Genomic DNA, 67,154 nt, shown 5'->3' on the forward strand with positions numbered 1-67,154 from the left:
CGAGCCTGGCTATTGGGGCTTGTGTCTTCACAACGCCTATAGCAGAGGAGTCTACAAACGGCTCGTAACCTCGCAAGTAGCAGCTGCTACCGCAGCAGCAGCAGCAGCAGCAACAGCAGCAGCAGCAGCAGCAGCAGCAACCGCAGCATCTTCCTAGTGCGTCAATAGGAAATGGATGAGCTGCAGCTGGGGAGAGCGGCTGGTGCTCAGCAGCAAGAGCCTCCCAATGGAGAGCAGCAGCAGCAGCAGCAGCAGCAGGTGCTGCAGCAGCAGCATCTACTGGTGGCTGCTGACTTAGAGAGAGGCAGTCAATCTGATGGGCAGGTGCCTCTCTTAGGACATCGTCAGCAGCAGCAGCAGTCTCTGCAGCACCATCGGCAGCGCCACCTACATCGGCACAGCCGCACAGCAGCAGCAGCAGCAGCGGCAGCAGCAGACAGCTACTGGCTGCAGCTGAGGATATTCAGCTCCCTCACTCTGCATGCAGTTAATATCTGCGTGCATTCGCTTAATGCTGTGCTGCTCTTCAAGACGTAGGCCTTCTGCTGCTGCTCTCCTGCTGCTGCTGCTGTTCTCATTTCTTCTGCTGCTGCTGGTATTCTCGCCGCTGCAGCAGCAGCAGCAGCAGCAGCAAGTGCTGCTGCTTCTCCTGATGTTGGTAGTGCCTATTTTAGCTGTCTCTTCGTTTGCTTTTTCTGTCCCCTGTAGCGTTCTTTGCTTGCATATATATATTTGTATATACATATATATATAATTAATATATATATATATATACATGTATATGTACATATATATATTAATTATATATATACAAATATATATATATATATATATATTTATGTTTGTATTTTATTATTATTATTATTATTATTATTTATTTTCTTTGTCTGATAAACAAATGAAAAGACACCGCATCCCTCTGGTCTTGGCTGTCTCCTTTATCAATTTGAATAAGAATATCTTTAATAAATAAATAAATTAATTAATTAATTAATTAATTAATTAATTAATATTTATTTATTTATTTATTTGTTTGTTTTGCATGCAGGGGTGCGGTGGGCAGCTCGTTGCTGGTGCTGGCGCTGCAGACTGTCTCCTCGCTGCACTTGTCTATTACTTATGCTGCGGAGAGACAGCCCCTTAAAGCAGCAGCAGCACTGCTAGGGCTCAGCCTCTTCCTTGAGGTCAAATACTCTTCATGCTGCTGCTGCTGAGGCTGCTGCTGCTGCTGCTGGGGCTGCTGCTGCTGCTGCTGGGGCTGCTGCTGCTGCTGCTGGGGCTGCTGCTTCTGTTGCTGAGGGTTCTGCTGTGGCTGCTGGGGGTTCTGCTGCTGCTGCTGGGGCTGCTGCTGCTGCTGCTGGGGGTTCTGCTGCTGAGGCCGCTGCTGGGAGTGCTGCTGCTGCTGCTGGTGGTTCTGCTGCTGCTGCTGGAGCTGTTGCTGCTGCGGCTGTTGTTGCGCTGTTACTGTTGGAGGTGCTGCTGCTGTTTCCACTGTCTGTGCAGCAGTTGCTGCTGTTGCTGTTGCTGCTGCTGCTGCTGCTGCTGCTGCTGCATGTAATGCTCTTCCCTTCTACGAGAAGAAGCAGCTGCTCTCTCCCGTCATTGTTGTAGCTGTTTGTGTTGCTGCATGCATGACTGCTGCAGACAAAAGCATTTGCTGCTGGCAGCAGCAGCAGCAGCAGCAGCGCCAGTAGGCTGGAGGAGATAGAGTTTGTGTCTCTCCCTCTCACGCATCTGCCTCTGCTGCACGTCTACACCAATATGCTGCTTTTCGGGAACGGCACCCACTTCATACACGGTCCACTGCTGCTGTTGCTGCTGCTGCTGCTGCTGTTGGTGCTGCTGTTGTTGCTGCTGGTGGTGGTGGTGGTGGTGCTGCTGCTGCTGCTGTTGGTGCTGCTGTTGTTGCTGCTGCTCTTGCTGCTGCTGCTGTTGTTGTTGTTGTTCCTGCTGCTGTTATTACTGTTGTTGCTGCTGCTGTTGCTCGTATTGCTGCTGTGCTGCTGCTTCTGCTGCAGCAGTTGCTTCTTACTGCGTTGTTGCTGTTGTGCTCTGCTTATGCATACTGTGGTGCCGTGCATGCATTCAGTTGCTGTTGCTGCTGTCGTTGCCGCATTTGTCTGCTGCTGCTGCTATAATAATAATCATCATCTGCTGCTGCTGCGATCATGTGCTGCTGCTGCTGCTGCTGCTGCTGCTGCTGCTGCTTCAGAAGAAGGGGGTACGGACTTGCGCACAGCAGCAGATGCATTTTCTCTGTTAAACGACAGCAGCAGCCGCAGCGGGAGCTGGCGTGTTGCTGCGGTGCAGCGGCTGCTGCTGCTGAGCTGCGCCTGCTGCTTCTGCTGCTGCTGCTTCACCGTTGCTGTTCTTGTGTCTAAGAATCTTATCATCAAAGGATTGCAAGCAGCAAATGGTTTCTCCGCCTTAGCCTCAAGACGCCCCAAAGCTGCTGCATTCTGCGGTAAGCCAGCAGCAGCAGCAGCAGCAACAGCGAGAATAGAGACAACAGCACCACAGAGAAAGTCAGTAGCAGCAACAAGATTAACAATAGCAGCAAGAGTAACAGAAACAGCAGCAGCAGCAGGAGGCATCCACCAGTTCATCTGCTGTTTATGGGGTCTGCATAATCTGCAGCTGCTGCTGCTGCTGCTGTTACTGCTGTTTCTGCTCCTGGTGCTACTGTATCTGCTGCTGCTGCTGTATCTGCTCCTGCTGCTACTGTATCTGCTTCTTCTGCTGTTTCTGCTGCATCTGCTGTATCTGCTGCATTTGCTGCATCTGCTGTATCTGCTGCTGCTGCTGCTGCTGCTGCTGCTGCTGCATAGGGTTGGTGCTGCTGTTTCACTGTCTGGACATCAGTTTGCGCATGCTGTCTCTGGGCCTCATCAGCGACAGCCTATTCTCTCCTTATAACTTTCTTACTGTCTTCTTCTTACAAGTAAATCTTTTATTATTATTATATTATTATATTATTATAATTATATTATTATTTTTATTTTTATTATGTATTGTTATTGTGGTTGTTATTATTGTTATTATTGTTGTCTGTGTTTGTTTGTTTGTTTTGTTTATTTAGTAGTTTGTCATTTATTTATTTATTTATTTATTTATTTATTTATTTATTTATTTATTTGTTTGTTTGTTTATTTGCTTACTTATATACATTTATTAGTATATAAATAAAATTATATATAAATAAATAAATAATATATATATATATATATATATTTGTGTGTATATATACTGCATTTAAGAATTATTTTTTCGTTTGTTTATGTCAATTAATTTATTTATTTATAGTGGTTGCATTTGTCTCCTTTCTCTTCAATCAGTAGCTGCAACTGCAGCAGCTGCTGCTGCTGCAGCTGCTGCTGTTGCTGTACTACTGCCCCTACTACTAGTTCTACTGCTACCCAATGCTGCTGCTGCTCACTGTTGCTGCTGCTGCTGCTGTTGCTGTTGCTGCTGCTGCTGCTGTGGGGTGTACAGACGTTTTACGTGGTGATATTCCTCAGCGCTTCTTCGAACTTTCTTCCTGCCTTTTTGAAGGGCCTCTTTGCTGCTGCGGTGTCTCCGCTGCCCGCGTTATTAGCAGCAGATGAAACCATGTAAGCAGCAGCAGCAGCAATAGCAGCAGCAATAGCAGCAGCAGCAGCAATAGGAGCAGCAATAGCACCAGCAAAGACAAAGGCACCAGCGGCAGCAATAGCATCAATAGCAGCAACTGCAGCAACAGCAATAACAGAAGCAGCAGCAATAGCAGAAGCAGGAGAAGCAACAGCAATAGCAGCAGCAGCAGCAGCAGCAGCAGCGGAGGTGCAGCAGATGTAGCAGCACCAGGGGCAGTAGGGACAGCAGCAGCAGCAGCAGAAGCAGCGGGTTATGTGTCTCTGTCTCTCTCTTTGTTTTTATTTTTATTTTCATCGCCTTCTCTCTGCTCTCTCTGTTTTATTTATGTTTGTCTGTCTCTGCTTATTTATTTTTTGTCTCCTGTCTCTGTCTCCTCTCTCTTTTTTCTGTCTTTCTTCTCTTTAGTTAAATATAATATATTATAATTAAATTAATATAATTTAATTCATTTAATGCATTAAATTAAATTATTATTATTATTATTTATTATTATTATTATTATTATTATTATTATTATTATTATTATTATTATTATTTATTATTATTTATTATTATTATTATTATTATTATTATTATTATTATTATTATTATTTGTTTGCTGCAGGCTACGCCGAAGGCGGGTGTGTTTGCTGCTGCTGTGTCTCCGCCTGTTTGAATTTTGTTTTATTTTGTCTCTCGCGGCTGTCTCCTTCACTCCCAAGGACTCACCCAGCCTCACCATCGCCACGTACGTCTCAGCACCTAGCTAGCTAGCTAGCTAGCTAGCTAATTAGATCTCTAGCTAGCTGACTAGTTAGATGGCTAGCCAGCTAGCTAGTTAGATGGCTAGCTAGCTAGCTAGTTAGATAAATAGATAAATAGGCAGATAGATGGATAGATAGCTACCTAGATAGCTAGATAGATAGACAGCGAGCTAGCTAGCTGCGTGGCTAGCTAGTTAGCTAGCTCAGCTAGCTAGCTGCCTGCTCACAGTGACGGAGAACCAACAGCCCTAAGCTAGCTAAAGAGAGAGCGACATTGAGAGATCTAGATAGCTACCTAGATAGCTAGCTAGATAGCTAGCTAGCTAGCTAGCTACGTTTGTGTGGTAGGTTTTAAGAGGGGGCTGCGGGTGTTTGTGTGGCGGTGTCTCTGCTGCTGTTCTGCTGCTGTCTCTGTTTATTTTTGTCTCTTGTCTCTCTTCTCGTTGTTTGTTTTGCTGCCTTTGTCTGCAAGAGGGCCGCAGCAGCTGTTGCTTTGGGTTTGCTGCTGCTGTGCTGCTGCAGCAACGTGGGCCTCGTCTTGCTGCTGCTCAGCATGCTGGTGCTGCTGCTGCTGCTGCACCTGCAGCGGCACTACGTGGAGCTTGTTGCTGCCTGGCAGCAGCAGCACCACCGCAGCCGCCGCGCTCACATCGGATTGCGGCTGCTGCAGCTGCAGCGCTCAAGGACCAGCAGCAGCAGCAGCAGCACTACCACCACCACCCCCCAACCACCAGTAGTAGCAGCAGCAGCAGATCGCAACACCGCTGCTGCTGCTGCTGGTCCTCCGTAGGTGGCAGCAGAAGATGTCTGTACACCCGAATCCACAGCGTGGCGTCGCCGCAGCGATGGCAGTGCGAGCGACAGCAGCAGCAGCAGCTGCAGCAGCAGCAGCAGCAGTTGTTGCTGCTGCTGCTGCTGCTGTCGCTAAGAGATTCGTTGAATTTGCGTAGGGCCTGCCTTTGTGGCGGCTCTCTCGTGAACTTCCAGTTACTGAATGCCGCCACGGCCAGCTAGCTGCAACACAGGAGCCTAGCTAGCTAGCTAGCTGGCTAGCTAGCTAGCTAGCTAGGCAACTAGAGAACTAGCTAGCCAGCTAGCGTACTTACTAGATAGCTAGAGAACGAGTTAGTTAGCTGGTGGGAGCGTAGTTAGCTAGATCCAGCTAGCTGCAATGCAGCTGCGTATTGAGCTAGCTAGCTCGCTGCAGCTGGCTAGCTAGATGGAGCTAGCTAGGTAGCTAGCTAACTGCGGCAATCTGTACAACGTAAACCCTAAACCGTAAGCTGCTGCGCAGGTGGTCGTAAGAGGGTTCCTATGCTGCAGGCCGTATGCAAAGCTAGCTAGCTAGCTAACTAGCTATCTAACTATCCAACTGGCTAGCTATCTGGCGGGATATCGATCCAACTAGCTAGCTCGCTAGCTAGCTAGCTAGCTAGTTGGGTCGAGGGCTACCCCTACAGGGTAAGCTAGCTACTAGCTAGCTAGCTAGCTAGCTAGCTAGCTGAGAATCAGCAGCTAGCCAAACAGAAACTTGCTCTGCTGAGTTTCGGTGGACGCAGTGCACTCACACAAAAGATTGTCTGCTGCTGCTCCTTCCGTCCTTCCTGCTGCTGCTGCAACTGCTGCAGCAGCAGCAGCTAGCGCCGTTTTCGTTTGGGTGGCGGGAGCCGCCTATGCCACTGCTGCGTCCCCGGGGTCCAGGTGAGTGTGGGGCCCCACTGTTGCTGCTGCTGCTGCTGCTGCTGCTGCTGCAGCTGCTGCAGCGGAATGTTGCAGTGCTCTGGCCCGTCTGCCGCTGCGTCAAATGACTCAGCAGCAGGAGGAGCCCCCCAGGCATGTCCAGCAGCAGCAGCACCAGCTGCTGCTGCTGTTGCTGCTGCTGCTGCTGAGCGCGTGCTGCCTCTTGGCCTCCACACAAACTGGGAGACAGCCTCAGCAGCAGCAAGCCGCCGCCTAGCAGCAGCAGCAGCGCAGCAAGACAAAATAAGACGAGAGGTATCCTTATCGAGTCGTGACAATATGCTTGTGCCACTACTACTGCTACTGCTGCTGCTGCTGCTACTGCTGCTGCTACTGCTGCTGCTGCTGCTGCTGCTGCTGCTGCTGTGATTGCGGCCCCTAAATCTGAAGCGGTGGTTTGCTTCCCCTTCGTTGTCACTGCCACTGTCACTGTCACTGTCACTGTCACTGCTGCTGCTGCTGCTGCTGCTGCTGCTGCTGCTGCTGCAGCGCAGCAGCAGAGGCCTTGGTCTGCTTGCGCAGGTCCTCTCAACTCGCTTGACGAAATCTGTCCACGGGGAGAGCAGCGACTCCGCTCCCTCGGGACTGCACGCACACCGCAGCAGCACAAACAGCTAGCTAGCTAGCTAGTTAAGTGGCTAGCTAGCTAGTTAAGTAGCTAGCTAGTTGGTTATCTAGCTGGTTGGCTAGCTGGTTAGCTTGCTAGCTAGCTAGCTAGCTCGAACATTCAGTCCCTGGATAGCTAGCTAGCTAGGTTGGAAGTCACCAAGTCGCTGGCTAGCTACCTATCCACATAGCTAGCCAGCTAGCTAGCTATCTAGCTAGCTAGCTAGCTAGCCATCCAGCTTCTGCTTAGCTAGCTAGCTATCTCACCTGTATATAAAAAAACCCCGGTGGCGCCTTACGCCATCCACCCAACCACGCAAGATGCTGCGGCGGCCTCGCTGCTGCTGCTGCTGCTGCTGCTGCTGCTGCTGCTCCTGCGTTTCCTGTTGCATCCCTGCTGCTGTTGCTGCGCTGCTGGTACCCATATCCATACCCATAGTACTACTGCTGTTTGTACAGCCGTTAGTCGTTGCTGCTGCAGCAGAAGCATCTGCTGCAGCAGCACCGGTGTCAGCCCGCTGCGTATCCTGCTGCCCCGTTGCTCCTGAGTTGCTGGTTGCAGCAGGAGCAGCAGCAGCAGCAGCATTTGACGGTACTGCTGCTGCTGCTGGTGGTGGTGCTGCTGCTGCACCTCTGCAGCAGAACGGCGGCGCCAGTCCCCATGCCTCGTGGGCTTCTTTCAGTTGCTGCTGATGCTGCAGCACAAGTGCTTGCCTGCTGCAGCAGATTTGTCGCAGCAAAGCAAGGAAGTAGACAGCAGCAAGCCTAGGCGGCAGCAGCAGCTCCTCACTCAGCTGCTGCACCTGCGCATACACCGCAGCATCGCTCGCATCAAGACACCACAGCAGCCGATCCAAAAGCTGGCGTCCGCTGCTGCAGTCTGTTGCTGTTATTTCCAGCACGCAGTGCAGCTGCTGCTGCAGCGAGCTAGCGAGAGATACCAGCCTCTGCTGCTGCTGCTGCTGCTGCTCCTGCCCCTGCTGCTGTTCCTCCTGCCAAGGGACCTTCTTTCCGTCCCCAGCAGCAGCAGCAGAAGCAGAAGCAGAAGCAGCAGCAACTGCAGCGTCATGTGTGCTGCTCAAGCCATCTGTGGAGCTCTTGCTATTGCTACTGCTGCTGCTGCTGCTGTTGCTGCTGTTGCTGTTTGCTGTGCTGTCGGCCGCTGTTGCTGCTGCCAAGGGAGGCCGTTGCTGATGCTCTTGCTGCAAGGCGAGCCGCTGCTGCTGCTGCTGCTGCTGCTGCTGCTGCTGCTGCTTCCTCGCTTGCTGCATCAGCTGCAGCAGCAAAGTGAAATCCGCCTCCCGCTGCTGCGCGGTCGCAAGCTGCTGCAGCAAACTTTTCTGCAGCAGCTCCAGCACATTGAGGGTGTGCTGCCCGTCCATATCTGCTGCTGCAGCAGCAGCAGCAGAACTGTTGCTGCTGCTGCTGCTGCTGCTGCAGGGGTTCGAACGCGCTGCGGTGCGGGGGCCGTGCAGTGGCTGCTGCTGCTGCCGCTGCTGCTGCTGCTGCTGCTGCTGCAACCCAGACAGCTGCACGACGTGAGGTATATCATGCTCAGCTAGCCAGCTAGCTGCCAGGCCTTTTAAAGCGACGCCTGAGTCGCAGATATCCCAAACCACATCTTCCGCTGGAGGAAGCAAGCTGCTGCTGCTGCTGCTGCTGCTGCTTCTGCTGCTGCTTGTTCCAGCGGCTCCTCCTTCTCCCTCCGAAGGGACGCCAGCAGCAGCAGTAGCAGCAGAAACTGCAGGTGCTGTTGCTGCTGCTGCTGCTGCTTCGCCGCCCTTTCCAGCCCCTTGAGAGGCCTCGCTTCGGTGCCCAGTCTTTGCAGAGCACCCCCCTTCAGCAGCAGCAGCAGCAGCAGCAGCTAGGTGTCGTTCTAGGGCATCTGCTGCTGCGCTGCCGCAAGAAGCAGCAAGGTCCAGAGACAAGACACACAAACGTCGGTGCTGCGGCAGCAAGTGCATTGAAGGCGGCAGCAGCACGGGGTCTTCTAGAGCTGTTCTCCATTCTGCTGCTGCTGCTTCATGCTGTTGCGGTTGCTGCTGCTGCTGCTGCTGCAGTCGCTGCCGTTGCTGCCGTTTACTCCACCGCAGCAGCCGCCGCTGCTGCTGCTGCTGTGAGCGCTGCGACAGCAGCCTGAAGTTGGGTGCTGGATTAGGTCTCTGCTGCCGCAGCTGCAGCAGCAGCGGCAGCTGCTGCTGCTGCCCCTTAGCCCAGCCAGCAGCAGCAGGGCCTTCTTGAGGTGGTAGAGGAATCACAGAAGGCTCGGGGAGAGATATACCGTCATCTGCTGCTGTTGCTTCTGCTGCTGCTGCTGCTGCTGCTGCTGCACCAAACTGAGACGGCGCTAGGCCGCCCGCGAAGCCCCAAGGCAGCCCTGTTGCTGCATCTGCTGCTGCTGCTCCTGCTGTTGGCTGCTGCTGTGCAGAGGCCGTTTGCTTCACAGCTTGTTCCTCTGGGAGGATCTGCTGCAGCAGCTGTTCTTGCTGCTGCAGCAGCAGCGACAACTGGTGCTGCTTCTCAGCAGCAGGAAAGGTGTAGCGGAGCAGCTGCAGCAGCGCAGGCACCCCTGGTAAGTCCTCTGGAGCAGCAAACAGCTGCGCCACCTGCGGCAAAGTCGGAGAGGCAGCAGCAGCAGCAGCAGCAGCAGCAGTACCAGTTGTAGTACTAGGAGCTGCTAGCCCTGTCTGCTGCCACGCTTTGTCGTTGGCTGTACCTCCGAGCTTCGGATGGGTTGCCTGCTGCTGCTGCTGCTGCTGCTGCTGCTGCTGTTGCTGTTGCTGCTGCAGCGAAGGAGAAACGCCAGGAGGCCCTGTGCTGCTCGTGCCAGTAGGGCAACCTCCTTGCGGTGTGCTGCTGCTGCTGCTGCCGCTGCTGCTGCTGCTGCTGGGCAAGGATGGAATGCCGCTAAGGTCCGGGGAGAGGAGGGTCTGCGGCAGCTTGCCTGCTGCTGCTGCTGCTGCTGCTGCTGCTGCTGGGCTTGTCGCTGCACTATCAATAAATCTGCCCGCTGCTCCTGTAATTCCAGATAGAATTGTCTGCCCCAGCGAACGGATCTGCAGCAGCTGTCTCAGCTGCTGCTGCTGCTGCTGCTGCTCTTCTCGCAAGGCCTCTGCACTCCTCTGAGGCGTCATCAGCCACAGCTGCTGCGACTGCTGCTGCTGCTGCTGCAGCACAGCAGCAGCAAAATCAATTTCTTCCAGCAGCTGCTGCAGCGGCTGCGCCTTTGAATGCGGCACCACCGGCAGCTTGATGCTGCCTTGAATCGGGCCTGCTGCTGCTGCTGCTGCTGCATGCGCAGCAGCAACTGCTGCTGCACCGACTATACTCTCTAGAGCTTGTCTGGCCTCTACAGCAGCTGCTGCTGCTACGGCGTAGCTTGGAAGCCACCGCGGTTTGAATTCCCCTGCTGCTGCTGCTGGAGCTGAGCCTGCTGCTGCTGCTGCTGCTGCTGCATGATGCGCAGCAGCAACGGGAGCGAAGCCTGCAGCAGGTGAATGAGAGCCCCCGAAAGGAGGTCGTGACAAGCTTGAAGCAGCTTGCTGCTGCTGCTGCAGCAGCTGCTGCTGATCAGGCATGCCGTTGCTTCTGCTGCGTAGTGGTGCAGAGGGCTGCACTGCAGTTGGTGGCTTTGCTGCTGTTGCTGCTGCTGCTGTCAGCGGGGAAGCAGCAGCGCCTGCTGCTGAACTTCCAAGAGGGCGAGGCTGCAGCTGGCTTTGTCGCCGCTGCTGCAGCTGCTGCTGCTCCTGGTGCTGCTGCAGCTGCTGCTGCTCCTGCTGGTGGTGATGCAGTTGGTGCTGCTGCTGGAAGTGCTGCTGATGAAGCTGCAGCGGCCGCTGCTGCAGCAACGGCATTTGCTGCTGCTGCAGCTGCTGTTGCTGCTGGCCATGCTGCAGATGATGCGCGGAAGGGGCAATCTGCTGCTGCACGTAATGCTGCTGCTGCAGCTGGTGCAGCTGTTGCTGCTGCTGAAGAGGTTGCTGCTGCAGGGGATGGTGCTGCAGGTGTTGCTGCTGCAGCGGTTGCTGTTGCAGTTGCTGCTGCTGCAGGTGTTGCTGCTGCAGCTGTTGGTGCTGCAGCTGCTGCTGCAAATGCGGCTGCTGCAAGTGAGGCTGCTGCAGTTGTTGGTGTTGCAGTTGTTGCTGTTGCAGCTGTTGCTGCTGCAAGTGGGGCTGCTGCAAGTGGGGCTGTTGCAACAGCAGCTGTTGCTGCTGCTGCTGCAGGTGCTTTCCTTGCATGCTGCTGCTGCTGTTTAGGCGGAAGAAGAGGCTGCAGCAGCAGCGCCCCGGGGTCTGCTGCAGCAACCCCGCTGCAGCTACTGCTGCAGTTGCCGCTTCATTGGGCAGCTGGGGAAGACGCTTCCTAGGGTACGCAGCAGCAGTAGAAGCAGCAGAAGCAGCAGAAGCAGCAGCAAGAACAGCAACAACAGCAGCTAGGGCTGCTTCGTGCTGCTACAGCATGCTTGCTGTAGCACGTATGCAGCTGCAGATGTGGCAGCAGCAGCTGCAGCAGTCATTCAGTGTACATACACCTCGAAAGAAGGCCGTCACTGGTGAGGCCCCTGGCGGCGTACCCTGCTGCTGCTGTTGCAGTTGCTGCTGCCGTTCCTGCTGCTGCTGCTGCTGCTGCTCCTGCTGCTGCAGTCACTACAGTGTCTAGGAAGCTGAACGGCGTTGCTGCTGCTGCTAAGGCCAGGGAACGCCTTTTGCTTCTGCTACTGCTGCTCCTTATAACCGCTCCCTCCCATCTACTGGCGCATGCAACGCACATGAGCATTTGCTGCTGCTGCTGCTGCTGCTGCTGCTGCTGCTCCCTGTAGGAGGCCCGCAGTTGCCGCTGCTGCTGCTTGTAAGCGAGATAAGCAAAAAGGTCTAGTCAGCAAAATAAGAGAAATTTAATTATTTCTTCGGGTGTTTCAGCAGCAGCAGCAGCAGCAGCAGCAGCCCCGTCAGCAGCAAGCCCTGCAGCAGGAGGTAGCAGCAAGGACTTGTTCTGTAGGAAGAAGAGCAGCAGCAGCAGCAGCAGCAGCGGCAAGAGCAGCATCTACTGCTTCACCTTTATTAAACACATTTTATGCTACTGCTGCTTATCCTTTTTCTGTTGTTTTGTTCTCCTTTATTTTTGCTGCTGTCTTCTTGCCTAGGCTGTACGTACACCCGAACCCCCCAACCCTCCATAAGTAGTAAACGGTGTCTGTTTGTACATTACATTAAACTTTATTTTTTAATGCATTTCTTCTTCTAATTTATTTTTTTTAAATGTATCGATATCCCTGTAGAAGGACAGCACTAGCGGAGCCGCTGCCCTCTGCAGCAGACACCTGCCTAGACACCCGAGCCCATAGTTACGTGCAGGTCTAGACGCAGCTAGCTACAGCTAGCCATAGCTAGCCACAGCTAGCCACAGCTAGCCATACCTAACTACAGCTAGCTATAGCTAGCCATACCTGTTGGATGGTGCTCTGTTGTTGCTGCATTTGTTTGTATAATGTTGTGTAGCCGCTTCAGTGAGGGCCCTCGTTACGTTAGAATATTATTATTATTATTATTATTATTATTATTATTATTATTATTATTATTATTATTATTATTACTGGGAAGACCGTTGTTCTTTCTTCTCTGTCTTCCTCGATTGTATGCTGCTGCAGCAGCAGCAGCCACTGCTGCTGCTGCTGCTGTTGCAGTTATTGTTTACTGCTGCTGCAGTGTTGGCTGTTTATTAGCCGTTCTGTTGCTGCTTCCTCGTGTGTCTGTGGTGGGGTTGTTGCGTTGTGCTGTGTTGTGCTGTAGCAAGTGCTTCTCTCGTTTGTCTTTAGCTCCAGTTCTTGTTGTCTTGCTGCTGTTGCTGCTCTTCTGAGTAGAAGTGCTTACTGCTGCTGCTGCTGTTGTTGCTGCTGCTGCTGCTCCTGTGACAAGAATCAGCCAGCGTTATTTCGTCGCATTTGTTGTTTCGCCCTGCGGCGCATTCTCATATATATATATATATAATATTATATATATATTATATATTATATATTATATATACAGGCATCTAATGTAAATAGATATGTAATCGGCAAATAGACGAGCAGAAGCGGAAGAGACAGAGACAAAAAAAGAGAGACAAAAAAACAGAGACAAAAGAACAGAGACAGAAGGAGAGACAAACGCAGCCAAAGAGATATGCAGAAGCAGAGACACCGGAAAATAGAGAGATAGAGACAGAGAGACAGAGACAGAGACAAAGAGACAGAAAGAAAGAGAGAGAGACAGAGACAAAGAGACAGAGACAAAGAGACAGAGGGAGAGAGAGAGAGAGAGAGAGAGAGAGAGAGAGTGAGAGAGAGACAGAGAGAGACAGAGAGAGACAGAGACAGAGACAGAGAGAGACAGAGAGACAGAGACAGAGAGAGAGAGAGAGACAGAGAGAGACAGAGAGAGAGACAGAGACAGAGACAGAGAGAGACAGAGAGAGACAGAGACAGAGACAGAGAGACAGAGACAGAGAGGCAGAGACAGAGACAGATAAAAGAGACGAAGAAGACACCAGAGATGTACAGAGAGAGAGACAGACAAAACAACGCCTATGCCTATTTTAGACAAAAGAGAGACAGCAGCAGAGACGCAAACAGAGAAGAGAAGAAACAACCAAACAAACAAAAATAAGACAGACAAACAGCAGCAGCAGCAGCAGCAACAACAGCAGCAGTAAACAGAGGCTCTTGCTGCAGCAGATGAAGCAACGCATGCAAGTTGCAGCGAAAGTACAGCAGCAGCAGCAGCAGCAGCAGCAAACAGACACAAAGGACAGGATAAGGCTAGCAGCAGACCCCAAGACCGCATCTCCTCCTGCTGCTGCTACTTCCGTGCTCTGCTGCTGTTGTTGCACTCTAAGTTGCATCTATAAACTCGTGCAGCAGCAGCAAAGTGCTGCAGCAGCTAAGTTCTGCAGCAGCAAAGTGCTGCAGCAGCAAATTATACACATGAAGCTGTTTAAAACATTGGGCTGTACAGACACCTCGCCCGCAAAGTTATGAATAAAAATTGTTAGCCGCAGTTTGCTGCTGCTGCTTTGTTGCTGCTGCTCTGCTGCTGCCGCTGCTGGTGCTGCAGCAGCTCTGCTGCAGCAAACAGCAGCAGTTGCATGCTGCAGCAAACAGCAGCAGCTTCTTTGCTGCAGCTGAAGCAGCAACAACAACCGATGTAGCTGAGCTGCCCGGCGCACCCTCTAGTCTCTGAAGCAGCAGAAGCAGTAACAGCAGCCCTCTGCGGCGTTTGCTGCTGCTGCTGCTGCTCCAGTTGCTGCCCTGCTGCGGTTATTGCAGCCGCCGCGGCAGCAACAATGTTCGATGCTATTGCTGCTGCTGGTGCTGCTGCTTCTGCTGCAGCTGCTTCTGCTGCAGCAAAAGCTGCCCGCCATTACGTCTACGGCACTTTTGCTGCTATTGGCTATCCAGCAACAGCAGCAGCACAGCTACAGCAGCAGCAGCAAGAGCAGCAGCAGCAGAAGCAGCAGTAGCAACAGCAGCTACCCTGACTCTCCCTTGCTGCGCGTCAGCTCAGCAGACACTCGAACAAATGCACATTGCAGCAAATCCGCAAAGGAGGTCCTCATGCTGCTGCAGTCAGCTGCAACTGCATGCGCTACTGCTGCTACTCCCGCATCCTGCTGCTGCTGCTGCTGCCGCAGCAGTCGCCTCTGCTGCAGCTGCTGCACGCGCTGCAGCAACTGCAGCACCCTTCGCTTCGAGGCTTCGGGTGTATAGGCAGCTACATTAGGCGGGACTCTAAGGGGCCTCGCAGAGAAGCCCTGCGGCACCAACTCTTGCAGCAGCTCAAATGGCTGCTGCTGCTGCTGCTGCTTCCTGCTGCTGCTGCGGCGAGTCCCCCCACGGGGCGACAGCTTCGGCTCTGCAGCAAAGCGAACCCTGTGTTTTTCTTTCCCTTCTGCCGCCTCAGCCCCCTGCTGCTGCTGCTGCTGCTGCTCATCATCACCAGCAGCAGCAGCAGCAGCAGCAGGGGCCGCATCGTCGCTGCCAAAGAGCTGCTGCAGCGCATGCAGCTCTCTCTGCACGTCTACCTGACCTGCTGCAGCGTCTGCTGCAGTGTGTGCAGCTGCAGCACCACCCAAGTTGCTGTTGGAATTTGGCCGGCTGTTTGATTTTTCATCGTCTGTGCTGCTTCCGCTGCTGCTGCTGCTGCTGCTGTCGGAGTCTTCCCCGCTGCTACTTCCGCTTCCGCTTGCGCTGCCGCTGCTGCTGCTGCTGCTGCTTCCGCTGCTGCTGCTGCTACTGCTGCTGCTGCTGGTTGCATGTTTGACGGGTGGTTTTGCGTGTTTTTGTAGGTGTTTGTTTTTGCGTGTATGCTGCTGCTGCTGCTGCTGCTGCTGCTGCTGGTGCAACGGCAGCAGGTCCTCCCTGACCGATTCTAATCCCTTATGCGTCTTCTTCAAGAGCTGCTGGGGTGTAATGCTCTCAGTTAAAATAACAGCTCTCCTGAAGTGTCTATCTCTTTCTTCTTTTCTTTCTCGTCTAACATCAGCTGGCGCTAATGTATCGGCATCTGCTGCTAACAATGAAGACAGAGACATACACCCCAGCAGCACCTTTTGTCTCAATTCTTTATTATTTTCTCGTCTTAAGTTTGCAAGTAATTCGTATAAACGCTGCTGCCGCAAACGAGGGGGTGCAGCACCATAGGCATTCCAAAAGGCTGCATGCACTGCAGCAGCAAATGCTGCAGCAGAAGGATATATTACCTTCGCCCGCAGCAGCTCAACACCTCCACTCCCTTCTGTCTTCTCCTGCTCTTCCTGCTCCTGTTGCTGCTGCTGCTGCTGCTGCGCTTGCTGCTGCTGCACCTCGCCCGCCTCTTGCTGCTGCTCAGGCTGCAGCGCACCTTTGTTCGGTGCCTCTCCTGCTGCTGCTGCTCCTGCTGCTGCTGCAGTCGGAGACTGTGCTGCTGAAGAGACAGCTTCCTGTCCCATGGCACTGAGGCTGGTGCTGCTGCTGCTGCTGCTCTTGTTGCTGTTGCTGCTGGCAGGCGTGTTAGGTGAGCCGCTGCTCTCTGTTGCTGTTTCCGCCGCAGCCGCAGCAGCTGCTGCTGCAGCACGCGCAACTTGTGCTGCTGCGTCTGCCTCTTGCTGCAGCTGCAGCGTAGGCTGCAGCTCTCTCAGCCCCAAATAATATATCTCTTCTAACTTCTTAAGGCGCCGGGACGCCCCTTGCTGCCAGTCGCGCTGCCGCACAAGGGACCCCAGCAGCGCAGGCGCTGCATGCTGCTGCTGCTGCTGCTGCTGCTGCTGCTCTCGTTGCGGGTGCTTCCGCTTGCGATGGCTGCCTCCACTTGCTGCAGCAGCACGACCTGCGGCAGCAGCACGACCTGCAGCCGCACTTGGCTGCCGAGTTCCTGCTGCTGCTGCTGCTGCTGCTGCTCCCCGTGGTGCATCGTCTCCAGGGGAGAAAGGAACGCGCTTGACGGCGGCGTTGCTGTGCAGCTTGCCCGGTTCCGTCTTGCTGCTGCTGCTGCTGCTGCTGCTGCTGCGGCTGGCTGCCGCTGCAGCAGCTTTCCGCTTTGCTGCTTCTCTTTCTTTGAGTTCAAGCTCTTCTCTGTCTACATCTTGCAGCGACATATACTCCGCTCGCAGCTCCTCTATATCGAATTCAGGGTCGCTTTCGTTGTTGCTGCTGCTGCTGCTGCTGCTGCTTCGGTTGCTGCTGCTGTAGCTGTACTCGCTGCCAGTAGACACCAAGCCATCTGCGTCTCCCTGCTGCACCGTAGCTCTCCGAGCTCGCTGCTGCTGCTTCTGCTGCCGCTTAGGCTGAAGAAGGGCTCCTGCTGCTGCTGCTGCTGTTGGTGAGGCTCCATGTTGATCTGCCCCGTCTGCTGCTGCAGCTGCTCTGCTGCGTCTTCTGCTGCTCCCAGCTGGCGGTGTTCTGGCTGCTGCAGTCCCTCTCTGTTCCTTCGAGCTGACCCCAGCAGCAGCAGCAGCAGCAGCAGCTTTTGCTGCTTCCCTCCTCCTCTCTCTTCTTGCGCATCTCCAGCAGCAAATAGAGATATCTGACTGTGCAGGGAACAGCTTGAAAAGAAAAGGAAGCTCATCAGGAGATTCAATTAAAATAGGCTCTTCTTTTACGTTTTGCTGCTGCTGCTGCTGCTGAGTTTCGCGCTGCAGCAGCTCGTACACAGCCTGCTCCCCACCGCTGCTGCTGCTGTTGTTGCTGTTGCTGCTGCTGAGTTTCTGCTGCAGAAACTGCTGCAGCAGCGCCTGCTGCTGAGGCCCTGGCCTCCAGTTGGGCGGCTGTCTATCATCTGGGGGCCCCAGGGTTTGGCTGCAGCGGCAGCAGCAAAACAATCTGCAGTCAGGGTTTCGTGCTGCACTATGTTTCCTAAAGGAGCTAGGAGGCGCTGGCCCCGCTGCTGCCCTATCTGCTGCTGCTGCTGCTGCTGCTGCTGGCTCCTCTCCCTCCTGCTTCACCTGCTTCACCTGCTGCTGCTGCTGCTGCTGCTGCTGCTGCTGCTGTGTCTTTATTCTCTTGAAGCGGATTGCATCTGCAGGGATCTGCGGCTCGAAGCCAACATCTGCATCAAATGCATGACGGTAGAACAACACAGGAGGCAGCCCCCCTTCTTCTTCTCCCTCCCTGCTGCTGCTGCTGCTGCTGCTGCTGCTGCTGCTGCTGCTGCTGCTGGGGAATGCTGTTCTGGTGAGCCACTGCTGCAGCGTCTCTACTTGAAGCCTTCCTTTAATAGAAGCAACAGGGTTAAGATCTATGAAGTTTAAAGCAGGTATAACTTCAAAGCGGCTGTACACCTCCACAGGTAAGTCAGGGCAGCACTCATCACGTAGATCGTATGGGTCCCACGCCCAACGACATACTATCTTTCCTGCTGCTGCTGCTGCATCTGCTGCTGTTGCATCTGCTGCTGCTGCATCTGCTGCTGCCGCATCTTCTGCTGCTGCTGCAGCAGGAGGGATATAAGCAATGATCTGTGCTATCCAATCTTTGCTGCCTTGGCTCTTCAGACGCACCCACTCGTGCTGTCTATACTCCTCACCAAGAAAGAAGAAGAGAGGTGCAGATTTAAGATCGACAGCCTGTGGAAACTCTGCTGCTGCTGCTGCCCACTCCTCCTCCTGCTGCTCCTCTTGGTGCTGCTGCTGCTGATCCTGTTGTTGCTGCTGTTGTTGCTGCGGCGGCTGCTGCTGCTTCTGCTGGCTTCCTGAAACAGGAGAAACGTTGCTGCTGCTCGTGATGCTGCTGCCGTTGCTGCTGCCGCACGAGAGCTCCACTAAGGCATCGCCCCCATGAAAGCCCCCTTCCTCTCCATCTGCAGACGGAGAAGGAAAAGATCCTTCAAGGCTGCCGAGGCCCTGCTGCAGCATCGCTGAACACCTAGTTGCAGCAGCAGCAGCAGCAGCAGCAGCAGCAGCAGCAGCAAGGGCAGCAGCTGCACAAGGCCGTCTCCGGGGTCCTACGGCATTGATGCGTGTATTAAATGAATATAACTTAGAAGCCTCAACAAATGCTGTAACTTGTTGAAACCTGTCCTTCCTCAAGCCCTTCGCTGTCAACAACGCCTGCTGCTGCTGGCGATGCTGCTGCTGCTGCTGCGGGCCGCGTTGCTGCAGCAACTGCAGCAGCCGCAACTGAAGGACTTATCAATGCAATGAAGATGAATAAACTAAAAAAGAGAAGCACCAGTATGCTGCACGCTGAAGCAGCAAAAAATCCCCCCTCCCTGTGCATGCACTGCACAGCAAGTGGGGCTTTCAGGCCCCAACTTGTTGCAGTTACTTAAACCAGCGGAGCAGCAGCAAAAGAAATTAAAAGTTAATTACAGAGAAACAAATAAATAAAAGATAAATGCCTCACTTTCTTTCTTTTATCTTTCCTTCATTTTCTAAGTACACCCAGTAGACAGGCGTAGTCGAAGATGAAGATCAGTTCAGTTGCTTAGGGCGCCTTATTTGTTATCTGCACGTCCCGCGTTCGATTCCTGGCATCGACAATTTCCATTGTTGTTATAATATAAAAGATTATAAGGGGGAGAAGGTGTGTATTACCTGCTGCCGTAGCAGAGATAAGTAGAGATGTGTGCAGCTTAGCACGTACTGCAGCACGGAGGCGTCTGTCTTGTTGTTTAGTATTAATTAAATTTGTTTCTGTTAGCTTCTTTAACTTTCAAGTTGAGTATCTACTGAAGGATAAGAAGTGTTTGATTAGCAGCAAGCTGTACTTGCAATTTCCAGAAGACATGAAGCAATAAGCGCTTTCTTTTTTAAGTTTTTTGGTGATGTTGCTGCTGCTTTTAGAAGGGAGACGCAGCAACAAACAACACACCCGGTGTTGCTGCTGATTAAAGGAGGGAGGCGCAGCAGCAAGTTTTTACACAACTAAATATGCTTCCTCTGTCTCTCTCAGCATCATCTCAGCTGCTGCAGCAGGCCCTTCGGCTCTGATGCTCAGGAGACACCAGAAAATGGTGTAGCTGCTCCTACAGTTATATTATTCAAACGGACACATTTAAACTCTGCTGAACAGAAGAGAGAAGGCACGCTATATCAGAGAGGTTCCTCTCTTCTTGTACCATGCAGCACCAAACCCTAAACCCCAAACCCTCAACCCGAGCAAAGGCTGCAGGTGCAGCTCTACAACGCAGTAGTAGCTGCATATGATGCAGCGGCTGGCTCAGTTGCTGCTGTTACTGCTGCTGTTGCTGGAAGCTGTCGTGCACTCTAGAGACAGGCTGCTTCGTGTGTATCATATTGATGCATCAGCAGCAGCAGCGGTAGCAGCAGATGCTGCTGCTACAAGCGCGCTTGGATGGCCGAGTTCTGCTGTTGAATTCTACGAGAAGTAGCCGTCTGTACACCTCAGAATTGTACATCATCTTTTAAGTGTCTTCAGCGGAGGCGTCTATCTTTCCTGTTTCTGTTTCTGCCTTTGTTGTTTACAGGGACACGCAGTAGCCACTAAACCCTAAACCCTAAACCCTAGAACATCAAACCCTGAAACCCTAAGCCGCAACTAAGACTGTTTCCGCTGTAAACAGATATTCTTTTATTTAAAAAATGTTCATGGTTCGCACTGCCTTGCTGCGTCTTTGTTGCTGTTTGTAGCTGCAATACCTCTGTCTCCTTCACCCCTCCTAAACCTCTTGCATTGTATTTAAATGCTCTTTCTATCATCCCGATTACAATTAGTTGTAGGTAAATACAGCTATACTTTATAATTATATTTCGTAGATAATTTTCTTCAAACTAATTTTCTCTGTTAGATTTACTCCTCATCAAATGGTGATACATTTAAATCTACTAATTATACTTTAATACAATTTTATTGTATATAAAATAAACTATATATATATATATAAGCATATATATAAGACAAAATAACAATAAGAAAACAAACAAAGCGGTTACATTATATTTACTATTAAACTGAGTACTAGAAAATAACGCTGTACATTTATATCAAACTTTTTAAAACAGACAAAACAACTGTCTCCTCGTCCTTCCCTTCTGGGAAGAGACAATTATTTAATTTGTTTGTCTCCCTTTCTATCTGTCTCTAAATAAACTGCTCCCTCTTGTTTGAAAGATATCATCCCTAACTAAAACTCTAATAACAAACTTCGTTATATGTCTCTGTCTCTCTGTAACACCGTCTGTCTCCAACCCCTTCTGTCTTCTGTCTCTGTCTCTGTCTCCCTCTTTGTCTTTGTCTTTGTGTTTTTTTCTGCATCCTCCTCCCTCATGAAGGCTCGTCTATCCGACGCTGCTTCTCCCTTGGTGCTGCTACAGGCTGCAGCAGCAAACCTTTTGCTGCTGCTGCAGGGTACAGCAGAAAACCCTTTGCTGCTGCTGCAGCCTGCAGCAGCAAGTCTTTTGCTGCGTATCTACAGCCTCCGAGCCCCACCGCAGCAAACATTAAAGAAGAGACTTTTATCTCTCCTGTCTCCCTCCTGTCCCTCTGAGATGCGTTGTTACTCCCCTCTGGTTTATGTCTCCTGTAGCTGCTGCTGCTGCTGCTGCTGCTGCAGCTGCTGCTGCTGCTCTGTTGCAACAAAGGCTGCTGCTGTCTCCTCTGCATGGCGAATTACCTCCAGCGCATGCGTAATAGCAGCATCTGCTGCTTGCAGCCACACAAACTTAACAGAGACAGCAACAGGGTCTTCGGGAAACCCTTCGCTGTCTGAAGCTATCTCAACGACGTCTTTATCTTCTTGTTCCTCAGTCTCCACCACTTCAGGGGCCTTGGCACTACTCCCTGCTGCTGCTGCTGCTGGTGGTGCTGCTGCTGTTGCTGCAGAACCGCTCACACGCGCTCGCTTGCTTGGGGGGCCGTACACCCCATCCTCTAGAAGCACAACCTCATCTTCGTCCTCCTGCTGCTGCTGCTGCTGCGGCTGTTGCGGCTGCTGTTGCTGGTGCTCCTTCTGCTGCTCCTCTTGCTGCTGCGAGCTGCTGCTGCCTCTGCAGCTGCTTGCACTCGCTTCCTCTGAGGAGACGCCAACACCACCCTTTGCATCCGGTAACACCTCCACACCTTCTGCCTCGTCGTTCTGCTGCTGCTGCTGCTTCTGCTGCTGCTGCTTCTGCTGCTGGTGGTTGTCTTCCCGCTGCTGAGGCTTCTCCTCGTGAAGCGGCTGTTTCGTCTCTTGCTGTTCCTGCTGCTGCTGCTGCTGCTGCTGCTGCTGCTGCTGCTGTTTGGTAGGCAGCTCGTCTGCTGCCTCTGCCTCCTCACCCTTCTCCACTCGGTTTGCTGCTGCCTTCGGCGCTGCAGCTTTCTTGAGTTTGCTGCTCAGACGCAGCTCCGTCGTCTCCTTTATGAAGGCCTCCAGCTGTTCCCTACGCACCAGCAGCAGCAACAGCAGCAGCAGCAACAGTGGAGCCAACGAAGTAACAAGTCCTAAGCAACGCTCATTCGCAGCAGCAGCTGCAGCAGTCGCAGCAGCAGTTGCAGCATAAGTTACTGCAGCAGCAGTAGCAGCAGCAGCAGTTGCAGCAGACCTGGTTGCTCTAAAGGAAACGAAGACAATGTCTTGCACGGGGTCCCTCAGCTGCAGCAGCAGCCCAGCAGCAATAAGCCTCCTCTTTAGCCACTGCCAGTGCTGCAGCAGACGTTTGTTCATATCCAACCGAGACAGAAACTCGTCGTGCGGCATCAGCACACAGTCGTACCTGAGTAGCATCAGCAGCAACAGCAGCTGCAACAGTTGCAGCAGCAGCTGGAGGTGCAGCAGCAGCAGCAGCAACAACTCCCCAAGACGCCTCCCTGCTGCTGCTGCCTCTGCTTCTGCTGCCAGCGCAAATAATACACCCAACGAATCTCCCCACGGCGGCAGCACTCCCGAAGAGCAGCAGCAGCAACAGCAGCAGCAGCAGCACCAACAGCAGCAGCAACAGACCCGATAAGCCTGCTAAGCTGCCACTCGGCAAGGGTATCCAGCAGCTGCCTGCTTATTGAAGGCCGCGGATCGGGAGACAGAGCTCGTAAAAGAGCTGCTGCAGTAAACTGTACTGGCGTGAAGCTGCACTTGCAACACACAGACACACAAACACAACCCAAGCTGTTGCTGCTGCCCCTGCTGCTGCTGCCCCTGCTGCTGCTGCCGCTGCTGCTGTTCCTGCTGCTGTTCCTGCTGCTGCACCGGGCAGCCCGTATAGAAACGCACACCCCGTATCACGTGGTAGAGCAGCAGAAGCAACACTTCCCCAAATCCACAACTCCTGAGCAGCTAGCTGGCTAGCTAGCTTGCTGTCTATCTGGCTATCCATCTAGCTAGGCGGCTAGCTGCATCCGAGTTTAGCAGTCAGGTGAGAGCTGCCTAGCTAGCCATGCAGCTAGCTAGCTAGGTAGCTAGCTAGCTAGCGTTCAAGTGGTCCTGCCGCCAAGTGCCTCTCGCCCTAGTCACCAGCCACGCAGCTAGCTGTCCGACTAGCTACACAGCAAGTTGCGCAGCTAGCTGCTTCTCCAGTTGCTCCGGTGCCTTCCGTTGCTAGCTACCTGTCTGGCTAACTGCAGGTCTAGCTACCTGACTAGCTGCTGCTTGGTTACCTGCGTCTGGCTAGCTGGGTGCAGCTAGATGGTAGCAGCTAGCTAAATGCCGCTAGCTAGCTGCAGCTAGCTAGGTGCACCTAGCTGCAATGTGGGCGTGTGCGTGTTGTTTACTGAACGTGAAGGTAGGCGAGTTTGAGTAGGAGACGGCCGCTGGGATCGGATCCCCAATCAACGAAGGAGGGGAAGCGACCCCACACTTGTGTGGCTAAGAGGGGGCATTTGCTGAAGTCTTCTGTGCTGTCCGGTAAGAAGCTGCTGCAGCTGTTGCTGCTGCTGCTGCTGCTGCGCTTCTGCTGCTGCCGCCGCGGCAGCCCCAGCGTCTCCTCTGGTGACTCAAAGAAGGCCTGGTGGTCTGCTGCTGCGCGTCGCAGGTGCAGCAGCAGCGACCGCAGGTTGCGCGCAGCGATGCGGCTAAGACCTACACGCTGCAGCAGCTCCTCCCGAGACCCTGCTACTGCTACTGCTACTGTTGCTGCTGTTGTTGCTGCTGCTGCTGCTGCGCCCGTCGACGGGCTAGAGGGGGTGCACGACGCTGCTGCTGCTCCAGTATCCTCCTGCGGATCCGAAGCAGCAACAACACCTGCTGCTGCTGCTGCTGCTGCTGCTGCTGCTGCTGGGGCGCTCGACGCTGCGTCTCCTCCCGCTTCGTCTGCCGTCGGAGAGGACACCTGAAGCGTCAGAGCGTTGCTGCTGCTGTTGCTGCTGCTGCTGCTGCTGTGCGGAGACACCGCCAACTCTGATAAAAGACGAGCAGCAAGAACAGCCTCCTCGCGAGCAGTGGCCAGACTCTCACGCAGAGACACAAGGCGCTTTACCGACTCCTTGTACCTGCAGCAGCAGCAGCAGCAACAGCAGCAGCAGCAGCAGCAGCTATGCGTGGGTGGAAACGGCGAGTGCGTTATACTCAACTTGTCTGAGATTGGGGGTGCTTCTCCTGCTGCTGCTGCAGGAGCAGCAGCCCGACGTGGCTGCTGCTGCATTAGCAAGACAAATGCAGCAGCAGAGAGCAAACTGAGGCTGCAGCGGCAGCAACAACGACAGCAAGAGCAGCAGCGGCACCTGTCTCTGAGGGCATCCATCTTCTTGCGGAGATCTCCTCCAAGGTCGGACAGGGAACTCTGATATGCAGCAGCAGCAGCAGCAGCAGCAAGAGCAGCAGCAGAAGCAGCAAGTTCGTTCAGCCATTCTATGCCTCCATGCTACACTCCACCCCCTGCGGCTAAGAGCAGCAGCAGCAGCGGCGGCACCAGCAACAGCGAGACAACAATCGCAGCAGCGAAACAGCAACAGCAGCAGCAGCAGCAGCAGCGAGTGCTGCTGCTGCCTCACCCAGGGCTCCCACGTGCTTTCGTCGTCAGCATAGTCCAACCACAAGACAAAAAACTTCTCCTGAAAACGCATGAAGACACAAACCAAGTGCATCTGCTGCTGCTGCTGCCGATGCTGCTGCGGCTGCTGTTGTTGTTGCTGCTGCTGCTGCTGCTGGAGTGTAAGCACACCACCTTGTTTTCTATTCGGTACCCCCGAATATCTCTGACTTGATAAGTTGTGTCTTTGTTGCTGCGGGCTTTGCCCCCCGTCTTGCCTCCTGGCTTCTTGTTGGACGGCATTGTTGTTGTTGTTGTTGCGGCTGCTGCTGCTGTGTCGGTGTTGCTGCAGTGCGTTGAGCTGCCTCGCGCCTGTGCGAGAAGCTGCTGCTGTTGCTGCTGCCTTGCTTGTTGCAACTTCCAGCGGGTGGTGGCGACAGCTTCAGGCCTATCGACGGCCGACGTGCTGCTGCAGCGCAGCACAGGAGCTGCTGCAAAAGGCCCCGCGTTGTTGGTAGTTATGCTGCTGCTGCTGCTGCTGCTTCAGTGCCCTGTGATCTGCCGTGGGTGCTGTTCAGCAGCACTCTGCTGCAACAGAATCGTAGGTGCCTCCGCGGGGCCCCCACGCCCCCCTAGCTGGGCCCGCTGCAGCACCAGCAGCAGCACCAGCAGCAGCAACCCAACGGCCCTTCCGCCTATGAAAAAGAATGAGTCTTGAAGTACAAAGCAGCAAAAGCAAAAGGAGAAAAGGCGGTGTCTGCTCCTTCTCGCAGCCCCACGTCACCGACACCACCGAAGACGACCGCTGCAGCAGCAGCAGCAGCAGCAGCTGCTGCTGCTGCTGCTGCTGCTTTTGCAGCGGCGTGCTGTAGAAACAAGACCAACTTTTAAAGCCTTCCCCATGTAATAATAAGAGCAAGACATCACCTCTTGTGCTCTTAACTTGTGCGCAACCTGCTGGTGCTGCTGCTGCTGCTGCTGCAGTGACCATACATACGCAGCTGCAGCAGCAGCAGCAGCAGCAACAGCTGCAGCAGCGACGGCGCCAACGCCGCTCTCCTGTTCAGAGAACAGCGGACATGCTGCTGTGCCGGGTGTCCTTTATAGCATTTAAGATAAGTAGGAGATTTAGAGTTGTGGCTAATAGGGTTTGTGTTTTTGTTGTTGCTGCGACAGCTGCAGCAGCTGCAGCAGCAGTTAACAGCAACAGCAACAACTCCTGCTGCTGCTACTGCAGCGCAACCAACTCCGGTGTCTGCGCCTTTTAGTCCTCATTGACGGCCCTTCTCTTGCTTCTGAAGGCGCCTGTTCACAAGCAGCAGCAACCAGCTACAGCAGCAGCAGCAACCAGCTACAGCAGCAGCAACGACGGCAGCAGCAACAGCAACCTCGGCGGCAGCAGCAAACATTTTGACTGTGGAGCCGCTCCAGCTCCCGTAACGCGCCCCTTTGAAACAGCAGCAGCAGCAGCAGCGGGAGTTGGAGTTTGCCTCGACTCCTGCTCCCACAGCAACAGCGGCAGCGGCAGCAGCAGCAGCAGCACCTGCAGCACCGCCGGCGTCATTCCTACGGGGCCGCAGCGGCACTTGCTGCAGCACCCGTGCGTGTGGAGAGCCTGCAGCAAAAGGAACGCAAGAAAGATGGGGGAGGGCGACCAGAAGGGGCCCCACGAGCAAGAGCAGCAGCAGCAGCAGCAGCAGCCAGATCCGCAGCAGCAGCAGGGAGATCAGCCGCAGCACAATGAGGACAGCGATCAGAGGCAGGAGCAGCAACAGTTGACACCAGCGGAAGGGCCACGGACGCTGGAGGCAAACGAAGCGAGCTCTGGCTCCAGCTCCAGCAGCAGCAGCAGCAGCAGCAGGGGCGCAGATGCTGCTGAAGAACAGGATGAGGAGGAAGATGAGGGCGACAATTCGTTCATGTTGACTGTACAGACACTTGACCGCCAGCAACTCAGGCTCACTGCTTTTCCAGGTATTGCTGCTGCTGTTGCCGCTGCCGTTGTTGCTGGTGATGCTTTTGATGCTTGCTGCTGCTGCTGAAGGAGGCATGTCGTCTGTAGTACCTGGACTGCTTCATAGGGGTTCGAAAGTCTCAATATAACTCCTTCCCTTCTGTTGCTGCTACTGCTGCTACTGCTGCTGCTACTGCCGCTGCGGCTGCTGCTGCTGTTGCTGCAGATTGGACTGCGCTGCAGCTGAAGGAAGCCTTGGCCCCGCAGCTGCGCTATCCTCCTGGGGAGCAGCGGCTCATCGTGAGAGGCCACGTGATGAGGGTGAGGCATCTAGGCTCTGGTGGTGTGGCTGCTGCCGGCGCAGCAGCAGCTGCAGCTGTTGCTGCTGCTGCTGCTGTTGCTGCTCCCCAGAGTCACTGTGGCCCCTGCGGCTGCCGCCGCTGCTGCTGCTGCGCACCTATTGAAGTGCTCACCACAGCAACGTTCGCAGCAGGTGTTGGCGCAGAAGAGATGTGGCAACAGCAGCAGCAGCAGCAGCGGCACAGATAGCTACTATTGTTGCTGATGCTGCAGCAGGAAAGCCAGCTGCAGCTGCATTTGTTTCCGATGGTGCTGCTGCTTCTGTTGCAGGATGAAGAAGTTTTGGAGTCGCTGGGCATCAGCAGCGATGGGCCGATGGTGCATGTGGTGCGGAATGCGGAAAGGAGAAACAGTCAGTTGCTGCTGCTGCTGCTGCTGCTGCTGCTGCTGCTGTTACTGCTGTGCTGCTGGTGCCTTCGCTGCTTTGTTTCTGTTTCATTCATTTTTCTGTGTACAGGAGTAGATGCCGCATCAGCAGGAGTGGAGCATCAGCAGCAGCAGCAGCAGCGGAAACAGCAGCTGCAGTGTGCGACGGGCGTGTGTGGTGTTGCGCTGCAGCAGGTATTCCCGGCAGCAGCAGCGGCGCAGCAGCAGCAGCAGCAGCCTCCCCTCAGGAGCTGCTGATGGAGCAGCTGGCGCGCTCTCCGCATCTGCAGCAGCTAATGGAGAGCGACCTCATGAACAGTTTGCTGCAGTCGAGCCCGCTGCTGCAGGCCTTGAGGGAGCAAAACCCCGAAATCAACAGTCTGCTCTCAGACCCACAGGTAACGCTCCGCAAACCCTAAACCCTAAACCCTAAACCCCAATACGAACCCGTAACCCTATTCCACACTAAACCCTAAACACATAACCCTAGACACCAAACCCTTACCAGCAAACTTTGCTTTCTAACAGCGCGGGGTTTAGCAGGGATGTATGTCCCGCTCCTGACTGCCGTAAAGGTTTAGGGTTTAGGGTTTAGGGTTTAGGGTTTGTGTGTTGCAGTTGTTTCGCATGGGTATGGACGCCATGAGGAATCCTTCCCTGTTAAGGGAGATGATTAGGAATACAGACAGGGCCCTAGCCAACATTGAAGCCGTTCCAGGGGTAGCTGCTGCTGCTGCTTCTGCTGCTGCTGCTGCTGCTTTCGCTGCTCCTGCGCTGTATGGGGTGCCTCTGCTACTGTTGCTGCTGCTTCCTGTGTTGCTGGTGCTTGTGCTGTTGTTTCTGTTGCTTGATCACTAACTGTTGGCTGTTGTTGCTGTTGCTGTTGTTGCTGTGCCCAACGCTACTGCTGCTACTTCTGCTGCTGTTGCTGCTGCTGCTGCAGGGTTTCAACGCTTTGACGCGTGTCTACCGTGGGGTGCAGGAGCCTATGCACGAAGCAGCCATTCAAATTGCTGCTGAGCTGCGCGGCGGCACAGCGCGAGGAGAGAGAGGGAACCCCACAGGAGAAGCAACAAACCGACGCAGGGATTCGGGACCTTCAAAGGAGGCCCTACCCAACCCCTGGGGTCAGCTGCTGCTATTGCTGCTGTTGCTATTGCTGCTGTTGCTGCTGTTGCGTCAGGTGCTGGCGCTGTAGTTTGCCGCTGTTGCTGCTGCTGCTTGTGGAAGGGACTGTAGGGTTGATTGTGCATGCGGCGTGCTGCAGCCCCTCAGCAATCGCAGAACAGTTTGCAGCAGCAGCAGCAGCAGCAGAGTTCTGAGTCAGCGAGGGAGGCTCATGAATTGAATACGTATCTTGAGGCCCGGAGGCGTCAGCAGCAGCGCCAGCAGCAGGTGTTGCGGCAGCAGCAAATACAACGGGATTACTTGCTACAGCAGCAGCGCCAACTGCAGCAGCAGCAGCGGGAACAGCAGCAGGAGCAGCAGCAGGAACAGCAGCAGCAGGGGACGACGACGACCGCTGGCGCAATATCTCCGCAGCAGGTCAGAGGCAACAGTGGGGTGCTGCAGCAGCAGCAGGAGCTGCAGCAGCAGCTCCTGCTGCTGCTGCAAGGTCCAGACGTTGCCGCAGCAGCTCCTGCTGCTCCTGCAAGGTCCTCTGCAGCAGGTGTTGCTGCTACACTTTGTACAGGAGGCTTTGTTTCTGTTGTGGATTGTCTTTTTGGCTGATAGTGTTGCTGCTGTTGCGGCAGCTGTTGCTGCTGCTGCTACGTAGCGCTGTTGGTGTGTAGCTTAGCTAGCTTAGCTATCGCTGTAGTTGTGCGATGTATCTGCTGGCAGGCTCAGACTCCAAGTGGCTCAGGTGTACAGGCACCTCCGGATGCAGCAGCAGCTGCAGCAGCAGCAGCAGCTGCTGCTGTTGCCTCACTCGCGCATGCATCCTCAGGTGCCTCGGGGGCACCGCCTTCTGCGTGGGGCTTTGGGGGCCCTGGGGGTATCGTTCAAGACTTCACGAGGTATGCTGTGCTGCAGCTCTTTTTTGCTGCTGCTGTTGCTGCTGCTGTGGTGGTGGTGTGGCTCCGTTATGGTCGCTGTAGCCGCAGACGTGCTGATTTTGTTGCTGCTGCTTTCGTTGCTGCGGCGGGGGGTCGGCTGTTTTGCTGATAGGTGGCATGCTGCAGCAGCAGCTGCTGCTGCTGCTGAATCTGCGTCGTGTTGCTGTTGCTCTGCACGAAGCTGGGGTGTAGGTGTGTGCGGCTGCAGGCTGACGGTTGGAAGTGCGGAGCCCTCCGCAGCAACGTCTCCTGTTCAGCATCAGCAGCAGCAACCTCAGCAGCAGCAACCTCAGCAGCAGCAGCAGCAGCAACAGCAGTATGCGCATCAGCTCGCGTCTTTGAATGCCATGGGGTTCTCCAACCAGGCGGAGTGTTTGTGGGCGCTGCAGCAGACTGGAGGTGCGCCTATGCAGCGAAGTAGCAGCCCTTGCTGCTCCTGTTGTTGCTGCTGTTGCTGCTTCTGTTTCTGTTGCTGTGATGCTCATGTCCTGTCGCTGCATCAGCACGTAGGTGGAGTAGTTTGTGCTGCCTCGGCATGCCTTTGGTGCACTGCGCCGTTAATCATCACCTGCTGCTGCTTCTGCTGCTGCTGCTTTCTGTGTTGCATTTTAGGGAATATAAACCGGGCGATCGATTTGCTGTTGGCTCGGCATCAGTGAGTGAGGCTGTCCAGTGGCAGCAGCAGCAGCGAGCCTGCTAGCTGTCCTCCGGTTTGCTGCAGCTGCAACAGGCGCTGCTGCTGCTGCAATAGCAGCAACAGCAGCGCCTGCTGCACCTGCATCCGGGATAGGGTGGGGATTTGCTTGTCTTCATGAGGCGAGAAGACCTTCACCTGCCTTTCAGCTGCATCGCGGTGGTTCTGGGCTGCAGCTGCTGGAGCAGCAGCGGCAGTAGCAGCAGCACCACGTTGTGGCTGTAGGCCAGCACTGCATGCGTTGCAGCTGCTTCTGCAGCGGCAGCAGAATTGTGCTCCTCCCGACGCAGCAGAATTCTGCAAATTAGTTGCAGCGCACTGTTTGCTGCTGCAGACACGGAAACGCAAAGCAGCACCCAGCAGCAGCAGCAGCAGTAGCTTACAGCGCTGTACTAGACAACTCAACGAACAGCAGCAGCTGGAGGAACGCCACTCTCAGCAGAAGCAGCAGCAGCAGCAGCAGCATTCCCTGCTGCTGCTGCTGCTGCTGAGAATTTTTCCTCCCGAGGGAGTCGCACTCTTAATGGGGTGTACGCACAGCTGGTTCTTGTCTTTTAGCAGTAGCTGAGAACAGCGGTAGGCAGGGCTGAATTGAGAGTTGTTTAGATAAACAGAGACAGCAGAAAAAGTGAACAGCAGCGAGTCAGCAGCAGCAAAGAGGGGCAGCTGCCAGCAGCAACAAGAAAGAACAACAGCACCACACAGCAGCAGCAACAGGAAGAGAGGAAAAGCAGCACAACACAGCAGCAGCAGCAACGGGCGGCACAAGCGAAAGAACTAATGAAGCCTTTGGCACCTCGTTACCGGACTGTCTGCTGCTGCTGCAGCTGCTGCTACTCCCCCGCTGTTGCTGCTACTACCATCACTACACTGCTACTGTTCCACTGCTGCTGCTGCTCCTATTGCTGCTGTTGCTGTTACTGTATAGCAGACTGTATAGCGGTCTGTGGTGAAGAGACACCCTCGAAGAAAGCAAATGCCCCAGTGGGTGGTGCTAGCTGTTGTTCATTGCTAGCAAAATCATTATCAGATAGAAGCAGCAGCAGCAGAAGCAGCAGCTCTTCCATATGAAATGCAAGAGCTGCTGCTTCTGCTCACTGTACAACGAAAGCTAAAGCATCTACTGCTTGCTTCTGCTGCTGCTGCAACAAAGAAAAACTGCGAATGTTCACGGGCAGTGCTGCCCTGCAGGAACCGCTGCAGCAGAAACGGCAGCAGGAAGTGCAGCAGCAGTTGCTGCTGCTGCTGCAGGGTGCTACAACATAGGCGCTGAGGAGGGTAGCGGTGCTCCCCATTGTACTATGCCTGCTGCAGCACCCTGAACAGGTAACAGCTGCAGCGGCAAACACCTGCTGCAGTAGTTGCTACTGGTGCTGCAGGTGGTGCTGCTGCAGGTGATGCTGCTGCTGCTGCTGAAGTGAGACGGATCTGAATTAAGGTTTCACTTGGGGGCCTCCATCTTCCCGCTGCTGGTGGTGCTGCTGCTGTTTATCTTGTTGGGGCGTGTTGTGGATATGTTGGCTGAGGACCTTGTTGAGTGTAAACATAGAGAGTTCTCTCTGCTGCAGCAGCGGCAGCAGGCGTTCATCAGCAACTACAATTCTCTTATTATCTTTCTTTTGCAATCCCTTCTCTTTAATGTAAGACCAAATAAACTTCGTTACCTCCACGCGAGAGGCCTGAGTGCGGCCCATAAACTCCGCCAAGGGGGCTCCTAAGTTGCAGACCTTATGGAGACCAGTTGCTCTACGCGTGGGTGCTTTCTCCCTGTTGCTGCTGCTGCTGCTGCTGCTGCTGCTGCTATTTGGGGGAACAGTCGCCGTCGTGGGTGCGCCCGTGTAGTCTGGAGGCCCCGTTGAAAAGATATGACGAACAGAACAGCGGAGAGGGGGCCTCCATGCCGCACATGCTGCTGGGATGGCTCGAGCTGCCGCAGCTGGTGTTGCTGCTGGAGCTACTGCTGCTGCTGCTGCTGCTGCTGCTGCTGCGGATGCAGGTACCAAGCCTCGCTGCGAGAGCATCTGGAAGCGTCTTCCCACTCGGGGCGCCAAGACGCCCCCAAGTCTGCTGGCAGACGATGCATACATCTCCCTAGGCGAAGTCAGTTAGACAGGAGAGTGTTGTGCAGAAGAGAAGAGGAATTTGTTTTGAAAGGGCAAAGCGCAGACAGCGACAAGTTCTTCCTAATGGTGTGTAGGCCGAGGCTGTGCTGCTGTTGCTCTTGTTGCTGTTGCTGCTGCTGCTGGACCTGCTGCTGCTGCTGTTGCCGGTCCTGCTGATGGTGCTGCTGTTTGTGCTGCTGTTGTTCCTGCTGTTGTTGTTGCTGCTGCTGTGAGTAACTTTGCAATGACTTCTTTTTTTGAAAACAAATCTTGAAAAGACAAACAGAAAGGCCTGTGCATGTATAACAAAGCCAGCGCGCGGGGCCCCTGCTGTCTGTTCCGGCTGCGGCTGCTGCTGCAGCTGCTTTTGCTGCTGCTGCTACTGCTGCTGCCGACGCGCGGGTTGGCTTCGTGGATTTCTTTCGTGCATTCTTCGTGTTTTTTCTCGGAAGACTTGGTTATATTATTTATTTTAAATTTTGGGTTCGGTGGGGTTCCCTTAGGAGGGTGCTGCCGTTGTCTCAATGCAGGTAGGCCCAGTCTAAGACGAGACCCGCAAAGCCTAGCTATCGTTCTGAAACACTGACGTAGTTTTCTCGTAACGTTTGCACCCTGAAGTCGCAGATGTATTTCATGGCTTATGGCTTGTTCATTTGGAGCGGGAAGGGCTCTAAAAGGCTCTGCCATATATGCACGGGCTCGCCGCCGACGCGCATGTTGGCATCTCTGGTTTCTGTTGTGTATTCTTTGTGGTTTTTCTCAGAGGGCTGTTGATGAAGCTCATCTCAAGCCCAGTGGAAAGATTAGTTTAGGGTGGTCTGTCCGAAGTTGATGCATGAGTACATGCTTGGCCTTAGTATTCGGAGAGCAAACGCGCAGGACAGCACTTCTCTACAGCGCTAGCGCACACAGGAAAGCGACGGTAGTTGTGCCTGCAGGTGAAAATGCCTTGCACAATTAGTTTAAACGGGGTGCGTTGCAACTCTGTCTGGCCGCCTCCTCCTGCCCCACGCCAACCCCTTTGCAGGTGTGCACCTTTGGCTAGACTCTTTTGGCTCGGTCGAAGGCCTTGAGTAAGATCGCATACTATCGTTGCACTTGTTAACACCAGATGGTTCGTCGCGATGGGTGCGAGCAACGAAGCCGCACCCACAGGTGCTCAGCCTGATGCAGAGCAGTGACTGGTGCCGAAGTTGCCATACAAAAATTGGTAGATACTCTCCACGAAAATTTATCAAAGCTTGAGCCGCTTGTCTCCTCTTGCACAATGGAGATTGGTCATATCTGCCCTCTGGTGGGGAGGCGGACAATGTTTGAAGGCTATGTCGCATTAACAGCAGTTCAGCGTCTGCACCCCACCCAGGAAGAAAGATTTTCCCGACAAAACTAGTTCGCGCAGAACGCCTCCGCCTTTCCTTAGCGCCGTAATATAACGGCTGCCTCGGTGATGCGGTAGTGGAGGATATCCTCGATCCCCTACAGTGATTCCTCCCTCCAGAATGCAACAGAAATGCTACAGTTGCTCTGGGCTGCTTCTTTCTTGACATGGGAGGCACGACACTATGAAAGCAAGGCTACTTTTCCCGAACATAACAGGAGTATGGAAGCCTTTCGAAATACGCTGCGATGCACGATTATTCCCAGGTCGGCAGGGAAAACGCCTGGCCCCACCAGTTGAGCCATACGTAAGAGGGTTCGAAGACGACCAAGATATCAAGCCAATGAATAATTGGGCTATAAATGTTGACCCCTCGTTAGTCGAAGTAAGCAGTAGCAGCTGGGGAATAACGTTTTCAGAAAGCTGGAGGGAAGTAGCGAACGGCTAATCTGCTTCCTTTGCAAAAAAGAATGTCGCCTCGTCCCAGGTTGCGGACGTACGGGAGTAAGGAATTGGAGAAGCAACACCTCAAGAAACGCTACCAAGTGAAGAAACAAAGAAACAAAGGAAATGCCGCGGTTCCCACGCAACGTATGGAGCGGATTATAGGAAAGAAAGAAGGAACAGCCGCACCTGTGGACTCGCCTTGAATCAGCCCTATGATTATTCAACTCCGCAGTAATAGTCAAGTGTTGCTAGGGCTACTCGATGCAGGCTGCGAAGTGGGTCTCATATATGTGTTTAGGATGAGGCGGTGCAATTTACCTGTCTAGCCGCTTTCGCAGTCTCTGCAACTACGCATAGACGATAGCTAATACGACACGAGGACCGGAAAAAGCTGTGGGTGTACAGTGCTAGCTCAATCCAGAAGTGGCTCGTATTACCATGAAAGGGGTCTCCAATGCTGGACTAGTTGAGCATGACATTATCCCTAGGCACGCACTGGGTGTCTCAGTGGAGTGGGCGCATGCGGTCCCTAGACGAGACGATAGTGTTGAAGTCTATTTGCCAGGAGGCACTAAGAGATTGCAGCTCTAAGCGGTCCTAACGGCATTTGCATCCTCTGCGGCAATAGGAGTGGGAACAGTGCTACGAGGGAAACGGGACGAGGCGGCAGTAGTAGGTAGGAGGTAGGTGTAGAGGACATAAGTTTCTCCGCCGTTGCCTGCAGAAGTGCTGCAGGCAACGGCGAAGCTCTTAGTGGTGTGCAGGCTGCTTACTAACGATCAAAGGTTTAACAGCGACCCACAAAGGATGCAACCAGCGAAGGGGTCTTACGATGCTTGCACGTGGGGCTCCTTTGCAGCAAGGTGCGGTGCAGCTCATGACCGGCCTGCTGCTCTCCCCAACATCCCCAGATTCTTGGCTGCTGTGCGCGGAACCCCTGGGGACCAACTGAGGTCAGCTGCTTTCTCCAAAAATTCCTACCTTATGCATTTCAGCTTGCGCGCAGGCTGGCTACGGAAGGCCGACTTACTGCTTAGCAAATGTCCACATCATAAGTGCAGCAAAGGGAGCTTAGGTATGTTTGCATGTGAGGTCACTTTGTAAGAGGAGTTGCAATCACATGCGTTGCAACAAACGCTAGCCCGCTTCCTCTCCGCACGAGCCCCACGCCCTTGTGCCGTCATGCCCAAGACACGCGGGGACCGTAGAGGATGTCAGCTGCTTTTCAGGAAGTCTTACTCTGACGGTTCTGACTTTGTTGAGGCGCACGAGAATCCTTCGCTAAGATGGGGACTCTCAGTGATGGTTAGGAGGAAAAGTAGGAAGATGCCGAATTGACTGTATCCGACTGATTGTGGACACTTTGACGAACCAACGCAGCCAATAAACGTGAATTATTTGCAAATTCGGAACCAAATTTTTAAAGAACGTGAATTGTGGTTGTGACGGAATTTGTGGAGTGACTGCTAGTGCAGTCACTGGCGCTGCGGACCTCAACAACACCGGACCACCGAAGGAGCATTCACCGACGCTTCGCTTGCTCAGCTCCTCTAGATTAATAATATTTTCTCAAAATTTCCACTAATTTTAAAAAATGCGTCAGAAAAATGGCATGACTGATTAACGGGAACAACGGGTGGTGCTGGTCACGCAGTGGTTACTGAATCTGGGGGCTGCAGCTCATGCACACGCATCCCATATTGAATAAGACTCAGTTAAAAGTGAAAATATTTAGAAAATCTGAAGGCAGCACTATACCTTAGATAAGAACAACTGAAATTACTTGCCTTTCCCTTACGCTTTTGTGGAGACGACTGACAGACTCGATGCCATCAGCAGCAAGGCCTGCGAGTTCCCCTGCCAGCTGCCGTTTATTCGACAGAGCAGTGGGAAAATTTATTAGCACCTCGTCCGTGCGCTGTCTCCTGAGTGTGGTGCTTTATGCATTCAATTAGTTTAATTCATTACCTGTTTTTGTGTTGCTTTTTTCCTCGTTGTAGAAGCGGCCCCGCCAATGCATCTCAGCAGCTGGTCCTGGTGTTGCTTGGTTGGGATTTGAGGCTGCAGCCACTGGCGTTCGTCTTTTCCTGATGCAAATTCGTCTCTGTTTAACTGTTTAAATGCTTAAATAGAAATCCCATTTAAAATTTTCAAATATACTTGAGCCTCTGGCCCACATGGCCGACCCGAGCAGCCCCTCCAGGCGCTCCGACTCGGCGGCAGCCGACGGGTTGAACAGGGGGCCCAGTACTGCTGCAAATTTTAGAAAAGATACTTTAAAAGGCAAGCTGTCCGTATCCTCCCAAAGTGTCTTGAGGGTTACGAGTAAGAGAGATGGCGGCGCCCCTGCGAGGAAACCCAGCCGTTCCGCTCCTGAAGCAGCAACGCCTGCCGCAGGAGCTACATTTTTGCCTGGAAGGTTCGAAGACTTCTCTCCCTCCTCATCCCACAAAGCTGATGACCCAGCCACTCTATTCGTGCTCAGCAAGAAGCAGCCTCCAGGGAAGCTCGAAGGGAACAGGGCTCGGCCTCTCGTGGGCTCGCGGCAGCTCTCGGCAGCTCCTGGTGCTGCTGCTGCTCCTGCCCTCACCGTTGGATCAACCGCAAGGAAGGATATGATTCCGAAGCGGCAGCAGGGTTGGGGGGGTCCCCGGAGAGGTATTGATCTTTTTCCCCGTCCGTTTTAGCACCCCAGCAGCGTGCAGCTACAGCGGGAGGGGATGAGCCTAGAGAGAAGGCATTGAAACTCTTGTATGCTTACTGAACTGAGCAGAAGCAAGAACATAGTGGATGCATGACTATTTGACTAGCTAACCGTGCACAGGGCTCCACCATTTTTTTTTGTGTGGAGTGCGGTTGCTTGTGGCTACAGAGGGCCCGCGGCAGCGAGTGGGCAGGGAGGGTGGCGACAAAGACCCGGAGGATGAGTGTCTTCACAGGCTGGATGTGTACGGCTTGGAAGTTGAGGGGTTCCGAGGTGCTGCTTCTGCAGCAGACACGCTGTTGCTTTCGGGGTCGAAAGTGTTCATTAGAGGCAAAGAGGTCGCCAAAGGAAAGACACCCGACTTTAGGGGGCTCGTCACCATGCAAATTATCGACCCGTCCCTCCTAGGCAAGCCTCTTTTGCAGCAGGTGCAACCCTTTCAGTTCGGTGGAAGCAGGGGAGGGGCCCGAGGCGCCCACATAGTGCAGAACGAGCTCCCGCTCTTGATGCACCTCAGCAGGCACAGTGTCATACCCGCAGAGGCTCAACTCGGAGAGAAGTAAGGTCTAGGATTAAGGGACTGGGAAACGAATATAAAGCTGAGGAATTGCTGCACGCTAGCTCGACTGGAGGGGATTCAGCGCACGGGAGCGCGGAGGAAGCGTTGGGCTCCTCTTCAAAACGCACGCAAGCATGCCCTTGGGACAAGCTGGCAAACGTTACTTACCTGTAGAGCATTTGTTTGCAGTGGTTACGTGTATGGTGTTGGCTGTTTCTTCCCTGTGGTGATGCTGCAGAACAAAGGACCCGGAAGAGGCGATAGACAGCCTGATGTATCTTCCGTCCTGCGACGACGCCGCAATAATTGATTGCTTGCAGCAGCGGTTTAACAGGGGCAAGTACTTCACGTCTTGCGACAATATGCTGATATTTGTGAACCCTTGGGACTCGCACGATTCTGCGAGCGACGAGGTATTCAACCGCAGCAAAGCTGTGCACTACTGGACGTCCCACGTAGCGGAGCTGCCATCGCATCCCTACTTGGTGGCTCGCCGGGCCTTCACGAACGCAAGAAAGCAGCACACAAACCAACTCGTGCTCACCTTTGGCGCCTTCGGCTCAGGACAGGACCGTGTGCACCACGAGCTGGTGAAGCTCTTTATCCGCTTCGCCTTCATCGTGGAGGACACCTGGGTAGGGCTGCACCGGCTTGTTTCCTTCGACGCCTGTAGCTGATGGCATTCGATTCCCACAACCATTTTATTCCAGCAAGATTGCTGGTTGCGGCACTCAGCAGTGCCTTACGACGTTATCAGGGCAGGCCGACTTTGTGGGCGCACCTCTTTCCTGCGCAGACAGATGAGCAGGCGCTCGCCACTGAAGCGAAGAGAGACGCTGCAGTGTCACTTTTAGAGTCTTTGCACATTACGAACAAGGGCCAACTATATGGTGGGCGGCTAATGGACCTCTTTCAAGTAGAACTCGACTCCCAAGGAGGTTTCGTGGGATTCAGCTTTTTGCCGAACTCATCCTATGAGCCCAGCCAGTACGTTCTCGCTGAGTGGGCGACTGCTCAGGATGCACAGTGTGCACAACATGCTGCTGGTATGCTCGTCTTGTTCTTCGTTGCTAATATCCTGAGGGATTTGAATGTGACTGCGTGGCGTTTTGGGCGGGCGCTTCAGAGACATCATTTCATGGCAGATGCGCCAGGCTGTCAGTTCGCTCCCCCTGCCCAACATCTTTTACCATCTCATGTACGGCATTCACTACAACCCGGGAGACCCACTTCTGAAGAATGCGGGTCTCCATCCTGTCGACGTGAAGATTTTGATGCATTACTTTCCTCGCCCCTTTGTTTTGTACGAAGACGTGCACTACGAGAAGTGTCAAGAAATCCTCGCTGATCTTTCCACCCTCGGCCTCTCCGACAGACAAAAGGCCGAGTTTCTCTCTCTGCTTAGCGCTATTCTTGTGGCAGGTAGCGCCAGGACCCTCCTTTTGCATCATAGTGTCTCCATACAAATGCACGAGACACTCGTGACGCACCCGTCTCCCCTCAGAGATTTCGGGCGCATTGGGCGTGGGGATATGCTAGCTTCTCCTTTCTTCCCTGTGCACGCATGGTTTTCAGACGTCGTGAGTTTCAAGATGCAGAACGAACTCCACAAGGAGGAGCTCGAAGCTGAAAAAGAGGAGGAACCCCCTGCCCCCGCGGCGCCGCGGGTGAGGCGTATAACAAGACAAAGCGGACAGACAGTTGAGCGTACGCTCATGGTAGGCAAGAAGACAGGGATGACTTTGGCCGGTCTCGACATTATCAATCTGGTCAGCGAGCCTCTTAAGTGAACAGATTGTTTTGCTGCAGCTGGAGCAGAAATGTTGCAATAAAGGATCTACCTACATGAAGCTTTAGTTGGCAAACAGTCTGCAGCTTTTTCCACACGAGACAAGTTTGTCATCCCCTTTTTACAGGCCTACGGTTGTTGTTTGATATCAGCTTGCAAGTCTCCTCGGTGTTGACGAGACGGTGATGCGCGACATCTACTTGGGGACAGACGCCTGGCAAGTGCGGTATTTGGCCCTGAAGCTTTTCGTCCGTTTGCGTTGGTGGCTACTGGGAATCATCAGTCAAAGTCTGCGGCTGTCCAAGGGGACGGAGGTTCACAAGTAAGAGCAACGGAATATGCAAGAGGAGGCAAGACACACCTCACTGTTTGGGACGCTTGCGGTGAAAGGGGAGGGATACCTGAAATGGCATTCGGTTGGCAAGGCCTTGCGCTGCAGTTACATAGAGCATTCTCCTTCAGGTTCACAGGTTTTCTGCTGCAGCTAAACACACAGCACAACAGTTGTTGAGCCTTGTTGGTGGTGCCAGTGAATCACTTTGGTTCTCATTAGGCTCGCATCAAGTAAAGTACTGAAAGACATGCAGTGGCCGAAGGACCAAAGGATATGCGTTAGGACTTTTCAGTAGGATTTACATTGTGGGTGCGCTGCAGCCGAGTGACGCTACTGAAGGCGGCTGGCCTAGACTTTCGACGTGTGAGCCCAGAATGGGCTTTCAACCAGCTGTTGCACAACTACACGGAAGAATGTTTACTCCACATATTTGCAACTTGGGCGTTTACTCTCGGTTAGCTTCGAAGCCCTGGCATTGCTTGCTTCATGCATTATTCATGCCTGATCTGTGATTTACAGCACCACGCATGCATGACGAAGGATGAAGCTAGCTCAGTAGGGAAGGGAATCTTCCGAACGGCTTGTGTAAGTGTCCTATCAACTCGTCTGTTCCAATACCCTTGACGGAGATATTGCAATGTAAACTGCGTGTATGTATGCGGGTACAGATCAAGCCACCTATCTGCTGGAAGACGTGAAGCCTCCTCCGGCAAACTTTACTCTGAACGACGAGATTCTAGAAGTTTTCACGGGGCCGGAAGGTGTATGGCAAATCCTGAAGCACGAACACACAACTAGGGGAGGAGAAGCAGCAGATGACTTGTCGGACGGAGTGCCGTTGGCTGCTGTTTCCTTTGTGGATCGGATCCTCAGGAGCAAATGCAGCACTGACAAAATACGAGTAAGGCCGTGGCCTCTAGGACAGCATAGCGGAATACCGAATGAAACTGTCAAAAACACCAGCTCTAGTATGAATGTTACGTGATCTGCAGAAAGTGCCAGGGTACAAGCCCCCACAACCTGAAATGCTTCGCCCAAAGATGGCCGTGCGGGTTGTGAAGGCCACTGTGAAAGCGGGGAAAGGGGCAATGGTAGGTGGTGCTGCTCCCGCCAGGAAGTCAGCAGGCTCCCATCTGGACCCAAGTACGCTCTACCTTCTTAAATTTACGGCGAGCGAGCGCTTCTTCAACATTTCTGCTTACAAACAATTCCTCAAAAGGTTTTTAGTCTGTCGATCCGCTGTATTTGTTTGCAAGTGTAGTTCCATCATTGTGCATCCTGGGCGCTCACACTTAACGTCAGAGTTATGTTTCCTTTTTCTCAGTTCTCTGCCGATTCACGGTGGTGCACACCTCCGGCACGCTTGTCTACGATGCTACCAAATTTTGCACAAGCGATGCAAACGCCTACACTGTCGCTCCCAGTAGGCCCAACATTCTGCTTGTGCAACGTTCCTAGAGAGCCAGTTTACTAAGGGTGTTGTCGTGGCATGCTCTATTTCTCAATTCATAATTCATCCTATGTTTGCGCTTGCCCCGTTGGCCGTAATTTTCTTTGTTTTACACACTGTTTACCACCTCTCACATTTTCTCCCCTTGCTCAGCTAAATGCCAGAGGGGTTCTCTGAATATTCAGCAAGCAGTTTGTACTGGATATGGTGTCCAACACGAATTGTTATTCGCAGGACTTCGAACGCTACTGCTGCAGAGCAAGCTGGAGCTCATGCGCTCTCTTGTCGAACATGAAAAGGCTCACGACGTCATTCCCCCCGACTGTCTCCGTATCAGCGTAACCAATCGGTTTATTCAGTACACTAAGGACAGCCTCTCGGCAGGATCGGCAAGTTATTAGGGCACACGAACAGCTTTTTCTGTTGCTTTTACACACTGGGACCGCTTGAGAGCTATCTGTACCAGTTCTGCATTTTCTTAAGAGCCTTCTGGGCCAAGGTTGTGTTCTTAGCGGCTTTTAGCTTGAGTGATGCCTACGCCAACTGTATCGTCACAACAAGTGAATGAACATTCTGCGTCTTCAGGAGGCGCCGCAAACCAACTTCATTGCGTGCGTCAGTGCACTTCGACCATTCTCGGCTGCAGATGCGAATGGGGAGGTAGCGTCCTCGTCAAAACTCAGTTCCTACGTGAAGCGCTGGAGGCAGAACAGCCAAAGCGAACAAAACCAGCGGGCGCAATATCAGCAAGATGCGTACGCTTTGATGACTAGCGCCTTGTGTCATGAGCCGCAGCTTCCTCCTCGCCTAAAAGCCCTCTTGGCCAGTGAAGCTAAGCTGGAGCGTAACTGCAGTGGGTATATGTTAGGATTCAACTCTGTTCACGTGTGGAAGCAACTACACGATTTGCAGGTGTTGGTAAGCCGTACATTAATTGATGGATAGTGACATAATAGCGTGTACAGAGGAAGAGTCTTCTCTCTTGCAATCGCCAGCCTTCGTGCTGAAGTCCCGCTTGGCTGTGCCGTGTGTATATGAACCTCCCACAGACCTACTGCACAACTCGCTACCTTGGCATGACAGTGCGACTACTGTATAAGGAGTTCCTCGAACTCTATGCTATACTCTGTATCCCAACTTCGTACGAACAGCAGACGACTAAGCTGTTATTACAGCATCCAGATCCCAAAGCAGCCAGTGCCTTTTTGCTTCAGGTGCGTTTACTAACCGTGCTAAAAAACCACAACCATACTTTGGAGGTGGCCCGTTAGCCAAGCCATGATAACACTGGGTCTCTGAACAGCTGCGTACATCATGCGTACCTCAAGCTTTACTGCCCTTGCGTATAGGCCCTGAGGTTTCCTGATACAGGATATCAACTGGGAAGGACTATGGTGTTCTTCCGCAAGGCTGCATTCATAATTTTGGAAAAGACGTAAGTATGGAGCTCCCGTGGTTGTCTCGCGCTCCCCAACTGAATGACAACTCAAGATACAGTTGGTGGGCGCTGCGCTAAGTCCAGCTATTTCGTCGAAAGACCGTGCGACAATGACAGATGAAAAGCGTATGAACTGTGTAAAGCGGACTGCCTCCGTTCTTTCCTTGGCTAATGAACTTCTCCAGTCCATCGAATGTTCTGAGTTTGGGCACTTTCGGCGTTTCTCTTTTCAGGAGAATTGACTACCTTGAGCGTCTGGTGCCAGCTGTTACCCGCGTGCAGCGCATTTGGCGAACTGTGAGGGAACGCGCCTTCGTGGCGGATATGCATTGGCTGTGCGTCCGACTGCAGAGCCACGTCCGTCGAGTCCTTTTCACACGGGAGCAAAAAAAAATTCAGCCTCTCAAGGACATTTTCTTTGGGGCCGCCGTAACCGCTGGCATAGCGTATGCCTTCCGACGGTTAGGCCTTAGTGACGAGGTGATCCATTCCATTGAGATGAAGTGAGCTCCACCCTGGACACAACATTAATGCAAACCTTGGAGAACACTCTTTTTCCCGCTCAAAAACGTGGTGACGGCTGCTGTGCCTTCCCGAGAAGCCACTCGCAGACGCTCGTGAGGGATGGTAGGCGGAGCGTAACCTCTCGTACATGGCTGAGATTTGGTGGGTCTGGAATGCAGGTATAGGGACAGGGAAGTATACTGTCTTCGATGGTGCGCTGCCGTGTGTGTCCAATCTTGGTGGCGTTCAATCATGGCACAGAAACAGGCGGCAAAGCTCCGGCACGCTGCGTTCTTAGAGTACTGTTCCCTTCTTGTACAGGTACTGATTCGATAGTGCAGTTAGTATCCAACTGGAGGTGTATTCGGCAAAGGGACTCCTGGTTTAGAAGCGTACCAGCACGAATAGTCGTAGGGGCAGTTGAAATCGGGTGTGTTGCGGCTTGCTGAGTGATTCCAGAATGCGTGGAGATCGTTCAAAGCACAGGCCGTCATTTTGGAGAAAATCACTGAAGAAATTATCCCAAACCGAGCAGCTACAAATATACAGCGACATGTCAGAGGGTAAGGAATTTTCAGCAGAAGTGCATGGATGGAACGGCAGTTTGCAATCACCGAGGCAAGAGACGGGACAGAGGTTTGAAGTGTCTGTGCAGGTGGAGGGAGCGCCGCAAGTTCCAAGAGCTAAGAGGGCTTACTATGGCATTTCTGTCTATTCAGCGGAAGGGGGCCAAGCTGTACAGCATGCGCGTCATGCTGAACTACCGGCCAATCATCCGGCGGACGACAGTGATGAGAGAAATGATTTCGTAGGGCATGCAGAGTAGCTCTTAAGCAAGTGAATAGAGCTGAGCTGTACATGTTTTCTGGTTTGCACTTTAACAAATAGTCAGTATGCCTATTCATGGGGGAGACAATGCTCCAGGTGCGTGGTCATTCCGGTGCTGGGATTCGAGAAGTTATTTTTCGTTGTGTTGTCATGTTCCTCTTCTGTTCAGGGTGCAGCTGAACACTTCAGTTGTTCGTATTCAAAGCTTCTTTAGGATGGTCATTATAAAGCAGCAATATGTACGCCTTAGGAATGCAGCAATGCTTTGCCAAGCTGGAGCTCTGATGAGACTTCGCCGGGTGAGACATCCACTTCCTTTCTTATCTTGCGGGCGCGCTAGTCCCAGCGCATACCACTAACTTCATGAGCAAGCCTTTTGTGCACGGGCAACAGGTTAGAGATTTGCCTGAAGAATGCCACCCGGTGTAAACGTCCACGAGTTGTGTTGAGGGGCACGCGTAATGATGTTTTCAGGGTGACTTTCTCCTGGCAAGGCGCATGGTTGTGAAAATCCAGCGCTGGTGGCGTTCCATGCTTTTACTACGGGGATTGGATGTGGAGCTGGCGCTACCTCTTCCCATTCAAATACCGAAGGTGAGGAGGGGGCTCCACCCGAATGCGATCGGGGGACTGACATCGCTAGCAAATTGTGTATTGTTCTCGTTGCATGAAGCAGGAATGTCTGGGTGACGGCGGTGCTTGCCTACATCCGACCAGGGCTGAAGACTTGTTGCTCAACTTATAGTTTGATTTGCTAGAAGTGTCTCAGTGCCGCATGAATATCCCGGTGTATGCTACGCAGAAAGCGGACTCTGTGGTCAAACGGCGAGAGCATGTTGCTTTCGAGCTGCTTCGACCTCATTTCCTTCGGGTCCAAGGGGTGTTCAGAGTCGAACGAATGCGCCAGGAGACCCACTATGCCTACCCAATCAGCCTGAAAGCAAACTGCGACTGTCGTGGTATATATCCTCGCACGTGGGCGCAACCACTTCAGGATCTCTTGGCTCAGTTAGCCATAGCTACAAGCCAGCAACAGAACGGCTACATGACTGAGGCCACACATGTGGCGCCGGTTATGGTACGTCTCTTGATTTATCATGCGTAGCATGCAATGGTTGCCATCCTTGTAACTCCTAATGGCGAAACAACTGCAAACGTGGATTATCGGATTGACATACTCAGCGGACTGCTATTGATCTGTTACTCACTGGCTCACTCGCGGTAAGGAATCTGTTGATGCGGGGCTATTTGCACAGTTTCACGACATGGCAGTTGGCGGCCACCACAGTTTGGTGCTTCTGGCGGTGAGACGACCGGCTTCCGAAAACTTCGCCACCCGCGTCCGGGCGGTCGTCAAGGGTGGAAGCTGGCAGGATTTCAACCTAGTGCCGTGTGTGTATGCATGGGGTTGGGGGGACAGAGGACAACTTGGGGAGTCTCAGACTCCAAGAGAACAGGGAATGACTTGCGTTGGCCCCCTGAAATTTGTGGACCGCGTCTTCAGAGATACAGTGGACTTGGAAACTGGTAGGCCTGCCGAATGTTGGCCGTTTGGGGACATGTGCAAGCACTTGGCAGCCAAATGCATTCAAACGCGACACATATACAGGTATACCATACTGAGAGTGTGATTGGTATTTTATTTACGGCGCTTGTAGGTCATCTGGTGCAGCAGCTTGTGAAGGAGGTCGACTATACGCACAAAATATGCTCTGTTGTAGCTGGTCTAGACCATTCGGTCGCCCTCACTAGCGAAGGTATGGCTTTCGCTTGGGGAGACAACTCGGAAGGACAGTGTGGTTTGGGCCACAGGCTAATGTGGGCTCGATCTCCAACCTTGATTCCTACTATACGTAACAATGGCATCAGACTGAAGAGGTGAGTATGCGTGCACGTAGTATGTAACTTAAGCCAAATGAGCCACCTTACAAACTGCTCCATTCACCCACCAAAGCTATATTTGAAGAAGAAACCTTTTTGCTTAGATGCACTGCATGCTTGCGCCTCTTAGTATCGCGGCGGGACCCCGGCAGACAGGAGCGGTGTGTTCGGACGGGAAGGCGTTGATGTGGGGTGCTGCCCACTTTGTTCGACTACCCACGCTCATCCCGGAATCGCATTCTTACACTCCGCGAGAGGTACCCGTTGATTCGTCTGAGGAGGCAATGCAGGTTAGTTTGAAATGCTTTTAGAGAATACTGTTCTGCACCTTCGTCAGTTCTGCAAGATCGTCCACGTTTTGTCCGATCGTTTGCTGGCCACGCTGCTATTTGTTTCTCAGATTTGCTGCTCTTCTGGATTCAACGTGTTAAGGACAGCTCGCAGCAGTGGCGTTTTTACATGGGGGTGCAACGACAGTGGTCAACTGGGCCAAGGAGTTGAAGACAAAAAGTCCAGAGACGTTCCAACGTTTGTTCGCCTTCCCACGACGCCGGCTCACCATCACGTAGTTTCGAAGGTTGCTGTTGGGACAAGGTTTGTCGTAGTGTCTCTTCAGCAAGCATCGCCTTTTCTGTACACTTGGGGAGCACTGCGTGTAGTAGAAGTCACTCAGAAGGCCTCCGGGATCCTCGACGGTGTAGAAAGTAAGAAAGCATCAGCCGCGGCGGAGCAGCGGGCTGCTGCAAACCCATTTCTGAAGTTTGCCGGCTTCAAAGTACAACAGCCGCAAGGGAGCAAAACGCAAAGCTTACCCGCTATTACGGCAGACAAAGTGAAGGCGATTTGCAGACCGACTCGTGTTTCCCACTCTCTGTGGAAGGACGATGCTGTAGTAGACATAGGAGTCACGGGCACAGACGTTCTGGTGAGTACAAACTGAAACTTTAGCTGGTTCGAAACTCTCTGTGCGTCTTTTGATGGATATAACAGTTGCACGAATAAATGCAGTACAATTTTTCCGTGTTCATCGCCTGCGCTTACGGACTACAACAGGTCCTGTTTGAATCCCGGGTCGTTCATGGTTATTCCGCCTTGGAGGTTATATATTTGGGAAAGCCTGCGGCCCCTGTCTCCGTGGTAGAAGAGCGTGCTACCGTTCAGTCTTTCTTTTTCAAACAGCCAGCAGCACAACCCAAGTTGCAGGAACCACCTAAAGAAAAGGCCATATCGTGCGAATTAGAGCGCCTTAAGGGAGAGTTTACGTTGGAGCCTGGCATTTACAGCTTGCGGCATCTCAAGTGCGCTGCTTTGCACGGAAACCTAGAGCGCTTGTTCCCCTTGAATGCTTCCACCCCACATTCTTGCCGAATTCGTCATTCGCATTGTATAACTTCACGCCTGTGACCAATGTTTGCTGCTTGCTCTGATGTGTTTCCCTAGGCCCTTAATGATGGCTATACGGTCAATTCACACGACCGGAAACGCAGTCTCGCTGTCTTTCAGCTGGGCGAAGGCAGTGAGGCCGACGAGGCAAATGCTTGATAATATCGTCAGCACTAGAGAGTCCAGAATGTTAAACAAGTACAAAACAGCAACAGGTCGGCTAGTACTTGTATTTGCAGCCTCGAACACCCTACAAAACTGTTGCAGTTTTCTCTCAAGCACGATATGCGTTGGGTCATTGCTACGCAAGTGCTAACTGTAGGCAAATATCATGATCGATGAACAGTTTTAAGTGTACCTCAATCCATACATAACAGAGGCGTGCCGCAACAGTGTGTTCACGTATTTCAGGTGATCCAATACAACAGCCAAAGAACGTACTTGAACGAGACCAAAGCAAATACCGGGAGATTCTGGAAGCGAATTCCCGTCTTCTTGGCAGTCCAGTGCTCTCAAGAGAGGTATTGTTACGCAGACTCTGCATTTGTTCTCTCACTAATCAAGTGTGCAGCAAAGAAGCTATCACTAGGGCGGCATTAGTTCCGTATGCAGGGGGCGTAGCCGCAGCGGTTGCATGTTGCTATGCAGGCACCTACTTAGCGCAGGGGAAGCAAGGCATGACACTCCACAATTATCCAACCTTAACAGATAACATTCGCTTACAGTGTAGTGCATGGGCATTGCTAACTCTCGCCTAGGTTTGCTTGTGTGCACGTCTCAGAACCAGTCCCGTCTAAGTGCACAGCAAGCAGCGGAGACTTTAGTGCCTGATTCATCTCTTATGCAGAGGATGCGTGCCACTTACAGTCTTCCTAGCGGCTGCAATAAGAGCATTTCTAGCGATTCAGAAGGTGGAAACGGTGCGTCCTAGGAATGCGCGGCACGATAAGTTCGCAGGTCTCTCCAGTTAGAGTGGGACCTTCAGATGTCATTCACACGGTAAAAGGCATCTACGCGTTCTTCAGGTACCGGTTATACGGTGAAAGGCATTTCAAAGGCACAGTAATCAACATTCTTTTGCCAGTGTCGTCACTTTGGCATATTCGCTCACCGCTACTTCCGCAGCAATAGGTTTTGTCACCTGGCATTTGGGCCCTACGTAGGTGAGTGAGGCCGTCTGATGCACCCCGTGACTGGGGCATGCATAATATTGGCCACACCCTGGCTGTCCGGAAGCATTTCATTTTTTTCTGTCGCGCAAAGTCGCACCCAAAGCATCGTCACGGTCACGCCGTGTGTGCGAGTCCGATGGTTCCCAGAAACCCAAACAACTCCACGGTTTCGTCCGCTGGCTAACAATAATTTTTTGGTTTATGAAGTTACGTGCACCTGTACTTTATGCGCAAACTGCTTTTTTAAATGAACAGCTGAAGAACACGGCGAATATTGTTCACAATCATTTGCAGGCGGAACACCTAGTGTACGGAGCCTGATCCTGACGAGAATTTTAGCACGCACGATCCTCCAAAGAGAAGATCCAGTGAAGCATCGGCTGCACTTCGCGTGAAGCAGCACCTCCTGCATATGGTAGTGCATTTATAGCCCGTTTAACCTTAGTTTCTGGTGTTCGGTTGTTGGACTATCTTGTACAGACATGCAAAGTGGCTCAGGAAACAAAGTGATTCGGTGAGGCTGTAGTGAGTCAGTGGAAGAACGCCTCAGCGGTGGGCGTTTGAAGCTTGGAATAAGAGATAGCGAAGCCTTGTCTTTGTGTTTGGCTTGCCTATGACTAACGCAGTGAATGCCCTCTGCATTTGTAGAAGTTCAGAGTTCTCACGGGGTTATTCAAAGCCCATCACAACATTCGGAAAAATTGCCCTCAAATTATTCTTTTATTTGGGAAACAAATTGGCAGTCAAAGTAAATTGTCGTACTATCTTGTATTCGGGAGGGTTTCCAAGGCATATCGTCAGCGCCCAATTTGCCTGTCAATGTAGTTTTAGTTCAATCACTTTATGGGTTCAGGCCATTCAATAATAATATCACATATTACCTGTGGCTGAGTGATTCAAAGCCTCTCAATCTCTTGATTATTACTAAATAGTAGATGAGCACTACCTACATAGTGAAGCACATAGTGCGCCGCAGGTTAAATTACTTCGTTCCTCGAATGAGATTGGACGCCCCAGTAGTCCCAATTGTAAACAATAGGCACTCGGAATACAATATCCTTGAGTTCTATTCAAACACCCCAATGTGTACACCGAGTTGCACGGTGCAGAACAATACGCTACGGGCAAAAGCTGCGTCTGTTTTCCTTGTGGAAAACGGGGGGAGAAACACGTCGAAGAAAAACCTTGAAAGATAGTGTTGGTAATAAGCTGCTTCGCTTTCCCGCTAGAAATAGGGGGATAAAATGATGAGCAACCGCAGCGACAGGACCATGTTAAGCCTCAGGCTGGCCGAGTGCCAGGAGTGCAGTAAGCGCGGCAAAACATGTGCCTTCTCTCAGTTTTGTCAATCCTAACCTTGATATGTGTCAACCTAATTCATTGATCTCGATGCAGACTTGCACAGAACCTTCTGCTTCAAGCCCTGAGGGGTCAAACTCCCATGCCTAAAACGGTGCCTCGGAGTCACGCCTACAATTCGGGTAGGTGATGATCCTGTTTTGTTAAAGGCACGCTTGACTTGAAATTTCGTGATTGCGTGGTTTGTCCGGAGGCGGAGGGCCAAGTTAAAGGGACCAACTGCACGTTTGTGCAGCATTCGTAGCAAGTTTAATCGAAGGGGGTTGAGTTCCTCACAGAGCCGAAGTGTGCGACTGTGCACTCTTCGAATCCCTCGTCTCCGCCTTCTTATCACTATACGCAAGCGCAGTTGCCTCAGTAGAGCTTGCAGCAACGCAGGAATGCACGAAAAACGATATAGGAAGAAATTACGGCACACGACGTAGTCACTTTCAACCCTAGCCACTTTGTGTTTGTGGGCTGGTATGCTTTCCGGAGGGCGCAGGAGAGTGAGATGTTTGTGGATTTTGGCACTCGTTGGGTAGGGCCATATGCTTGTCGTTTCCCGCACAATGCAACTTAGATTTGGGCCTCCTACAACGTTTTGGGCAGTTGCTTTTTCTGGTGTGTAGACGGGCAAATTTCTGTATGTCTGTATGCTCTTTGGAGTAAAATATGGTCCGAACAACTGTCTAGTTTACGGTGCCGAAAAAAAGCCTTCGTCAGCTGTGTCAGTGACTGGCGACTAGTTTGCAGGCTGAAGAGTCAACCATATTACCAGCGTCCGTATTTGTCTTTTCTCCTCTAGATCACGTAGTTCCTCCTCAGTTACCGGGTATTTCTGCTCCTTGCCCGTGAATCGCTTTAAGCCAGAGGCGACTATTTAGCGTTTTTTTCGAGCGATCAGCATGCTGAGAAAACATTCGAAGGAATCAACGCAACCACCACGCCACAAAGAAGTCGTGTAGAAATCAGGGAGAGCGAGTACTGGAGATTATTGCACGTGTCTAATGGGGTTTGTGGAAACATATTCTGTGGCCTTTGCCCAAGTAAGGTGTTCTTCCTTCTTGAGTTGACAGTTAGAGGATCGGCGATGCAAAGACATTGCGAAATATACTTGTTTTATGGGAGGTACTTTGGAAACTTTTGAATGCCCGGGCGAGTGTCTTGCTTGAGGCCACGTCTCGATGGCCTGAATCTTACCAAGATTTGGTTCAAATACAGCTGCAGAGACACGAAAAACCGGAAAGCTAATTCACTGCATTAAAAATGACCATCTTTGAGCTCTACGATCTGCTGTTGCTCAAGTAGGGTGTTGCAGAGCACGAGACTGTTGCGGCAAGTGCTCCTCGACAGTCCAGTCCAATTTCAGCAAGATTTATATGCACATGCCTATCCATTCTTCATAATTTGACCCCAAAAGTGTGTCTACCCTGTTGCCAAAGTTTGGCAGCTGAATTCACCAGCCCCAAGTTTGCGAGTGCGGGTATGGAACGCTGCCTTATCTTTTTTTTGTGGTGTATTGGGATAGGCAAAAATGCGTATGCGAGCTTTTCTAAGTGCATTTAAATGCTCTCTTCAGGTTGCGATGGTCTTGCATATTTCGAAACGAAGCTTGGAGCTACCACGGAAGTGAATGGGATGCGACGCATTAGGCATCCAAGGTTGCCGACCCGCTAGACGCAACTTGTACTTTGGACTACTTGATCTTTACCCCCGTACATTTACCAAATCCTCTTGTTCTTGTGTTAACCTGATACGATCTCCCGAGCCTGCGATCTTCGAAGAGCATATTTTTGGAGTTCATGAATTTCTCCGTCGTTGCCGGCAGCGCCTCGCCGCTGCATTGAATCCCTTTAGCTGCTTACACTGAGCTTAATCCTCTTATTGTAGAGGAAGCAAATGCTATAGGAAGCGCTAACAGGCGCACTCTGTCGTCGCTTCCCTGCACATGGACTTCAATCAAGGTCTCCACAGACCGCAAGTGGGTCCTCTTCTGCGCCACCCACAACATGCCTACGATTATGTCTGGGTAAATGATTCCACCGTAAAAGTCTTACATGAGGGTAATCTAACCCCTAGCTAAATTGGTCCCCACACTTTCACTGATCCGCATGCCGTACCTGCCATTGACCAAGCGCAGTGAGAGCGACTGCGCCAACGAACACACAGGTAGATTACACCTCCACGCCGTAGTTTATGACACCAGATCCGCTTTGCAGTTTCTCTCAAATAGCGCCACCAACTCCAGCCCAAGGAGAACTTGGGTAAGCATAAATTTCATTCGAGGTGGGGCTGAAGGCGAGGCTATCACCCCTTCTCGCCCCTTCACTGCGCCGCACGTTGCGTAGGCCCCAACGTTGCCCTGACCGGTATGCTGGTTCCCTTGGAGGCGCTGTTCAAAAACTTGACTCTCCTGTCCCACGGTTGCTTTCATGGGTTAGAAATGCCAAATTGTGAGACTTTCCGTACTGCAGAAGAAGCCAATTCACCTCTCGTGATGTTCCCCTGGCTGTCTGAGTGCCGGATTCTCCCGGCTCCCTGAGTACTCGCCTCTGATTTTTGCGTGGGCCGGATTGCCGTTGACAGCTCCAGTATTAATAGGCCCTAAATATCTGGGTTATTTCCAGACACTTTTTCTTTCCCATGCCAGGTAGGGAGGTGGAAGCGCTGTTTGTTCTGTTTCATCTTTGCTCCGCAAGTATTCCATAATCTTGGGGAGTTCCACTCTTTAACCCCTTAGTTACCTTGTCATTGCCAAACAATTTATGGATTGATTATCTCCAAGGGGCAGCCCTGCTACGAACCATTTATGCAAAAGCTGAGGATCCACTCCTGGACAAAGGACTAGTGCGTTTGGCCGTAGCGTTCCATCCATAGCATTCATTGTTCAAATTTTGTCAATTCATATATCCTGCAGCCTTCATGGCCTGGGAATAAATTTATATAGCAGCTTCAGATGCACATCTGGAAGGTGGTACCCTACCTGTTATAAAGCCAGTATCGTCGGGCTCCTGGTAAAGTTGCTGTTTTGTTCCTAGCAAAGCGCCTTCACAGCTCCTTTATTACCGATCAGTGCCCTGAACTACGAAGCCAAGTTGGGAGAGTAAGCTTCGCTCTGTGTGCTTGCCTCTCTTAACCAAATGATGCTGCCAAACGTGCTGAGAGTCATGGATCTGAGCAGAGGACTCTCGTGAGCCGCAACAGACTTGAAAGAATTAAGAAACGACTTCCCACAAAGTCGCTAACCTCCCCTCCAATCATAAGGTGTCCTAGGCATAGCGTCTCTTAGGCCTGGGATAGTGCGTAGAGAACCTGGCCTTTCATGAATTGAAACTGACTTTGCTGTGCAGCGAGATTCCTTGGCACTATCTGAAGAACGCCATAATCTGCGATCGAGCCAAAATGCTCATGGCAAGAGCTTCTAAGAAGCAGCTGAACTCCCTTCCAGTCCTCAGACGTTCTGCTTACAGCGGCCCAAGGGCCTGGGGTTAGGGGATAGCAGGCGGCCTGTCATTTGTTGCAACGCACCTCGCTGCAACTAATGCTGTAAGGCACTTCCATTTGCAAGCGCAGCAGAACCCGCCGTTTTTTCCGTGCAATAATGCTGTAGAAAAATGCTGTGCTTCTGGTCGAGCGCACGCTGCCCACTAAGGCCAAGTAAGTATTCCTGTATAACCACGAAGCACTTCATGCTGCATGCTGCAACTACTGCTGGCAACCCCACAAGCACCAATACTGAAGGTAATTGTTACGCACTTAATTGGCTATCAGTAGCCAATCTGCACGCGAGCGGAAATACACATGCTAACTACAGACAGACCATGCTAAAATGCCGCACTTGCAGTGATTGAAGGATAAAATTTTTAGGCCCGTTGAGGCTACGGTTTCACCTTTGCATAGCGGGTAAGACAAAGAGGAAATGAAAAATACAGGACGGGCTAAAGTTTTCCTTACTGGTCCGGAAGTGAGGACAGACAAGTATCAACAAGGTAAGGCTAGACAGCCCTCGTGCTTAGATACCGTGCAGCACCTAGCGGCAAGACACAGGCAAAGCAATCAGAAGGAGGACTTCCCTGATTGAAATGTTAAACTTAACTTGACAAAAAATAGAGACAAATGCAGAGCGAATTGGCTCAGTTGTTCACTAGGTAGCGGAAGGAATGCATGAACGGGCATACGCCGCCATCTCCCAGCCCCGTCGGCTGCCAGTAGCTCTTAGTTGTGGCGTCAGCCGGTGAAACAGTGTTCCGTTTCTGTGTGCCCCCAATTTATGTGAACAACTAACCTTATGAAGGACAAAGCATTCAAATGTACCTGAGTGTAGGGATCTCACTTCCGTCCGCAGTATCGAGCGAATTCGGTGTTTCTGTTTTCCTGCAGTCACAGATTTTCTTCATTTCGCAGTGAACGCTGTCTTAGAGGGCTCTGGGCTGTACATGTCCGTGGGGCCCCCGCCAGAGGGGGGCCCGCAGCTACCTGTATCTTTCCAGGGGGATCCGTTATTGCCTGGGGCCAACAGCGCCTGACGGTGCCGCTTTCGAAGCATAGAGGATGAAGGGGTGGAATTATCTACTTGGGCTGCATCCGCAGCAGCTGCGCCGAGCGCTGTTCGGTGCTGCTTTGTTACTGCGACTGTTGCTTTTGGGATATGGGGAGTGGCAAGATTCTCACTGTAAGAGGGAATAAGTAAATTTAAGTCTCGTTCCTCCCGGCAAAAAAACGTGCCTTTCATGGGAATGCAGTTTTTTGCAGTTAAAGGTTACGGTCTTGTGGTTTCAGGGTGTCGGGTTTGTTATTTCAGTGGCCGTGAAGTTTACTGACATCGATTACAAGGTGTATACCGATGCTGCTGGACATATCTTAAAGGGTGGCTCGCCGTATGAGCGGCATACTTACAGATATTCCCCTTTGGTGTAAGCTCACCTCAGAATAGCCACACCAGTAGAGTTAATAGCAAGAACAGCAGCAGTCGCGACCACAGCAGCAGCAGCAGGAACATCAGCCGCAGCAGCAGCGCCAGTAGGTTTGGGTAATATGTTTGATCTGGTGCAGGGCGTACATGTGTCTTCCAAACTTGTTGGGCTGTCCCTTTTTCGGAAAGCTGTTGTTTTGCTGCGTTGATATGGCGGTAGCCCTGCTAATTGAGGTGAGACCGTGCTCTACTATTACTCTTTTTCATTCAGGGTACTGTCTGCGGTTTATTGTTTACGGTCAGCTTTTGAGGGATGGAAGGGTAGATGCACTGAATCAGCTGCCAACTGTGGTGGTCTGGCTTGCTATATTCCGCATAGAGGGTTTAGGTTTCAGGAGCAGGGATTAACAGGCTCGGTTTTAGGCTTAAGGGCTGAATATTTTAGTTGGCCGTATGCGGTGCTCTGGCCACAGCAGGGGCTCTGGAGGATATACCTGCAGCGCCAGAAGCAGCAACAACAGCGGCAACAGCAGCAGATAGGCAAGTCATTCTATTGGAGACAATCTGAGCGCACTGGAGGGCCCACAGATGGCTGTAACACCAGCGCCGCTCCCCTCAGCAGTATCAGTACCAAAGGCAACACGTGCAGCAACGACGAGTATCCTTTGCATACATTTTTGCTGCCTTGCTGCTGCTGGCTGTTTCACCCGGTTGTGGCTACCGTCAGTGCACGGGGGAACGCCGACTCTGTCCCGTGCCTCCTCGTGTTGCTGACATTGGCTGCTGTTAGAGCCCAAAGGCTTCTCCTCTCCGCAGTCCTGTGAGCTGCACATATGGTGCTGCTGCTTGGTTGCTACTGTTGCTGTTGCTACTGCCTCCGTTTTTGCTGCTTCGTGTGGGCCCGCTTCTGCCGCTCAGCAACAGCTGCGGTGGGCGTTGCTGTTCTGGGAGAGGGGCGTCCCTGATGCTGCCTGACTTTGTTTGCAGTATCCGTTTGCATGCTGTTTTCTCCTCAGGTACGGGCTTGCGGTGCACCTCAAGGTTTACCCGGTGATCTACGGGGTGCCCATCCTCCTATACATGCAGCAGGGATTGCTGGTGAGGCAGCTGTTGCGGCTGCCGCCTTTTTGAGTTTGTTTCTGCCCCATCTGCTGCTGCATTGTGGTGAAATAGCGTGTTTTGTAGTGCTGGTGCTGCTCGTAGGTGTACACATAGACTGCTGCTATCACTGCTGTTGCTGCTATCGTTTTGCAGCCTGAGAACTTAACGACGTTACCACGACGCCCGACGGGTTTGTGGCAGCAGGTGTGGTGGGGTCTTGTTAGCGCTCCCCTGGCCGCGTTCCTGCTGCCGTTCCGAGTGTGCTGCTTCTTATTGCGGAGGATGGGGCTAAGGCAGTGGATTTTCGGCCTCCTATCGGTTGCAACTTGCTTCGCCCTGGGCTTTCTCTTCTACTATATGTAAGTCTCTGCGTTGTCCTTACAGGTGACGGGACGCGCGTGTGCCAATTTCTGCATCGCGGTACAGATTGCCGCACGCGCGATTCCTATGGTTTTGCGGGTTTTTTGTACACCTGTAGCAGACGGATGCCCCCGATGAGCGTTCACAGCATTGTCTGGCGCCGCGTTCCGCTGCAGTCACTTCTCTTTGTTGGCTGGCAGTTTTTTTTTGCGCCGAAATAAAAGGGAGCATACAAGCCGATCACAAGCAATCGCTGCTGCCGTTCTTGTGGCAGCGGGGGCTGCATCAGCAACAGCACCTGGCGCACTAGCTGCGCTTTGACTGCTCAGCTGTGGCTACAACTAGATTGAATACGTTGTTGTGCTCGTTCGAATGCTTTTGTAGAGGGTCGCTGGGTCGGGTGATTCCGTAAGCATGCATACATCTGCACTGTGGCGCAAATTTTTGCCGCAGGTACGGGTTTCCGTTTGTTTTCGAGTCTTACCTTTATCACGCCACGCGCAGCGATCACCGACACAACATGTCCCCCTACTTTTATCTGCTCTACCTGGATTCTGTAGCCCCTGTGAAGGTCAGCAGCGCCTGCTGAAACGCGCCCCAACGAAAAAGCAGACGATTCGGGGTGTATCGACAGCTGCAGTGTCTCGCTGTCTCCTGCACTGATTGAGGGAATCGTTCCGTTGCCCATTTGTATGCAGTTAGTAGCTTGCTTTTCTTCCGCTGCTGTTTCAGTCTCGTGTTTGCTTCCGTGCATTATAGTTGTCATTCTTGCGGATGCCTGCCCTTCTCGGTTATTTTTTTTTGCCTTGCGGCAATACATAAATTTATTTGTTAGAAAATGAGCCTTTAATTCTTTCTTAATGAATTGAGTATTCTTTAATATTATCAAAAGAATATATTGTCGGTAATATAACAATAAAAGAAATATAAGTCCTTTTTTTCAAAGGAAATCAAATTTCCTGCCCCGCCCCCCGCAAATTGTAGAGTACTATGAATTACTCTACTTTTTGCCTCGCTTCTCCCTCTCCTTATTTGCTAGTGCCCTCCATTTGCCGCTGTTTGGCCTGAATGAGTGCCTGGCTTCTCCAATGACCGTATTTTGTGGTGGTATCTTGAAGCAATCGCAACAAAGGCAACAACAGCAGCCACAACGACAGCAGCAGCAGCTGCGTGTATCTGGATGGTGTCTCCTTCCTTAGGGTCTTTCAGTGGCGCTGCTGTTGCCTCAGTTGCTGTGCGCCCTTCTTCTCGGCTGTTTCTTTGCGGCGTCTAACCTGGAGGCTGGCTTATTCCTGGAGGTAAGTCATACAAATTCCGTTTTTGTTGAAGCATTTGAAATGGATGCAATGGATGCCAATGCGCCCTTTTATAGGTATTAGGCTGCATTGGACAGCCTTCCCTTTACAGGCTCTCTCCCAAAGCGCCCCATGCTTCGGCATTGGCTGGCCTAGCAGGCTTTCTCCCTGCTAACCCTTTGTTGCCTACTGTTGTAGCAGCGCGCGGGAGCACGGGACTGGAACAATCCTGTGTGGCGACAGCAGCAGCCGCAGCACTGCATCACTGCAAAGATTAGAAACCCACAGTGGTCTTGGTTTTTTAGGGGGAGAGGAACGTTAGGTGATATCTTCTTTACGTCAGTTTGAAGACCCCTTAAGGTCTAGCTTGAGAGTCGCTGTGTCACTGTGTTGCTGCTGCGCAGACTGTGGCCTTTGTGGCGCTCAACAAAGTTTGCACTACTCAGGCAAGCCGCAAATTTCACGAAAGTACATCGGCGATAACCCTTACTCTGCTCCTCATTGGACCCGGAGACGTTCACTCATTTGCTATCTGGGATGCGCAAGGGGTTTTATTTCTCTTGCTGCTCTGAAACTCCCTCTAATTGAGGGTTTGGGATTGTTTGGTTGGTCTATGTGTTCGCAGTATTTTTTGTGGTGGCTGTGTCTGCTGCCGTTTGCTGTGGCGGCCACTGACATGAAGAAGGTAGAGACGCAGCGCCGTCTGCTTTTCCAGTTATTCCTCTCTGCAACGGATTTTCAGCTGCATCTATACGCAATTGCAGTCGCAAGCTAGCTTCGTTATCTGGGGCTAGTTTGGGGCAGGATGCTCGCAACTCGACGACGGGTCGCCCTGTAGTTGTAAGGGGTTTGTTGCTGTTCTGCTGTTTGCGCAGAACACTCTATTGCAAACGGGGCTGGCGATGGTGGCGTTTCAGGTGGCCTCTTTGTTTTGGTTGTTTTATGGGTATCAACTCGAGTTCGAGGGAAAGCCTGTTTTCCTGGAGGTACGGAGGAATGGCTTTTGGGCTTTCAGGCACATGAGCGGCGTGCTTGCCCACTGGGGAGTTGGTGTCTCCCCCACGTCGTGTCTGGCTGTCATTACACTGGAAGCAGCTCTTTTGTGGGCTTAGCAAGCTTTCTATTGCCCCCCCCTTGCATGCCCCTACTTTGTTGCCTGTTCCTGGTTACTGCGTCGTCGCGGCTATGCCTTGCTTCTGCCTTTCCGTATACTGAGCACACCATTGGGTGCGTTAGAGCCTGCATTGTATCCACAGTAAAGAGGCACTGCTGCAAAGGACCTGCCCGCTAGCGACGCACTGTCTTCAGGGCCTTGATGGATGCACTTGACTGTTTGCCTCGTAGGGTATTTTTATTGCGCTCATCCAAAGTGCATATGTTATATTTCTTCGTCATAATTTCGTTGTTTGCCACTTGTTTTTATCGCTTGCTTACGCTGCATGTCTTGCTCGGAATTTGTATCAGGCGCTTCGTCTTTCTGTGTCTTCAGCTTTCTTTTGCATCCGCGGCGTTCGCCAGCACCCAGATCGGCATCGTTGTATTCTTCGTGCACAAAATTCGCGCCAGGGGTGGAACAGATAGGATCAAAGTGGGCGCGTCCGTCTCTTCACAGGCTACGTTGCTGGAGAGGAAAAGAGCCTGATCAGTGGGGCTATCTGCCTTTCTCTTGATTCGCCGGGCTCTCCACCCCTCTTACGTGTTTCCTATCCATTATCACTTGTCTCCCGTCCCTCTTTGCGCCTCTGCCTTCCCTCCTTTCTTTCCTCTTGTCCTTTATTGCTTGTCTCCTGCCCCCTGCAGCTCTGCAAGTAGCCTGCCGGAGGCGAGCAGTGCTTTGGCCTGCACACGGCATTCGCTTATATAATAAGCGTGAGGGGCAGCGGGGCAGAGGCTGTTGGCACACTGCGGAGGGACAGCCGAAATCTTCACGTCTCCAGGGAGTTTGTGTACCCCTGTAAACACTTTCAGGAACTTTGTCAAGACAGCAGGGGAGCTGCAGAAGCACCAAAGACTGGTCTGCTGGCCTGGAAACGAGACATGGCGGGGACTGATTAGGAAAGGGCAGAACTAATAACAAATAGTTGCCGACGAGATGAAGGCGCGAGATTAGTCTCTAGCAGAACTTGTTAGACAGCATTTCGACTATGTGCATACGTAGAAGACGGAGAAAAAGTTAAAGTGGAGGGTTGGTTTAGACAGGAACGAGACACGACCGGGGTTAAGACAACCAATCGCAGTGGTCTCCGCTACAATTCTACAGCTGTGTACACTGCCCCAGCGGCGGGCAGCTGCACTCTGAACGTCTGCACCTGCAGACAAAATAACTTAGAAAAAGGCTTATCTTACAGAAGCACGAAGGCGTAGCGGCATATCAAAGAGGTCGAGCGACTCCAATGGACGGGATAAACGTGAAGGGGGTCTAGTCTTTGCTTACCTTTGCAGCTTGCCGTTGTTCTGAGGATTTTTCATTGCCCCCCTGTGTAGCCACGTGGAGGCAGAAGTTGCACCAAGCTGTGGCGCAGCCCAGGGCATTCCCCTCCTCTCCGCATCACCACCAGCTGTGGCTGGGACGCATGGAGACTGAAGGGGGTTTCAGTTACTTCTTGGAACAATTGCTCTGCCCAGCTTGACTCACCTGAGGCTTACGAGTGTCGGTGGCTAAGATCGACTACTCTCCCTGCACTTGGTAGCCTTTCATGGCTGAGACGGGCAAGCGCGTGCAGCGAAATCCCACGGTGCATTGAAGGCGCTTTACGACAAAGACGGAAGAAACCATTTGATGCTCTCTCCAAAACCTTTTTCGAAAACCCAGGCTTTTTGCCTGCGTGGAAGATGGGAACTCCTCAGGAGCGGCTCTGCGCAATTTTTGTAGCAACTACAGCAAGAGGACTGTTGACGATTCTGAAGATGAAAGCACTGCGCCGTAATTTTGCAACATGCCCATGCCCGCCTTCAAACTCATCACAATAGGTTAGCCCTGCAGCTAAAGTGGGACTCCCATGAACTGGCCAGGCGCAACACGCCAAGGCCCGCCTCCAAGCTCACCACGATAAGCTGGCAGCTCTCTGCAGCAAGAATTGGGTATCCGTACACCGGTCAGACGGGGCAAGGCGTATCGGTGGTACACTGAATCCTCTTTTGTCAGTGCCGTTATTTTGACGTATGCGGTCACCGACAAATCCATAACAATGGATTTTGTCACTTCACACTTCGGGCCCTAGAAAGGTGAATGGAAGCGTCTGATGCAACCATTGGATGGCGCATATTGAAGACTAGAGGGATCATCCGCTGGCGCTGGCTGTTACCAATCCATTTGTCTGCTGTGTACAGTCACACTCAAACCATGCCCAAGCCCACGCCGTGCTTGCGAAATCGGTGGCTTCCCACAAACCCTAATGCCTCCAGCTCTTTTCTCCAGCTGACAACTAAAAGTGTGCTAGCTTATGAAACTTAGTGCGCCTGTATTGACAAGTGCAAAAGTCCACTTCCCAATGAACGGTTGAGCGATCGTGTGAATATTTTTGCACAATCATTTGCAGACGAAAAACCGGGGGAGAAAAGCCCGCTGCTGAAGAGAATTACAGCATGCGGCCCCCCCTGAGGCGTTTCCAGCAGTTCACGTGGGGCAGCTCCTCTCGCGGATGGAGAATTGCACTGCACAGATAGTCTCGTTCAGGTGTGAACTATGCTGTTTTGCTACGGGGCATTGTTGAAACTGGCAAAGTGAATGAGGAAACAAGAAAATAATGATGCTGTATAGAGTGTGCGCAGGAACGGACGGGAAGAGGATGTTTGAACTATGAAAGAAGCGACCGCGACGGTTTGTCTTGGCTAGGCTCTGACCAATACGAACTCCCCTGCATTTCTCCAGGAATAGATCATTCAAAGGGATATCTTTAGCCCGCTGCCAAGCTCGACGAAATTGCAGTTAGCTTGTTCTCTCGACTGGGAAGTAGAATGGCAATCAAAGCCAACCGTCATTTTGATAAGTATTCGAGGTAGATTCCGAAGAGCATGCTCATTGTCCACTTTGTCTTTAAGTGTCGTTTTAACACAATCATCATCTCACCAGTGGACAGCTCGTGCAAACGCACCACAGACTGTATGCGAAGGTCATCCCTTCAACGACGCAGATTGAACTGTCGGGTTGCTGTAGTTCCAAGAGCACGGGCAAACGTTGTAGGCACACAGAAACGCGCCGTTGCATATTTTAACGAAGAGATGACGACGATAGTACTGTAACACTCGGTGCATGACTCCTCTTCGCTGTTTTCTCAGCTCCCACAGGCTGCACGTGGTCAACGGTGCGGCTAACATAGTGATCTGTAACGAAAACATCACTGCATTACTTGATTCAATGTATAGTTGGATGAAAGAGGCTATTTATATTCCTGTGGAGCTGGTTGAGCTGGTTGAAATTTCTGGCGCTTCAAGAGTCCTGACCAGCGGTCATACACTACGAACGTACACTCGCCTCGGTAGACCGAGTTGCAAAAAGGTGTAGGAAAATAAGTTTGGTAATAATCTTCTTCTGTTTTCGGGTGGAAAATAGAGGGCGGAATTATGGGAGACCGCTGCGGCGGGACAATGCTCGGTCGAAGACCGGTCGAGTGCCGCCAGTGCAGCAGGCATTGCACTAACTGCGTCTTCCTTCGCATGTTTGTCAAACTTGAACCTGATTTGTGGTTTCCGTGCAAACTTGAACAGAATCCTTTGCTTCAAGGATTGAGGCGCTATACGCTCATGCTCAAGGGGCCCCGTGGAGTCACTCTACCGCTGAGGTAGGTGATGCTCGGGCTTTTTGCTGAGGCATGCCTCACTTGAGATTTCAGGAATATGGTTCTTTTTCGCCCCTATGACAGCACCGGTGAACCATGTTTCTTCGAGGTATACGGCAGCAGCGCACGGCTGGCGTTTAGCCGGTATTTCGTTGTGGCGCATGTGGACGGCTTCCTTTACGTTCTGGACAAATACTTTTGCATTTTTCGCCTTGTGCCATCTAGAGTAAAGCGTAGCTGTAGTAGTCTGACCGATCAAGCACGACGCAGCGGCTCGGCAGGGCCGGGGCCACCGATTAGTGGAATTTCCCCTTCGGAAGCAATCCGAAATGGGGAGCAGGGAGATGGCCGGCCGCTTGTTGCAGAACAGCAGCACACAGGGGTTTGCAGCTACCAGATGGCCACGGAGGAAGACCATCTTGAAGGAAACCAGCTACTCGTGCCAGTACGCATTGCAGATGTGATCTCAGCACTGTTTCGGGCTGAAAAACGTGCTTTCTCCCAGCTCTTTACGGGAAATAATCAAGTTAGTCATGCCACTGCCCATAGAAAGATCCCTTTTCAAATTAACGTGTCAATGTGAAATCCGTGAAGTGCTTTGTTGTACACGAAGAAAACTGTATTTGATGGATTAAGATCTGCATTTAGGAAATAATTCAGTAGGAGGGGTCAGCTACATATGTGCATAGTTTGTGATACGTCAGGGGGGGGGCTTGCATTTGTGCGTTGGTGTGGCATCAGTATGACCAGCGGCAGCTGCAGGGGCTTCGACAGAAGAGCCTTCTCCTGAGCAACCATCACGATGGGTGCCTGTATCTTTTTCTCAAGAAGTTCCTATTGCGCGTTTCATTGCGAGGCGCGGTCACCGTGGTGGGAGACTTACTTGAGCTGGCACTGGCTGCTGCTAGTCGTCTACGTGTAAGTGGCTCGCTGGGATCCGCTTATGGAGGAACCGCCACATCCGCTTCTTCACATCTTTTGCGGGACGATGACGGCACTGGGCGCCAGGGTGATATCGCCCCTCTCCGCCGAATATGCAGCGTTGGGCAACTTTGCCGCGAGTTGGCCCATGACGAGGACGCTTCCTCCAATTGTTCTGATGCTACTGCACGGGAGCATGCTAGCAGTACGCCTAATTTTGAGAATGCAGCTGAAGAGGAACAAGAGCGAGGATCTCCTGGTTCGGGGCGTACTAGCACACAAGAGTGGGAGTACCTGAGAAGCATGCACGATTGGGCTCGTATTCCAACAGAGCAGTACCCAGATAGCTTATTTGCATCCGGACGTCTGCAAGAATTTATCGCATCTCGAGGAGAAAACTGGGAAGTCAATAACTGCTGCATTGATGGCGAAGGCCGCTGCTTCTTTACAGTAGCTCGTAGCAAGGCCATGTCTCCTGTTGAGGAAAGAGGTGAGGCCGATGTATTTGGGTTTAGCTTTACTTGTTGTGCACTCACCTACCTGATACGGAAAATCGTTACTTTAGACAATGCTGTCAGTAACTTTTGTAATTTCTGATGTTCTGTCACCGCTGTTCAGGAATGGTTTTCTGTTTGGACACTAAAGGCCCTGTTGCCCGTGCCGTGGTTTTGCGCTTTGGTAGAGGAATTACCCAGAGTGAAGTCCTCAGCCTATCACTAGCTGCCCACCCAAATAGCGGATGCATCCTTATGGTTGCAAAGAGCGCTGCAAAAGTGCGCACTGGTCTAATTAGTCCGGCGATTTCCCCACATTTGTCATTAGCTACAGATTGCCATCAACCTCTAGGAAATGCCGTCGCAACGGCCATATCTGGCGGATTGAACAGTCCCGAAGTTGGCGCAGGGATGAGCAGGGCGAGCTCTGCCTGTGCAGTTGGTGAAGCAGGGACACTCGCAGCTCTGGCGAGACTCTCTACCACGCAGTATTCCAACGGAGTCCCATCTGCCGGCGAGACAACGGTGACAGGCCAAGGAAGTGAGAGTGCGATTCAGCGTAGCAGGGACAATACAATAATACAAGCGGGTACAGGGGATGATGCTGCAGATTATCCGAGTAAGAGCTGGTCATCAATACTCCTCGCTGTATTTTATTCGTAGGAGGCATTTGTGACTGGCAGGCAAACGAGCATCCCCGCCATTTCGTGTGGCTGACAGAAATATCAAGACAAAGTGGTAGTTCACTACTGAGTTTGGCGGGTCTGTCTGCAGTTCAGGGCGGCATGCGGGATCAAGCGAGACATAGGGCAAGCACGAATCGTTCCGTCGGGAACCTCCAGCCGCCGAACTACCCTACGGCTCCGCGTGAAGAGGCACGCAGCGCACACCGCGAAGGGCAGCAAGCTCTTGACGAAGAGCGGAACGAATTAGTAGCTGAAGAGCACAGCAGTTGGTGGTTTTGTCCCTGCGATGACGACCCAAGTTTCTTTTACCCTGTTTCTGAGTGTTTTGATGGTAAGCTGTTAATTTCATGAGAGCTTGCACTCACGCCTTCAGCAGGCAGACATTGGGTTTGCTTCTTGCAGAGGGGGTTCGGAATTGCCGTGTTCGTGGCTCAGGCGCCTCTGCACAGTTTTACAAGAGGTGCTGTTTGTGTTTGTCAGATGACGCAATTCATGGGGCAGCTCAATCCATTTGCCGCCAGTTTCGAGGGAGTGCAAGCAGCAGTGTGTGCCGCGCTTACTTTGAGGATAATAGTGGAAGCGCGCTTCGGGAAGCAAAAGCGGCCGCGGCAGCTGCGCGCACTGCAGAACTTACGATTGCTGCTACAATACAGGCAGAGGAGCAGCGCGACTGGGGTCTGGGACTGAAGTGCTCGTCCACACTTTCTGTAGCGAGTGCAAAAAGGGAATCCTGTAAAGGAGGAAACTCTGCGCGAACTGCTGCACTCAAGGCTCTCAGGGAAGCTGACCTCGCGACATCCCGGGCTGAGTGCACAGAAAGCAGTGGATACATTCTGTGGCAGCCGGGTGTCAAAGTTCGGCGACCAAAAACGGGTGAAGAAGCTATTAATTTCGGGTCTGCAATGCTCTTCCGTGCCCGCACCACTTTCAGGAGAGAAACCGCTCCAAGGTGGATAACTGGCAAATCACCGTCTCTGCAACTGCCATGTGCTTCCGATTTTATCACCGGCGGTGAGTCGACGTAACGTTTTTCCCCGTTTTTTTTCGAGCCCAGTAAACCAGTGTACCTTCTTTCCTCATTCGTGAAGGAAACTGGGCTGGAGCAGTGGGAAGCCTTCTGCCGCTAGCTTGTGGTTGGACAGCAGCAGGTGCTTGGATAATAACCAGTTAACTGGTTCCTTAGGCGTGCGCCCACTGCGACTGTTTATTTGACTTGCAGAGCTGGTAGCCGTTATCAGTCAAGATGCCCGGCATTTGGAGGTGCGTGACGCCTTGCCGTCTCCTCTAGGCTTGATTGTTGTTCCTGCGGAGGCGGCAAATCGCATTGTCAAGCAACAACCGGATGGCGTTTCGGGTCGTATGACAAGTCGCAGCAACATTTCGCTCACATCATTTTTGGCGTCATTTATTGCGGGTAGCTCCTCAGGAGCGCCTGAAAGGGAAGACCTAGGTGGTGTAACAACCCCTACTGGGCAAGGAAGCGTTGAAGATGCCAGACGATTTGCAGCTGAGAGCCAGGTGGCTGAACCTCCTCTGGCTGGAGCCACAACTTCAGTTGCTTACACTAATGCAATGCAGGACAACGCTCCTAGAAGGCCTGTACCGGCAGTCAACATTGTTTTTCTTGTTGATACCTTGAGAGTGTGTCGGCTTGCGGAAGCGAAACCGACACAGGGGAGCTTGGACCAGAGCAGTTTACCGCCAATGCGCAATCAACGCCTGCTCGGCTTAGCCGATGCAGCTTCCGGTGCGGCATGTGACAATCTCACGCATGAATCCTCCCAGAGCTGGAAGGAAGAGAAAAAACGTGAGCAGCAGTCTGCGGGGGGCTTGCCGATTAGTGATACACTGACACAGTCGCCTTCGGATTGCAAGGGAAGCAGTTCATGCTCGTGCGGAAAAGCCAGCGCTTCCTTAGGAGACCTTCCCACTCCCGTTCTGCACTCACACTTCGCGGATGTGACGCTGCTTTGCGCCGATGGCTACGAGGTATCATCTCACAGAGCATTGTTGGCGGCGCGATGCTCATTTTTTGAGGCTAAACTGACACGACCACATTGGGAGGCCCGAGAAGCTGACAAAGTGAGGCCGACTTGCACCTGATTAATACTTCACATTGTTTGATGAGCCTTGATTCTGATAAGTATGTAAAAACTAGACGTAGAAGAATAAGAAAGCTCACGGAAGCCTATGGAAATGCATTGCGAGACCCTCTCTACCTCGGTGTCTGGGGTTGCCGCAGGTTGTGATCGACTTGCGTGGCTTCGCGGGCTCCGTCGTGCAGACAACTGTGCGGTTTTTTGAGACAGGATATTTCGTCATCCCTTCGTCGTGCTGCTGTCCCCATTGTTGCGTCGAGCGACGAAGTAACCGTAATGAGCAGTACCAGGCTCCGCAGCAAAGAGGCCTTCCGCCTTATGAGTCTCACTGCTGCTGCAAGGTAGACTGGGTCTTGCAGGCCTACACCTTTGCTGCATATTGCCTTCTTCAAGATCTTAAGAATGAGCTATTGGCTGTCTTGGCTCGTCTGACTTCGCAGCGGACGTGCCTGCACGTGTAAGGGGTTTGTTGGACATCTACTTTCGGCACGGATACGGCTAGGACATTCACTGAAAGATTCAGTTTAAAATGCTTATTAGGTGAGATTATGTTGAAGAGGTATTGATTCACTTGGTTGTGCACGCTGCGTGTATCTTGCAGGCTCACACACCCAGCAGTACGTAACCAGCGGCGCATATTGCAGCTTGCTGCCCATCAGCTCGTTTATCACATGCCTATGCCGAATTTGCTCCTTGAGGTTGACAGCTGCCGAGACTGGCGGTTGCCTCCAGCTGACAACAGTTCATCAAAATCGCAAGAGAAATCACCTCCAGGCGGAGGGAGGACTCAACGACAGAAAAGAAGGAAACATTTGTTAACCCAACTGTTAAGTGAAGGGGTCTACGATGTGGTGATCAAGGCTCTCAGTGCTTGGGTCTTAGTAAGTTCACTGGAAGGCGTCACAACCATGATTAGGCCCTTAGTTCAACGTTTTATCCTCTGGAGGAGGCGTGCGGCTCTTATGAAAGGCCGGTTGCTAATGGGAAATGTGCCATCTTCGGCGACATACATTTGGAGCCCGTTGGCTGCGTGGTTGTAACTGTGATACAGGATACCCAGGAGAACATAGTATTACTAGCGAAGCTGCACTTCTTGAGGAATTGTGACACGCTTTCGCCCCGTCTGCGTCCTCGCCAGCTGTTAGTGTTGTTGGCCCTTAGGCTTCTTCAGGAGAGTGTCACTGCGCCTCTGTCTGCGAGGAGTGTCTGCCGGGGACCGCCAAACAGCCCATACAACGTCTCTAGAAAATCCAGAACGTCTAGCCCGACAGAGAGCCATTCAGGTCCAGAAAGCACGATGCCTACGTGGGAACGCCCCGACAAGATATCTCTTGTAGTCCCTTTGCGTGATTCGCACGCCGCACTGCGCTACTTCTTATTTAGAGACGTTGTGCTTCTTTGGGCCAAAGTACTCGATGTCCCCGAAGAAGAAGCCAAAATCGTGGCTCACGAAGTGGAGTATTCGTGCCTTCCATAATTAAATCGATGTTTTGGTTGTTTGAATTGCATTGCGTTTCGCTCTGGCGCGTTGCGCATTCCAGTGCTTTCACCCCCAGCACTGTTTTTCTCCTACTTGGACGTACTGTCCAAGTTTTCAGGTACTCTGTTGACTTGATAGCAGCGTGGGAATGTACAGGTCATTCAGCTATTGCCCATGTTTCCCAACTCTGGACGCCGGTGCCGTAGGTCGCGA

At 52.4% G+C, this 67,154-nt stretch overlaps 10 protein-coding genes across 10 annotated transcripts; 5 read left to right on the forward strand and 5 right to left on the reverse strand.

Annotated features, from left to right (window-relative positions):
• Positions 1-171: 171 nt before the first annotated feature.
• On the forward strand, positions 172-537 carry EAH_00006570 (hypothetical protein, conserved; the record flags this gene model as incomplete). Its single annotated transcript, XM_013392431.1, has 1 exon — positions 172-537. The coding sequence occupies one exon, from the start codon at positions 172-174 to the stop codon at positions 535-537; it is 366 nt and encodes a 121-aa protein (XP_013247885.1).
• Positions 538-1,117: 580 nt separating this feature from the next.
• EAH_00006580 (hypothetical protein) lies at positions 1,118-2,081 on the reverse strand (the record flags this gene model as incomplete). The annotated part of the gene is made up of 2 exons (XM_013392432.1): positions 1,118-1,570; positions 1,785-2,081. 2 exons carry the CDS (start codon positions 2,079-2,081, stop codon positions 1,118-1,120), a joined length of 750 nt encoding a protein of 249 aa, XP_013247886.1.
• Positions 2,082-6,013: 3,932 nt separating this feature from the next.
• On the reverse strand, positions 6,014-11,492 carry EAH_00006590 (hypothetical protein, conserved; the record flags this gene model as incomplete). Its single annotated transcript, XM_013392433.1, has 3 exons — positions 6,014-6,701; positions 6,990-11,084; positions 11,254-11,492. The coding sequence occupies 3 exons, from the start codon at positions 11,490-11,492 to the stop codon at positions 6,014-6,016; spliced, it is 5,022 nt and encodes a 1,673-aa protein (XP_013247887.1).
• Positions 11,493-14,228: 2,736 nt separating this feature from the next.
• On the reverse strand, positions 14,229-18,086 carry EAH_00006600 (transcription factor S-II central domain-containing protein, putative; the record flags this gene model as incomplete). The annotated part of the gene is made up of 1 exon (XM_013392434.1): positions 14,229-18,086. One exon carries the CDS (start codon positions 18,084-18,086, stop codon positions 14,229-14,231), a length of 3,858 nt encoding a protein of 1,285 aa, XP_013247888.1.
• A 2,618-nt stretch (positions 18,087-20,704) lies between these two features.
• On the reverse strand, positions 20,705-24,377 carry EAH_00006610 (hypothetical protein, conserved; the record flags this gene model as incomplete). Its single annotated transcript, XM_013392435.1, has 7 exons — positions 20,705-21,554; positions 21,717-21,887; positions 22,115-22,237; positions 22,879-23,595; positions 23,827-23,885; positions 24,097-24,156; positions 24,267-24,377. 7 exons carry the CDS (start codon positions 24,375-24,377, stop codon positions 20,705-20,707), a joined length of 2,091 nt encoding a protein of 696 aa, XP_013247889.1.
• A 1,337-nt stretch (positions 24,378-25,714) lies between these two features.
• EAH_00006620 (ubiquitin protein, putative) lies at positions 25,715-29,470 on the forward strand (the record flags this gene model as incomplete). Its single annotated transcript, XM_013392436.1, has 10 exons — positions 25,715-26,084; positions 26,255-26,349; positions 26,659-26,740; positions 26,947-27,152; positions 27,373-27,537; positions 27,737-27,881; positions 28,022-28,377; positions 28,597-28,772; positions 29,020-29,210; positions 29,424-29,470. 10 exons carry the CDS (start codon positions 25,715-25,717, stop codon positions 29,468-29,470), a joined length of 1,833 nt encoding a protein of 610 aa, XP_013247890.1.
• Positions 29,471-30,938: 1,468 nt separating this feature from the next.
• Positions 30,939-31,592, reverse strand: EAH_00006630 (SWIB/MDM2 domain-containing protein, putative; the record flags this gene model as incomplete). Its single annotated transcript, XM_013392437.1, has 1 exon — positions 30,939-31,592. The coding sequence occupies one exon, from the start codon at positions 31,590-31,592 to the stop codon at positions 30,939-30,941; it is 654 nt and encodes a 217-aa protein (XP_013247891.1).
• A 4,017-nt stretch (positions 31,593-35,609) lies between these two features.
• EAH_00006640 (IQ calmodulin-binding motif domain-containing protein, putative) lies at positions 35,610-46,461 on the forward strand (the record flags this gene model as incomplete). The annotated part of the gene is made up of 24 exons (XM_013392438.1): positions 35,610-36,090; positions 36,305-36,695; positions 36,934-37,330; positions 37,492-37,682; positions 37,822-38,117; positions 38,271-38,413; positions 38,637-38,806; positions 39,139-39,272; positions 39,487-39,719; positions 39,811-39,961; positions 40,143-40,241; positions 40,503-40,657; positions 40,854-41,125; positions 41,640-41,768; positions 41,940-42,209; positions 42,866-43,018; positions 43,208-43,337; positions 43,513-43,632; positions 43,841-44,116; positions 44,265-44,565; positions 44,697-44,916; positions 45,050-45,209; positions 45,320-45,844; positions 46,360-46,461. 24 exons carry the CDS (start codon positions 35,610-35,612, stop codon positions 46,459-46,461), a joined length of 5,499 nt encoding a protein of 1,832 aa, XP_013247892.1.
• Positions 46,462-53,366: 6,905 nt separating this feature from the next.
• EAH_00006650 (GPI mannosyltransferase 1, putative) lies at positions 53,367-54,858 on the forward strand (the record flags this gene model as incomplete). The annotated part of the gene is made up of 5 exons (XM_013392439.1): positions 53,367-53,487; positions 53,617-53,728; positions 53,868-53,961; positions 54,201-54,547; positions 54,744-54,858. 5 exons carry the CDS (start codon positions 53,367-53,369, stop codon positions 54,856-54,858), a joined length of 789 nt encoding a protein of 262 aa, XP_013247893.1.
• A 6,461-nt stretch (positions 54,859-61,319) lies between these two features.
• EAH_00006660 (hypothetical protein, conserved) lies at positions 61,320-66,938 on the forward strand (the record flags this gene model as incomplete). The annotated part of the gene is made up of 9 exons (XM_013392440.1): positions 61,320-61,706; positions 62,003-62,672; positions 62,801-63,295; positions 63,451-63,693; positions 63,843-64,373; positions 64,582-65,444; positions 65,605-65,918; positions 66,063-66,342; positions 66,513-66,938. 9 exons carry the CDS (start codon positions 61,320-61,322, stop codon positions 66,936-66,938), a joined length of 4,209 nt encoding a protein of 1,402 aa, XP_013247894.1.
• Positions 66,939-67,154: the final 216 nt, after the last annotated feature.

The sequence above is a fragment of the Eimeria acervulina genome, genomic scaffold, assembly GCF_000499425.1.
Source record: "Eimeria acervulina Houghton genomic scaffold, Eah_scaff29, whole genome shotgun sequence".
NCBI lineage: Eukaryota > Apicomplexa > Conoidasida > Eucoccidiorida > Eimeriidae > Eimeria > Eimeria acervulina.